This window comes from Vanacampus margaritifer, chromosome 3 (genome assembly GCF_051991255.1).
Source record: "Vanacampus margaritifer isolate UIUO_Vmar chromosome 3, RoL_Vmar_1.0, whole genome shotgun sequence".
In the NCBI taxonomy this organism is placed as follows: Eukaryota; Metazoa; Chordata; class Actinopteri; order Syngnathiformes; family Syngnathidae; genus Vanacampus; species Vanacampus margaritifer.
The window spans coordinates 25,157,633-25,229,721 of NC_135434.1; the positions used below are offsets into that span (position 1 = coordinate 25,157,633).

Sequence of the window (72,089 nt, forward strand, 5' to 3'; positions counted from 1 at the left end):
GTTTTGGGGTTTCAATGAAAGGGGAAGCTTGCAGTTTTGAAACTGCTTGCAAGATTTGAATGTAGACTCACTACAGTAAAATCCTCGAAGCTGACGAAAACCATGCCCCTCACTTACATGCACATGATGTGGACTGTAGGCTGCTAGAATGGTAGCATGACTTACAATTATTCATAATGGACTGTTACTATATTGGTTTGAAGTTTTATTTTTCGGAACGTCAAGCAGAAATGCTGCCCCCACCATGAAATGCAGCTTCTATATTCACTCTCTTTTTGTCTCGGGAGCCAACTCCTTTTTAACTTTTGCTGCTAACCAAAAGTGGATATTCCACGAGAGTTTCAGCAAAGCTCCTGAAACCCCTGGAAACAAACCAGCGTAAGGCTGTGGACGGCAGATGATTGATACTTTGTTGACAACACTTTCTGTGTCTGACTGAGTGAAAAAAATATCATCAACAATACTTTTTTAACATTTAAAACCACTCCTTTAATTACATCGTCAGTCAATGACAGGGCACATAGACGGACAATAATTCGCTCAATCACAGAGGTGGAACTGAACTCACATTGATTTAAAAAAAGAAAAAAGAAAAGTACCACTAGCACACTACCATCAGTAACCTGGTATAAGTAATAATCCTGAAACGACTGACCTGAGAAATTTCCGTTAGGTCAGCAGTATGGATGCATTTCGGCTACAGTTAAGAGATAGAAATCAGATAGTCGACAAGACACAGACTATATGCTTTAGGTGCTTCAAAAAAGTCAAGGACAACATCTGAATCACATCTAAAACACAACTTCACAATTAATTTGAGTGGTCACAAAAAACACTATATACTCTGACAAATTTATAAATTGGAGGCTCATTGTCTTATTCTTGTTTGGAAACTTTTAATCCATCTCTTAAAGTATTGTTTTAGAGTGCCTCAATTTGTTCTAGCAGAGTCTATCCTTTAAAAAATGCATGCGTCACAGATCTCCCCTTTGAATACGTGCAAAATGAAAGTAAAAACAGGATTATAGTCTAATCCTCTTGAATGTTTGTGACTCTAATTGAGTTGTGCTTTTACAGAGACAAGGGGCGAGAGAATGACAAGCACCGAGAGTTCAGAGAAGGATGTGGTGAAGAAAGAGACTTTGCTTGTTGCTGTCCAGTAATGAGAGCCAGTAATAAAGTGGATGTATTCATGGACTAGTGAAGCCAGCAATTAAGGACAGCGGTAGCTAGCTTCAGATGCTCACTTTGGATCTTTTAAATCAACAGTAAATTTCTTGAAAAGTGAACAGTGAGATATTCCAAATGAAATCCCCTCTCACTAATGAGGCTGCGGTGATACAGTATTTCTACACCAAGTGTTTCTGTGGTGGTACCACAGTAGGAAGCTCTTTCTCTTGTTGAAATGTTTTAATCAGGTTGAAGGAGCTGGGATTATGATATAACAGTGTTGGTGGAGATTCGTCTTCCTCTGTTTCCCACATCAAGATAGTGCTGTTTGATCTGCTGTGGAATGTACACTGCTGTGACGGCCTTAATTAGCTAAGTGGTTGTAGACAATGTATCTTCTTGCATAGACAATTGCTGGAGTTGACATGTCAAATAATAATGTAGGTGTTCCAATTAATAATGAACAAAACAATAAAATAAAATAAAATGTAATTATTACATCCAAAGATGACAATAATAAGACAAATAAACCTTTTGAACAGATTTTGTCAGGAAGCAAATCACGGTAAATTTAAATGTAAAGCGACGCTATTTGCAAAATATCCCCTCACTTGTAAATTGTTGCCCTGATCGACAGGTTAAAGCCTTTTTGACATTGTTGCATCCCATCGGCTGTGGCTTGAACACTCCTTAGCATCCGCACACACTCCTTTAGAAATGGGTCAAAGCTTTGTGAGGCAGGAATCGTTGAGCTACAGTCATCTCACTGCCCAGGACCAAACAACAGCTTGACTCACAATATTTGTTTGGATGTTTGTTTTGGGGATAGAGGGTGCTCACTTGGCAGTGAACCATCTCCAATGAGCTGTTAAGATATGTGAACGTACTTGCACTGAGAATGAAAGAAAGGGGTTGCTTCTAAGTTGCAGGGGAACCTCATGGCTAAAATGCAGTCTCTTTCCTCCATTTCCACTGAATGGAAAATTTCTCTATGGCCTTGAGTGAAGTGGTAATTAGCCATTATTTGCATTGCTACAGTAATGTATCCAATTATGGCCATCTAAGTGGCTATTTTTGACAATAATTTCTAAGTGGTTATTATTGTCTGTTCATTTACGGGCAGGGCAATAATAAATTAATGTCAACCGGAGCCTTGAGTTATGTCATTTTCTTTATGCCACTGTCTGTGTGAGTGTGTGTGTGTGTGTGTGTGTGTGTGTGTGTGTGCTCTCTCTCTCTCCCTCTCTCTCTCTCTCTCTCTCTCTCTCTCTCTCTCTCTCTCTCTCTCTCTCTATCTCTCTCTCCCTATATATATATATATATATATATATATATATATATATATATATATATATATATATATATATATATATATATATATATATATATAAAATCAGTGATGTGCGGTCGGGATTGGCAAGGTAGGCACTGCCTGCCCCAGGCTGAGATCAAAGTTGAAACTGTTTTTTCTTTTAATTATTTCTTTCATTTCAGAAAGCCTACACTACCTATAGGTTTAAAAGTGACAACATTTGGTAACTTTTATACCTCAATTAAAAATGACTCATTACTTCATCTGGCCTGTAGGCAAAAATGCTGCAAAAATTTTCCTCCTGAAGGCACACCGCTACTGTGCTTTTCCCAGCACTGTCCACGTAGCGATGTATGTTCGTGCATGCGTAGTCAGTTTTCCAGTATAAAAGTCCTTTACGCAAATAGGCAGATTGCTATGCAGCCTTTTTACGTCGCTGTATTATTCCTATGCGAACTTACGTTCGCACAGTGCATTCGTGAATTCAAAACACACTTTGTGCACAGCAAAGCGGTAAGATGACGCCACTCAGGAGAATATAAAACTATTTTCAAGCATTTATTTTGAGGGAAAACGCCATCTTTTGAAGGATGGGAGACCAACGCCTTAGCTACCGAATCTTTAGCAAAGTAAGAAGAAAGAATTATTTGTACTTTTCACAAAAAATGGTGCAAAAAGAAAGATTGGCTTTGTGGATGTGCTTCGATTAACTGGCTGTTACACTTTACATGGTGTTTGGCATTGCTATTGCTAGCTTGATTTTGTGAGGAACAGGGAGATATCCACTTTATTACATTCTTTCCGGGCGTCCAGGCGGGTTTGAAATTGTCCGTTTTTTGTTGTGCAGCAAATTTACTGTGGCTGGCACTGGCTGTGATGGTGGCCCAGAACTTTAACTGAGTGGCAAGTGATGAGCTGCCACACCGGAGTCGAAGGGTACGAACCCCGCTTGAAGTAAAATTTAAAAAAAGATTGCGGCGCAAAAAATGTAAGACTTCAAAAGAGATTCATTTTTTTTTGTTTTATTTTCGACCCATACAGAAGAGGCATACTGTATGTCAAAATAGTTTGAATGCATGGCATTTTCTATCTGAGTATCAAGTGTGTAGAGGTCAAGCTTGTCCTCTTTTTTTTGGTAAATTAAAATATGGTCACCCTAGGATACGTTGTACACTCGCCTGTCGACACACACATTTGTAATTGGTGTGTGCGTCTCAATTTGCGACTATCTGCCTACCCAAACCTAGAGCTCACTGCACGTCACTGGGTTCAATGCATACGCTCAGACAACGAATACACAAGTTCATTGCAGTATCTGCACTCCAAACCAGGTGCAGTAATGCACCTAAATCTATTTGACAACCAACAGTAAAACAAACCATGAAGAAAAAAAGATTTCCGCCATAGTCTTTGATGACAACATAAAGGATGAGATTGTTTTTTTATTTTTTTTTTTCATACTCGGTAAATGGTTATGTGCATGTTTGTTTGTTTACATATGTCAGTAATATTCCCTCACACTGCTTTTTGCCTCTCTTGTCTGTTAAATAGTTTTGAGTTGGCACCCACAAGTGCAGCACGTGTACACACGCACGCACGCACGCACACACATTCACACACACATTTGATTTTACATGTCTAGTGGGGACATCTCATTGATATAATGCATTTCCTAGACCCTTATCCTAACCCCAACCATAACCTCAACCATAACCCAATTCAAACCTAAACTCTAAAACCAAGTTTTGACCCTCAAAAAGAGGTTTGGACTATGGGAACCACCAAAATGTCCCCACATGGACACGTGGTCCCCACAATGATAGTAAAAAACCCAAAAATGGTCCCCATGATGTGATACAAACCCGCGCACACACTAGGAGTGGACTCAGTGGAGCAAGTGGGATAACAACTATCTCTACGGCACTCTTTTTAGTACTATTTCATTTCTTTTGGATGAATGGATGGATGTTTTTGTGTTATCTGTATTGCCAGGAGCTTAAAGAGACTGGCAAACGGCATGAAATAATGAAAAAAAACAGAGCGAGACCAGCATTCGGAGTCTCTCAAGATCTCCCGTGCAACCGCAGTGATGAAGCTTACGGCTCGTGCATCATATAAGACTTAACTTACAGGTACCAATTTTACATTAGAAAACCACAATAAAATAAAATAAAAGTATAAAAAAATATAAAAGTATGAATACTAAAACAATGATCTTGTCCAATGGAGTCCCAACTTGTACTTTGTGTGAAATCTGAGCTTGTTTAATGGAGCACAAACCTTCTGTATTTGCAGAGAACCATTTTACTATAGGATGCAGTGCTGGCATATATAAAGGGTACCGAATCGTGAAAATGTGGCATTGAACATCCATATATTTTGAAATAAGTCACATTTACTGAAAGTGGGCAGACACTTTGTGACAAAGATCTTTTTTTCTTGTAAAAGCAGCGCTAATGTAGACGTTTATTTGCATTATTGTGGTTTTCTTGTTTAAGTTATACAAAAATAGATAATATCAAATGTATTCAGTGTGTATTTCATAGGTGAGGACTGTGTTATTCACACGTAGAAAAAGAGATGCAGGGGTTCCAAAATTGGCTCCGGTCCTATTGTGTGCCGCTTGTGGGGTTTCTCCAGGTCTTTCGGGTTACTCCGACATTCTGAGAACATTTATGGTAGGTTTATTGAAATTGTCCAATAGGTGTGAATGTTAGTGTGAGTTTATACTGCATGTGCCTCTTTCTTTACCGTCTTTTTCCCCCAATTTTATTCACCTTTTGAATTGTGATTGAACAGAATTATCCATTTCCGTTTCTCTGTACTGCTTAAGGCCTCTACACACCAATCCGACGTTGGCTAATATGACCGACAGTCGCGTTGGCCTACATGTCGGCACGTTGGACCGGAAAATGACAAGAAGTATATACTGCAATGAGCCAACAGCGATGTGGCATGCGTGTGACGTTAATACCCTTCCACAACATCGGCGATGGTAGTCAATCCCTCATTCCAAACAGGAAGCTCACAGCCACGGCGTATCATAAACAAGCCAACTCAGCTTCATTTGCACTCATGCTACCACAGAATGATGTTTGTTGCCACTGATGTCAGTCCTCGGTGACTTACTTGCGGAACAAATTAACGACACAATGGAGGCATGAGAAGACTCAAAGGAAGACTTTTTTTTCTGTAGCACTTTCAGATCGTGCGGATGAAAAGTGCATTACAAATTGAATCTATTATTACTATTACTAAAACATTTGATCTCCATGGGGTAATGTCTACTGATGTGATGCTCATCAGCTAGCTCTGGACCTTGCACAGTCAAGACATCCTGTGCTGGATTTAGCAACACAACCATAGAACATAAATTCCTCCCTGTTTGACTGTAGTTAGTGTTTTTTTTCCTTTTATTCTTCCGTTTTCTAACTATGAACAGAAAACTGATGTGACCAAAAAGTTTTCATTTTATCTCATCTGTCCAAAGGATGTTCTCCCAAAACTTTGAGTAAGCCCTGGATGCAGACTGCATTTCAAGGCGTGCCACAACGTCGGGTAGACCTAAACATTTGATTCCGCCCACATGGATTTTCCACCTCAAAGCACCTTCTACAATCCCAATTCCAAAAAAGTTAGGACACTATACAAATTGTGAATAAAAAATGTATACAATTATGTGGAAGTGCCAAATTTTAATATTTTATTCAGAATAGAACATAGAGAACGGGTCAAAAGTTTAAACTGAGAAAATGAATCATTTTAAGGGAGAACTATGTTGATTTTAAATTCCATGGTGTCAACAAATCTCCAGAAAGTTGAGACAAGGCCATTTTCACCACTGTCAGGCATCCTCTCTTCTTCTTGCAACAGTCTACAAACGTCTGGGGATCGAGGAGACAAGTTTCTCAAGTTTAGAAATAGGAACGCTGTCCCATTCCTGTCTAACACGCGTTTCTCTAACTGTTCAACTGTCTTGGATTTTCTTTGTTGCACTTTACCCTTTATGATGCGCCAAATGTGCTCTAGAATTGAAAGAAGTGGACTGCAGGCTGTCCATTTCAATACCTGGATCCTTTTCCTACGCAGCCATGATGTTGTAATTGGTGCTGCATGTGGTCTGGCATTATCGTGTTGAGAAATGCAAGATCTTCTCTGAAAGTGATGATGCCTGGATGGGAGCATATGTTGTTCTCCAATCTGAATATACCTTTGTGCATTGACGATGCCTTTCCAGATGTAGAAGCTGTCCATGCCACACGCACTCATGCAACCCTATACCGTCACAGATGTAGGTAGTATTTATTATTGTAGTCCACTGCAACAAACATTAACACTGTGCTTGAATGTAGGAAAATATAAGTGCTATGTGTGATGATTACATTTGAATGTATTGAAAAATGTTGAATAAAAATAATACTCAAATAAATTTTCAAAAAACACCATTGCCTAAACATTTAAGAACCTTAAAATAAGGCTGTTATTGGCACAGATACATGGTACTCGCCCAATAATACTTACAAGTGTTGCATTTTATTAGGCAGATGCATGTAAGAATTTTAAAAGACTGATACTTACTAATTTGGTCTGTAACATGTCGGAGTATTACATTTGCAAAAATGATCGTTGATGATGTTTTCCAAAATAAAAGCAGATGTTTGCAAATATGCAAATTATGAGATTTAGATCATTTTAAATTAAACAAGATATTCAAACGATTAATGGAGTATCTAAATGAATTTGGCAGTTGACTAGTTTTCAAGTAATCAAATAATCGTTGCACCGAATCGAACCAAATTGAATGGTAATCCTACTGAATCGAACCAAAGTGAATTGTGCCATTTTAAAATCTAACCGTCCTTGTATCGGATCGCACCGCATGTATCGAGATGCGTATCGAATTGTCTTGATTGGAGAGATTTACACCCCAGCAAATTCATTCACGACAATGATCTGTACGTACGTTCCGGTTCAAATCGTTTTTTGTTACAACCCTAGTGTATATATGTGTATATATATATATATATATATATATATATATACAGTATATATGCATACACACACACATACATAATTAACCTGTTCACCAAACATTTTGTTTTTTTCCTTTCCAACATTTATCAGTTTGAACAGTCAATCTTGAGGACACGGCCAATGCAGATCACAGGCTTTGTTGCTGGCTCTAGCCTTGTCATACTGAATTGCATATTGGCCCATTAATGGTGGTAATCCTCCAGTGTCTTGAAAAATACTTCCTCTAGTGTGGTTATCCCAATGTCAAACATTCTCTGCTCTCTTATTGAAAGTTTTACCAAAAGCCAACTTCTTGTTCATTCACAAATTCATTACTTAGACCTAATGAGAGTGTTTCATTCATTGGTGTTTATCAGTCTGATTGTGAAAATAGATAACTAAATCAGATCCTATCCACACAAAGACATATCAAGATCTTGCCCTGCAACTTTGTTGTACCTTCTTAATCCTTTGAAAACTGTAATCTCCACCTGGCAGCTGGAAGTAAATTCCTTAATCTCTGTCTCTCTCGCTCTCTCTCTGATCTAGGGTTTTGTTTTACTCCTTAAGTGATGCAAGATGAGTGTGTGTGAGTGAAACTGTGAGTTGTTGTCTCAGAGGACCATGCTGAGGCGGAGGCAGTGTTTGTGCTTACCGCAGCCGGTGGCATTAGGTGTCAAGGTTGCTACATAATGCAACCTGCTCCAGAGCCTCTTGAGAGTTACACCCCACTGGTTTATGCCATAGATACTGCAAACGCCAACATCATCTGCACTGCCATCTTGGTAACCACCCAAAGCTGACACTGTTGTTATCACACTAGCATTGCCTTCTAAAATTCTACCATATGCTGTAGCCTATATACTACAATTAATTGAAAAAATACATAAATACTAATTTTAACTGTCTTGTTTTTTAGTTTTGTTTTTTAATATCATTTCACAATTAAACAGTGCACTCACATTCCACTTTCTCCATCCTTGACTTTGTTTCCATTTTCCAAACGCGACATTTAGTTAACTTCTCAGCTGCGGCCAGCTTAGAGTGCATCGGTCCCATAGTGCACTCAACTTATCCTCAGCCCTCAGCACTGGCTAAGCTGATGCCAGCAGACAGGGAACAGTTGTTGGCTCCTGCCGGGTCAGCAGCGACTTCAGATGATGACCCGTTCTATCAGGCCGAAAGTCTGAGGGGGCCGTCTGAACATCGCTTTTCCCTCCCCCAAAAACCCTTTCCTCCCAGAAGTCAATGCGGCTCCTCTGGGCTTTTGTTGCATGATGGGATATGCTCAGCTGCTCCGTCCGGCTGGTCTGGAGGAATGCTGCGGGTGCCCCCCTTCCCATGGATTGGTCAGTGGAGCGGAGACGGATATCAAAGCTCAGTCAAGGAGGGGGCGGGAAGTGGGCTAAAGGGGTCATGTCTCATTGGGCAGAGTAGGGGGGCGCTGAGCCTGTCACATGGCTGATGGCTGATTTACCACTCCACTGGAGAGGTGAGGCCTCAGAAGCCACCTCTCCCTTCTCACTTAGCACGCATGTACACTCTTTACTGCTAGCCAGCTTTTATTTTGCTTTAACAACCTTATACATCAATTTGATTTCCGTACAGAAGAGCAATATTGATTCCTCACCCAGACTTTCAAACTGTAGCTACTTTGTCTTGTTTTCCCAACATTCCTGTTACTCACCAGATGTCATGCCGTTCTATCTATTCTCTTTCCTCTCTCTCAAATGAGAAAGTATTTTTTTTTTTAAATCACTTCACTTTTGTTTTTGTTAAATCTCCAACCATTGCTGCAGGTCCATAGTCTGAAACTATAATTGTGGATGGAATTATGGCTGTTTTTTAAGACTTACTTTTCAATAAGCACAAGTGGTCTGTTGTGGTATCTTTAATCCCACTGAAATTCATCAAACTGTACTTCTACATGCTGACTTGATTCTAAATAATTTGTTTTATAGTTTTGTATTAATCAAACAACAGAAGAGTGAACATTTTTTAATAGATATTTTTTAGGGCTGGGTATTGATTCAAATTTCCTCAATCGATTTGATTTCAATTCACAAGGGTTCAATTCAATTTGATTTAAAAAAAATTCTCGATTCACTTCAATTCAGTCAATATTGATTCATTATTATTTTATTTAATTATAAACATTATTTCTTAACTATCAAAGACATGATAAAAAACTCCACAAACATTAAATTCCAAATACAATTTTGCAAAGGCAGTAATTGGTTAATTGATTTAGTTTATAATGAAAGCAACACGTTATAATGACTTGAGTGTTACAAAAACATTGACATCAGCAAGGATCAGATGAAAATATTTTCATTATTCTAATTCAATAATTGTAAATATAACTCGAACTGATTCTGAATTGTCTTAAAGTGCAATAAATCAGGTATTTTATAAAGGCAAGAAAATACTTTTAAATTCATGTAGACAGTTACATTTCAAGAAAACCCTAAAATACCTAAAAAATTGCCCTTTAAAATTCTTAATTTACTTATGAATTTATGGGGGAAAAGCAATATTAAAATAATTGATTCATGGTTGTATGAATGATCAAGTTTGAAAATGAAAATCGATTCAATATCAATTATTATTATTTTTTTTAAACCCAGCCCTAATATTTTTAAGCGCTTTTAACTTACTATCAACATTTTCCTACAACCATCCAGTCGTTGTCGACAATGTTGCCCTCCAATTTACAATTAGCAACTGGAGAATCTGTTTACTCGACAATTTACCTATTCAACAGATTTTTTTTAATTACTTTTTTTACCCCTATTATTTGCTGAAAAACCCAACTATTTGCTGTTTTTGTGCTTTTTCTATAGTACCCTAAAATAAAATGCCACGTGCCCTAAAAGCCCATTCTATTAGAATAGAAAAATTAGGAATGAGAAAATTAGAATTAGGATCTGCATCGGAGGTGGTTGAGCAGGAATCCCTGTGCCATCAACCACGGGCTGCCAAACTCCTACATGTGACAAGGCCATGCAACTTGGTGCAGGTCGACTCCTCACAAGGAAATGCAGCCGACGCATGACGGTGCCACCTTGTTCCCTCACATTGACTTCCCCGCACCAAAATAAGAACGGTGAGTACGCAGTAGGCAATTCTGCACCTGCCAAGACCTGAAGCAGTGCTGCTAATAAAAGACTTATAATACCAGGAATAATTTCTGGGAATGGTAACAGCATGGAAGTTACTTTGGTGGACTCTGGTACTGATGACTGTTTTGTTGACTTTTCTGTCATTAAGGCTGTTCGATGATTCAGGTGTGTTCAGTGTTGGGAATAACAGCATTTGGTAACTGCGTTCTTTTTTCATAAATGGACTAATCAAACTAATTATTCTCCCCATATTTGAAACTCAGTTATCCTTATTGTATGTTCAATGTGTTGCATGACAATTTATTTATTAGTTTCAAGGCTCGAAGTAAGCTTACAGTAGGTTCCGATAAGTCCATTTATGAAAATGTCTTTTGCACACAGTTAGATCAAAACCGGGATTCTGGGCATTGTGATCACGTGATCATCAAAGTCTCGACTATAATTTCACACATATACACCATTTCCCTTCTCTCCCACCAATGTCACCAATCAGAAGCCCTTACAGACTGAGCTACTGCTGTGCCATAGTTTGTCATTTAGGTTTGAATTTGAAACATCTTTTTTTTTTATACCAGTCCTTCAACTTCTGATACCTCATACCATTTACTGTCCCATTATTTATTTAAATAAACTTTATTTGAATTGAGTTTGGTGGGGGCACGGTGGCTGTCTGGTTAGCTCGTCCTCCTCCCAGTGCTGAGGGCGTAAGATCGAGTCCGGGCTTTGGCCTTCCCGGGTGGAGTTTGCATGTTCTCCCCGTGCTTGCGTGGGTTTCCTCCGGGTATTCCGGTTTCCTGCCACATTCCAAAGACATGCATGGCAGGTTAATTGAACACTCCAAATTGTCCAGAGGTGTGATTGTGAGTATGGATGGTTGTTCGTCGACACCTTGGACTGGTTGCCACTCAATCACATGGCACACATAATCGCCTTTGTGCAAAAATTGGCATATCAGATACAAAACAATACCTTTCACACAGTTCCCTGGGATGTGGCATATTGTGTATTCTTGCAATGTTTGTCCTCACCAACATCTGGTGTGAGGTTCAAAATACTGAGCCGAGAAATTTGGAGCTTGACCCTGTAGAGATCAGAATGATGAGCCAAAAATATCTAATGGGCCCTTTTCCTATATCACTTATCCTGAGCTGGAGCCTAACACAGCTAACTTCATGTGAAAGTCTGATTACACCATGTACTGGTCGCATGTCAGTTGCAGGTTAATACTGAGAAAGACAACCTTTCACTCTCACATTCACTGAATGGAAACTGAATTTATGCTGCCTGCACCAAAGTCAGCGGATAGTACCAAAACACCATCAATTACTTAATCTAATGTATAATTTATTGTACGGATTTAAAAAAAAAAAAAATCAAGAAGTTATGGGGGAAAAAAACAATATTTTAAATGTATTTAAATTAAAAATGATTCATTTTAAATAATACTATGTCCAGCGAGCCAAAAAGCTCCTTGATTGGTGTTCAATTCCAAATGATTTGAGAATGTTCAGTTCATTTTCACATGTGCAATATGTCATGTCAAAAACTCTATGAAGACACAATTGTTTTGTTTTTTATCTACACCCACTGAACAGACCCATAAGAAAAGACAAGACAGCACTCTCCTTACTCCTGTAACTACAGTACAGTACTCCAGTCATCCATCCTCTACTTATGCCACATACGTTTTGAATTTGACATGTGAGTACGGGCTGTCGAAGAAAAAACGGGGCCTTTTAGAGATAAAAGAACACTCCTCTTTCTCTCTGTCAACATGTAAGCCTTAAATGAAGCTGAATGCTAGCTGGGATTCCTGTCTGGTATCCTGTCTGACATGAAAGAGTGCTCACTGGGATTGAAGAAGGAGCTCACAGAGAAGTATTCCCACTGGACCCTCCAGCAGATGGAACAAGAACACCTTGAAGGAAGGGAGTGTCGCTATGCCAAAGTGCTTTTTTTTCTCCCACGCAGATGAAACATAACGCGGGGCTGCCTCAAATCTCTGGATGTGTGTGTAAGTGAGTGACACAGAGAGAGCACCTGGATCTTCAATGGAGGCAAGTGACAGAATGCCTTGTCAGATAGAATCATTGTAATGGAGCAATAATTCAACAGTGCTCAATCAGAAATGCTTATCTTCAGGGCATCTTCTACCAAAATGTCAAAATGGATGTGTGAACATTTAGCTGGTAAATACCCATGATGCCATTTGTTGTATCATAGGATGAAATAATAACAAAGCGGTACTGATAACGTATGGGCTTAAAAAAAACTAAAAAAAACGTAAAGCTAGTGCTGTCACTATCAAATATTTTTAGAATCGATTAATATATAAATTATTCGACTAATTGGGTTAATTTGAACAAATTTGCCCCAACAACGTATAAATACGTTCTATTTTTAATATTACCAGTGTCCCAAAAACGTATAACATTTTTATGTTGTTGTTGTTGTTTTTTTATGCTAGAGCATACAGAAGGCTTTGATGCAGCCTCTGAACTAAAGAGAACGGTTTCAGATATGGTAGTTATTACAAAAACGGCCAGCAGGTGGCAACAGAGTAAAAGAGATCAACCAGGGTCATGTTGCAAACAAGCTGATTTACCCACAGTCCTAAACTGATTTGTGAAAAATGATGAAACTTAGCTATATTTCTAAGGCTAATTGCAGTAAAACGGAAACAATTTTTTTCTGATGTAAGAAGAAGAGACTCTAATCTTTCTTTTGGTAGTTTTGTTTTTATAGCAATAAAACACAATATTCTGTGGGCATTGCAAAATCAGTCAAAATCGAGTAAAACAGCTGAGAGCGAACGGGGTTGCTTTAATGAAAATGTCAGGGAGTGAATGAGTTAATTTTGCATTAAATTGTATTACAACAACTGATTATTGTTTATTAACCAGTGATTGGCGGTTATTTTGATTAAACACAGAAGATAATCGGTCTTCTTTCATGAAGGGCTACAGAAATCAGAGAACAATTACTGTTGATATACTGAAATCAGAGATTTTGGACAATTTTTAATTTAAGAAATGGCTGCAAATGATGACTCGATTATTAAAATAGTTGCAGATTAATTTGATCATCGATTACTTGTCGATTAATCGATAAATTTTTGACAGCTCGACTTAAAACTAGTAGACATGATGAAAGATGTGGATTTAAGTTTAAAAAATTAAATCAATAATCAGTTCTGTTTGTAGTCCTGTCTTAGAGGACTGTTCCCAAACTACTCCTTGTGGACTCGTCAGATCACAGTGACAAACTAGACAAGGGGAGTTTGCTCTAAATCCTGTGCATGCAGAGATGTCTTTTGTCTTTTGCCACTTAAAGGCCCTTGGAGGAGTTTTTGCTGCTCAGCCACCTTCTCTGACCTGTCACTCACTCTTCTGACAGCTGCAAAGAGACCCTCCTCCTCCTCCTCTTCCCCTTCCTTCCTCCTTTTTGCTCCTTCAGCCTCACGGTCCTCCCCGTCTTCCCCCGCTATGCCTGCATGTGAATTGTTGGTCTCATTTTCATGTGTCAGGAGCAGCAGTCAGTGTGACAGCTCCCTGTCTGCCTGGCTCATTAGAAACAGCCAGCCTGGTCTGGGAAGCAGCAGGAGAAGTTCTTTTTCTACCAAGCCCAGAAAATGTGAGATGTTCGCATCAGTCAACCGGATCATCATCGTACTAGATGTAACCTTCACAAATACACCGATTCATTCATCCAAACCTTGGTTAATACTGTACTGCACATACTTAAATTGTAGCGGTGTCCTTGGTTATAAACGGATCTGTAATATGTACTTCTGAATCCATATAACAATTGAGTTATGGGGGAAAAAATTGTGTGTTTGTATGGGACTTTGATTTTGTCAGGGGATGATTCTTGATTAATAGAAACAAAGGTGTTTACTTTTTAGACCTACATATCAAATGGCCTTGAAGGACAAAATATGCTTCAAAAAAAGCCTTATACATCAGAAGCCAACGCTTTCCATTGCTTTATTGTTTGTCCTTGAGTGCTAATTGTGCAACACATGATAGAGGCAACCATTAGCCAGGCTTGCGTTTGATGTTTTTGATGCGGTGCGTGGATGTGAGCTGGTGAATGGTTCAATTATAATTGCATGAAGAGTTTGTATCGTTATATTTTGGGTAGGGCTTTGTATTCCTCCCTTTTAATGAATGTAACGTGGCCATCTAGGATAGGAAGCAGAAGCTATTTTTTAGCTAATAATGAACTGTGAGCGTCCTTTGAATATGTATGAGGATGTAAGACCCAAGGCATGATGTACACAAGCTCCCCTGATGGGTGTGAAGTTGATCATATCATTTCCTTCCAGAGAGTAAGGCTCATTTAGCAGAGTTTAAACCAGGACTCATAAAATAAGTTGAGTATAACAAAGCACTGCAGCATGACGGGAACGACTAGTTAAAATTTAGTTTGTTAAATTTTAGTAGAACATTTACCACTTAAAATCCAGAGTCAACAATCAACTTTTTTTCCAACCGTTTCATTGCCTTGTTTCCACTTTATTAGTTTTCCATATTCTATTTGGCCCATGAACAAGCTCTTTCTCGTTGTTACCCGAATATTTTGTCTATAATGAAAATAAAAACAACAACAACACACACACACACATATGATCAAAGCAAAACATCATTTGAATTATAGATGTATCTGACCATGATGACACAGGTGTCAAACTCATGGCCCAGGGGCCAGATTAAGACCGCCACTTCATTTTAAGTGGCAAGTAAAGGCAAATCTTTGGGTTTTGGTCTACCCAAAAAATTAAGCAAATTGACAATTTTTATAATATTGAGGTATTGCAAGCATTCTTAGTTACTAAATGATCTTGTAATATGACTTTTTCTTTTAACTGGCTTCTGATTTCAAAACTAGCTATCTAATTTGCTGTGTATATGTGAAAATATGAGGCATACATCAATATGGGTTCCCACCCAGTCATAATGGCCCTCCGAGGAAAACCATAACTATGATATGGCCTATGACAAAAATGAGTTTTTGACATCCCAGCAGTACCATATAGCAGTGATTCTTAACCATTGAGCCGTGGTCCAATGGTTGGGCCATTTAGTGGGTCACAAAGTAATTTCAGTTTTGTAACTGTGAGCCGCAAGGGCCGCGGCAGTTGTACACATGTAGCAGGGTATTTTTAAAACCAAAAAATCTGCCAATTTTACATTCATTTACAATAGTTCTGTCCCCCCCAAATCAGAAACAAAATAGATCCCCACAAATACAAATATCAATGTGAAAATAAATCCTCTTCCAATAACATGGACAAATTAAACTGCAATTAAGTCTGTTCTCACAGATTTACTCACTCCTTGGTTTCGCATTTTTATTTGCATTTTTATCTGGTAAAGATGTTCGTAGACGACATTTTCATCCGTTGCTGTGATTGGTCAAAACAAACGTTCACAAGATGCCGGATCGTCCAATCAGTTCGAAGTATTGTACAGAATGTCCCGCCTTTCCCGAATGGAACTGCCAAGTGAAGTTCCAGATTGATAATGTGAAAAACTCCCTTGAGTGAATCACAATTATCAATCTGGTTACACTTCCTGGTTCGTTTAAAAAAAAACACACGCACACACACACACACACACACATCCACATTAAACACACACAAACGGGGAAGTTGATTCCGGAATTCTTTGCTTGTTGCCATTTTATAGGGTGTCAGTGTTTACACATAAATAAATGTCATTGATGACCACATTATATCATGTTACTTGATGATGATTTTATAAACCTTAACTAGATTTAATTCAGTTATAAAATACAAACAATAATAAGTCAACATAAATCATAATTTCTGAGGAAAAGTTGGGCCCCAAGGTAAAAAAGCTTAAGAACCCCTGCCATATAGTATAACCCTACAAAAGACGGCGGCCAACAAACAGCTATTACTGTTCGTTGTTTGGCGTCGTGGGAAGGGAGTGTGCACAGCGGCTGGCCACATGCGCCGATTAATATTTCTCAACAGGCCCGAAAATTGACTGGCTATTTGGGAAACTCTCGATGGCCAGTCAGCCCCTGCTTGGAAATCCATTGTCAATAAACTTTAAACAGAAAAAAGCAAATTCTGAAATGGCATTGTGACTTCTCCTTCCCTACATCTGCGTGCTGAGTAACGCATGCAACACAAATACAGCAGAATGAAAACTGAAATTTTCTTCAAGGATAACAATGAGTATAATAAATCAAATCAACAATTCAATTCCAATACAAGTAATTCAGATCCAGAGGACGCTACTTAATATCAGTTTGTCTTCATCTCCTGCATCTCAGCTATGATGGAGATGAAGTGTGAGAGCTCTCTAAATGATGACCCTTCCACTCGGAACATTTAAACCTATGACAGCTCCCATGAGAATAATGTGTGCATAAGTGTGCCCTCCAATTTAGACAGCATACGAAAAGGTAATCAGAGTGCTATCATCACCCCAGCAGAGAGAGGATTGGCTGACCCTGTGCAGCTCACGTTTTTGATGGTCTCATTTCCCTTACCAGCAGGTGTCCACTCCCAAATATAATGGGCTTTACATGTGTAATTAACACTTTGCTGCTTGCACTGCCTCAAACCTTGACTATGTGTTCTAAACTTACCTCACTGGCTCTTTCTTTATTTTTTCAACTTTACCCCTTCTTTCTCTTTTTTTTTTTTTTTTATAAGGAGGCATCATGGTTTCTGGACTTCATGCTGTGGTCAAAAGTGTCAGCAAAAGATGAAGAAAGCCAAGCAGTTGGCAATGCATGGATGGGCCATGGTGTTAAGGGAAAAAAAAAAAGTTCTGTGGTCCGCACTGACATGGATAGCGTTAACAGCTTGCTGCATAGGCCAGCTAATGCCTTAAACCCACCCCCACACCCCACCACCATGGAACCTGTAATTACCAGGGCTTTGTTAATTAAGAATGAAACAGAGGATACGCAGTGGGCTAATTGGGGCCGACATGCTCTGTAATTAGAGTAAGTCACACATTGGGATTTTATGAATGAATGACTTTGTCAGTCCTTTTACAGCAGTTCATTATATTGGTCAGTGCTACCAGTGTTATTTGCATGCATGTATGTAAAGGAGACAATATGTTAGTGTGCTTTTTATTTATTTATTTTATTTTTTTAACAAACAGCAGCTTTTCTCTCCAGGCCTCCTGACTAAGGCAGTATTAATTGTGTCGGTGAACGACGGTTGGGGGTGTGGGGGAAGAAACATGGGGGTTGGGAAGTCCAATTATTTTTCTCTTCTTCTCTTTTTCCGCCCCCAACCTTTTTTCACCATGTGCTGCTAGCTGCTGGGGGATGGAGGTAGGTTTCAGACTCTCATTTGCAGAATGTGGCAGGAGTTCATCATTTGGTTAATTGTAAACATAGACATGACCTATTTCTGTGATGCCATTGGCAATGGTAAAAAGTAGTTTTAAAGCCATGGACATATTTGCATATTTATTTTCATATCCATCTGATCAGGAAATAAACTTTGCCATGTTTATGTTGGTTGAAAAGATAATTGATTTTGTCAATGTGATGAATGTGAAGCATTTTTTATCCCTGCGATTCCAGGTGACAGACAGAAAGGTGTTTGGTTAAAATAAATTTGGGTAAAGTAATAAAAAAAAGAAATAAAGCTACAAACTAAGTATGGATTGTCAACCTCTGAACAAACCAGTGTCTCCAGTTATCTCTGAAAGATTATCTCTATTCAATATTAGATCACTAGTTAACTCATGGTCATCATGTCATTGGGCCTTGTTTTGAATAATTGAACACATTTATAAATCTAAATAAATAGGTTTTATTATAAATGCATTATAATAAATGTATATTCAATTATTCATTCAATTTGTATATATATATATTTTATTTTATTTTATTTTATTTTTTTTATTTATAATATAATTTACTGAATTTTGACATATGTGTTATCATCAACAGGGCCAGTGTTGGTACTGGCAAGGCCACCACAATTTGGTTTGCCGGGCCCATGGTTAACATAGATGACACACAGCAATCTTAAACTCCACATTTTAACTATGTTCAAGCTACTTGAAGTACTTGTAGTTAGCATGTTAATCTGCTCTAATGAGACAAAATTTGAAGCGTTCATCACCTGACCAATGCCATCCCTGCAGTCGATCGTGGTGGTGGCTGCATCATGCTCTGGGGATGTTTTTCAGTGGTAGGAACTGGGAGGCTGGTTGGGATTGAGGGAAAGTTGAATGCAGCAATGTACAGACACATCCTGGATGAAAACCTGCTCACGACCTCAGACTAAGGTGCAGGTTTTCCTTCCAACAGGACAACAACCCTAAGCACACAGCCAAGACAACGGAGTGGCTTCATGATAAATCTATGAATGTCCGTGAGCGGTCCAGCCAGAGCCCAGACTTTAATTGGATCAAACATCCCAGGAGAGATCTAAAAATGGCTGTGCACTGACACTCATCATTCAACCTGATGAAGCTTGAGTGGTGCTCTAAAGCAAAACTGCCCAACGAAAGGTGTGCCAAGCTTGTGGCATCATATTCAAAAAGACTTGAGGCTATATTCTGCCTAAGGTGCATCAACACAGTATTGAACAAAAGTTGTGAATACTTATGTACATGTGATTTGTTAGTTTTCATTTCATAAAACTGCCAAATACATACTGTATAATATTTTTTTTTGCCCCACATTGCTGTTATGGGGTATTACACTCTAAAAACAGATGGGTCAAAAGTAACACAATTATGGATTAAAAATGGACCGATCCACTTTCTGGGTCAATTTGACCGAACTTACTGGGTTGTTTTATATAAAATGACCCAATTGTTTGACCCAAGTAAAGGATCTGACCAATATTTATGAGTTGTTTTACACTAAAATACCCAAGCAGAGGATTTGGTCTGTTTTTGACCCATAGTTGGGTTTTTGAGTGTATGTGTAGAATTGTGCGGATACAAATGTTGGGATAGGGCTGTAACATATCACAATGTGGAAAAAAGTGAAACACTTTGAATACTTGTACTGAACAAGAGCAAATTAAATGGCAGCAAATTGTACTGACAAACAGATTTCAATTTCAACCTCTTCCCTAAGCAAGATAATTTGTAAGTGTTAACATGTGTCTAATTAAATCAGGATGTGTCTACATTGAATGCCCCCTCCTTTTTTACTTCCACAACAGTTATTGACAATTGTGAAGAGAGAGATTTTTTGCACCTGAAGAAGGTATATTAAAAATCCATACTTTTGCGTGTCCAATAAATCAAATTATGGGATAAGAAATGAACAGAGTTCCTGCGCAGGATGATTTATTCCGGAGATCTCCGTTACATCATTGAATCAAACTCCAACAGTTTCAGATCAATAATGCTACTCCTCTTTCGAAGAGCCCACACTTTATTACAATCACATCGCAAGAACAGTGTCTCCAACACCGCCCCTCATGAATAAGTAAATGTGTTATATAATGGAAAAATACAGGTTGAAAAACAGAGTTCTCAGGACACAGATACAGCTGTATTCGTCTCTAGTCAAAATATACTTTCAAGGCACTTCTCAGTACTTTCTCCCATAACAAAATCTCACAAACAAGTTGAACTCAACAGCTCCTAATGTAACATAGTTATATGAGTGTGCGCTCTCTCTCACGAACAGAAATGTGTTTTCGCACAGAGAAGGAACTTTTTTAGACTAAATAATATGACCCATCTTAAGGCCAGGCCATACGAGGTCGACATCATCTGCTCTGCTCAGGACACAAAATATGTCTTATAGGTTAATATGAAGAATTAAAATGTTCATAATGTGTAACAATAGTTGATATATGAAATAAAGTATTAAAAATGTTATAATATCTTTCACACCTCACCCCAGTTTGGATGCTTTCCTGTCCACAGAGGAAAGGCCAAAGCAAATGATTTATGGAAGTCACCAGGGGATGCAGGTCTACAACCTGTGGCTGATGTCTTTGACTTTATATTGCCTCTCATTACCTCATTTGTCTTGGTGTGACACTTGGCAACTCTCAACCCTCATAAAACCTAATCCAAAGGCTACTTTATATATCCAGTTCCTCAAAGTACTCATCCTTGACTACTTAAAAGTTCTCATCCAAATCAATGATTGTGCAAGTGTAAATGTGAAATAGGAATGTGCAGCGATGACTCTGGTTTCCAGGCTAGTACAACACACCAGCTATCGGAGTCCTATTTGGATCCGTTCTTTGTATGTACTCTGATCAGCGCTTCTGCGCTGTCTTCATCAGTCTTCTGTGTACTGTGCTCTTTCTCTTCCAAGTAAAGGGACACGTTCAAAGACAGTGTAACATGTGGTACACGTGGCAAACATAACAACAAACACGATTCTCTTCACATCTCCACAGCTTACATTCAGTACTGGAAAGGCCACTTAGATATGCCCTGCTTCCCCTTGTTGGTCCACACTTAGTCCTGTCTTTTCAGCTTTCCTGTTCCACATCCACGCTCTCAACGGTCAACATCCTCTTTCAGGTTCAGACTATTATGACTTTCATCTTTGCTTTTTCATTTACTGGAGTGTTCACCGGCTTGTGTTTTACTTAAAATGGACAAGCCAGATTTTCGTTGTTGTTGTTGTGTCTCTGGAAACACAAGAAGGCACTGGCAGTGAATATACTCAATTCTCTGTGTGGCTTTGGGCCATGCTTATCAGTGCCACCTGCTCGTGGAGTAGCCTCTTAATAAGGCGATCAAAGGCAGTGAAAAGGTGCTAAGTGGTTAGAAGCTGCAGTGGCACATTACTAGCCTTTGATCCGCCCAAGCCTCTCTACCGGTCTCATTTGAAATACGGTAGGAATCTGTTTTTGAGTTCAACACTTTACCTTTAATAAACTGTAGGTTTTTTTGCAAGTGACTCTTTATGCCTGACAATAGGCAACAGTCTTTTAATGTCATTCATTGCATTGGAAATAACACAATACTCTGTCATGTACAGCTGAAACTGAATTGGTATTGGCAAAAGTAAAATGTAAAGAATATACAAATATTAAATGGCACTGCAGAAACTACACAAGCTAGCCACCCGAGTCCCTGACCACCGAGTCATGAACCGGCCAGAGCTGAAGGCCATTTGAGACCGGCCACACAGAAACTCTACACAAAAATGATTTATTGTGCCTGAACCCTGTTCTTGTCAAAACGCTCATCTTGGTCACGTGATAAGGGGGGAAAGAAGGAAGGGGGGGGGGGGGGGTGCAGTAGGTAGCAAACGAGTAAACAAACAAACAAAAGTATGTGAAGTTATGTTTTGTGAGTAGAATTTTCCCCTCATAAGTCCACGTAACACTTTCTTCTCTCATTTTATACGTTTGAAAGAAAAAACAGACACACAAAATAAACAAGCGGTATAGACCAAATAAGACAGAAAACAAAAGCTGTATTTAAGAGGCAATATTAGAAGTTTTATTGCTCCCCCACTCTGAATAAAAGGAGTCCTCGAATTACAAATGAGTTCCGTTCCTACGCTGGCGATGTAACCCGAATTTACCCGTAAGTCGGATTTCACCGTTAAAGTTTAACTTTACATCAAAATACTTTCTATAAAAAACTAAAATGCATTCAAATGAAAAAAATATGATGCTGTACTTACCCAGCTTTCTTCTTTAGGGCCATAATGTGAAAAAAGAGGGCAAAAAAGCCAAAGATAGTCTGTGTCAAGCAGGGAGGTAACAGGTCCCATTTTCTTTGTCATGACCCAGCCAGGAAATGAACCCACAACCTTCAAGCCTGAGGAAAGGTACTCTACCACTAGATCACTGAGCTGGTACTGAAAGAAGGAAAAATGAGCTTAGTAAATATAACAAAATGAACCATATTTCACTCATCTATTTTCATACTTGTATTTTTTTCCCATTTATCTTATTACTAGATTATGCAAAATCTTAAAATAAGAAAACTGATGAAACCCCAGTTCAGGGCCTTTGATGTTGGTTAGTTGTCATCTTAAAATGTGGGAAATGCTTGTTTTATTCCTCACAGTACTTAAAACTGGCTGTTAACACTCTATGCCAAGATTGCTTGATCAAATAAGATAATTAAGTAATAAGTATATTAAAATAAGCACAATGATCTTGTCTGACAATTTCATTTTAAGTAAAAATAAGCAAATTTAGGTTAAATTTAAGAAATTATATCTTACTTAAGATTTTAGTTTTTGCAGTGTGCCAACCAATACTTTTCCAGATGACACATACTATCACCAATGAGAAATATGGTACTAGTAATTATCATTACATAATGTACTAGCTGTGAAGGCTAGCTTGCCAGCATTGTCGGGGTTGTGGAGCAGAGGAGGTTCACAGGCTCAACATGCCCCAGGTTGACACCCATGCGTGGAGCTCAAGCACTTGCCACTAAAAGACAAGCGTTTTGAGCTTTTTAAAACAAAATAGATATCCTCAAGATGGGACTGGCTCATTAAAAAGCAACAATTGCAAATATCTCTATATGAAAGCAGTCCATGGCTCAAAAATAGTTGAAGACCGCTGTCTGAGTGTAAACACCAGACCTCATGCTTCCTGGCTTGCAGACGCTGAGCACTGTCTCCTGTATTAAAGTGCTAAATCTGGTCTAGTCTGGCTTGTGAGCGTCATAGCACCTCTGTCTTGTATTAGACCAGAGACTGTTTACGAGTAGACTGCACAGACTTAGGTGAAACAGTCAAAGTCTTGTGTCACCAGATGTTTTATAGGGTTGGCGGCATGGCGGAGGCACACATTAAGCATGGAGGCAGAGGGGTGCCGGCGCTGGCTGGACCAGCCGTCAGGTGCTCTGCGTGCCCCTTTATGGGCCAGTCCGCTAATGAAAGTAAGGATCTGGGACCACTGTGGAACATCAGAGGCCACTCTACCCCGCCAGGCCTGCACCTCCATCTATACAGGAATGTCATAAAGCTTTAAGAGACCCTCCCTTTCATTATTGACTTCCGTCTCCGTTTCCACTCGGCTGGCCCGTCTGCTGATTGATTGGTTTTCATTTCTCGTCATGTTCTCAGGTGGCTGTTAAGGTGTTTCCTCAACTTGACTGGGTTGACACAGGATGGAAGCAATAAGTTACGATACAGCAAATGAAGTGTGAGAAAGCCCAGTCAAAGTTGTTTGATAAGAGAGGTGAACAACACGACTGTGACAGAACTTGGCATATGGTTGTGTTGAGAAGCCGCAGACACATATGGAACAAATCAGGGGAGTGTTTTTGTGGTCAGAAGAGACGTTGACAAAATTTCTACGTTACATATAACAATTTAGATGAAAATATAAGGTTTCAACCTGATCTGATGAATTTTGACAGAGTTGCACCAGTAGACAAATTGTCAATCAACAACTAATTGTTAATGTTTCATTTTTTTTTTTAATTGGACGCAGAAGTGAGTTCTAAAGGAAGTATCTTTCAAGGTAGCAGCTTCCTGGTCAAATGCAAAGCCTGTCAACATCCAATTTGATGGATTCCAAAACCATTTAAAATGATGGAAATATAAATGATCAGTTTTCAGGGTCAAACTGGTGGCATTATAAAACCTAAGACATAAAGTGATGTTTTAAGATTGTCATACTAGTAAACTACAAACTATATAAACAACTTAAATTTATAGTATTTTGTAAAACCATTACAAAATAACATGTTAAGAAACTCATTCTCTTGCATGCTTTCCTTCACAATATAAATGTTTAGATAAACAGAAAGAAAAGAAACCAAAATAAGATAAAGAAATAACAAATATATAAATAAATAAATAAGAGACTAAAAGGGGACCTCAGAACCTGAGACCTAGATTTGACACATAACATCCAATGTGCATGAGATCATATTATGACAGTCACTGTGTATGTGTAGTTTGTGGAAAATACTTTCAGAGTTGATTTTGTGATGGTGATTCAGGTGACATGATGATGAAAACACCAGACACATTATTTGAAAAAGGTCATCAATGTATTGCACGGACCAGATGACTTCAAAATATAAAACTTAATGTAAATATTATTACTTTGTTTTTCACTTGCAAAATTTTTCTGAGTGGTCACACAATCAAAGGTAAAGTGAGTGTACTGTATACAAGACTCAACATATAGCCTTGGGGACAGCCATTACTCATCATTATTGTGAGAGATGCTTGATTCCCCACTCTAACTGACTGAGGTCTGTCTGTGTTTTGAAATCAGCCTGTAAATAAAGTGTATCCATGTCAACTAAAGTTGACTGTCTCATTGTCAATACACTGTCACTCTGATGCTCTTCACATAGTGTTGGAGTAAATCAGACAACGTTATGTTACTTTCAGTATTAATGATTGCATGCCACATTGATGATACACATTATGTTTTGCTAAAATTGTTTTATTCACGTTAATCACACTGTGTTTTGATCAAGCATTTTAGAGGGACATTTAATCATTAATTTTCAAGTACATATCAAGTTTATTTATAGATAAGCAACGGTCAGGCTGACTGGTAAAATCAGTCAGCAATAGTTACACTTTAAGTTTGTTTAAGATAATACAAATGTACACTGACCAGTAAAATCGGTCAGCGTATTTTACTCTTTGGGAATATGATGACTACAAGGTCATTGTGTACTTTTCCAGTGATATGATATTTAGCAGTGAGAAATCATGAGATGCAGACCTGGGCGGAAAAGGGAAAAAACAAACTCCCTTTTGGTACAAATAGATTAGGAGTTAATGTTTGGCCAGGCTGTTTTTGAACTATTGTATAAATAAGGAGGGCCGCTAGACTAGCTTTCGCCGTGTCTTTGGGGTTGTTTTCACAATCCTCTTCTCGTGCAGGCAAACGTTAAAAAGACGCGGCCCTCAATTGAGAACTTGTATTGTTTGAATTCTGGAGATGAAAGCAGATCAACTTCGACCGACCTTGTATTCAGTCCTTCTTTATCCTCTTTGGGTCCAAAACGAACACGCACTTCTGCTGAGTGAATGAATGCTATTTAAACACTAAAAAATAACTTTTGAGCATAAGAACAAATAAACACTTATTTCCAATAATGGGCAATTATATTATATATAGCATTGACTGCCTACCTTTGTTACTAAGGGTGTCACTGAGTTACAATATAATTTAATACCAAAAGTAGCAAAACTTTGATCCACTAATATATGTCTGTACAAAAGTAACACATAAAAGAGGCAAAACACAATCACGAGTGTTACTAGTAACAGCAACAAAGCATGTTGGGAAGGTCTCGAATGATAACTGTTGTTCTATTCAAGTTAGCATTGGTCAGCTCAGTAGTGCGCCAGAAGTGGTGAGAATGCGTTTCAAAATAAGAGTACAAACAGGAAGTACAGTGTTCGCTGCCTTAATCTTGCTGGTTTAACTTCATTTGGTAAGCGTGCCTTGTTAAGTGTAAAATGTCGTATCCCATTTAATGTACACTTGCTTTTTGGTTCCTTGTTGTCTTCTTTTTTTCTTTTCCCCTTTTAAGTTCACATACGTGTTCAAATCAACAATAATCGTGCTCTTTTAAGAGCATTCAATTGTAAATTCCATTTTTGATCAAATGCAATATGAATATCGTTGGAGGGAATTTTCATCTCTTTTAGATTGATACACAAACTGTAAAATTGTGTGTTCATTAAAAGGTGAACTAGAGTGGGCCAGTCTGAGCCCTGAAACTCCAAGACTGAAAATGAGTCCCAGTTCGGCCCTGGTAATGACTGCCCTCACAGAGCACTTGACCATGATGGGTGTGAGCGCCATGGCATGGTGGTTGTTGAGACAGCTCACTGGGGTTTTCTTTGGGATGGACATGATGGTTGTGGATTTAAAGTAGGTGAGGACAAATGCCTGCACCACGGACATGTTGATGATATCCATGAAAATGTTACCTGGCTCTGATGAGCAGGCTCTCTTCCCCTGTCCCTGCAGACCTCCATTCTCCACCAACGTCAGCTCAGAACGTTCAATACTTTCAAAAATAAAAAAAGGGCTGCTATTAGAATTAGATGACCAATGCCCAAAGCCAATGAAGATGAAAAACCCGATTTGAGACAATAAGAACATTTGAAGAAGATGTGAGAGGAAATTGTTGAGTTAAAAAAAAATTATCAAGTTTTGAGTCATTTTAAATATGATCTGGCCAATAATTTTACAATGGCAAAGACCAATAATGTCTCAACATGATACGGCTTTGTGTACCATCCTGAATTGTGTATATCCTGGACGTGTTTTTTTTTTTTTTTGCCACATTCTTCTCGCTCCCCCTCACTTGCCACAGCACTGTTGTGTGTAAGTGTGCTCAGGGGTGTGGGGTGCTGAGGCTGAGGGAGGAGAAGAAGTCGGCAGTGCTAGGTCGGTCATGCGAGAGCAGCTGCAGTGCTTGTGGTCATTATCAGAGCAAGTCTCTGTTGCCGCACCAATTAGTTTTGACCCAGAAGGAACATTCTGTAGACCAGAGTCAGGCAACATTTCATTACCAGATCCAGATAGACACAAACATATGTAGCTACTGTACATACGTGACAACGTAACATTGCTCAATACAAAGATGCAGGAATACTTTTATCTTGAGTATCACCATTTTTCTCTACCTTTCTTGCCCTGCACATGCATCACTATATTTTTTCCCCATCTTCTCACTCCATTAACTCTCTGTTTGCATGCCTATTGACATATTGAAGTCTGTTTTATTATAACTGCAAATTTACCAGAAAGTATCATGTTAAGAACATGGCATTGGGCTTTAGAATATGAACTTTGAACTGGTACTTGAGCATTTTATTTTATAAATTAATAACATTTAAGAAATAATCATCTTGAGAGCTGACAATAATATGTTCTACACAGCCCCACTAGTCCAATTATGGCACTCTGGTTAATATTACGTTAGGGGAATATTAGTTAAGCAGTTTTCATCAATACCTGAAGGTGGCCACTTTGCCCCTTGCTGTCGAGGGAAAATGACATCACAGTTGCTCAGATCTTAGGTAACAACCAATCACAGCTCAGCTTCAGAAAACAGGTGAGTTGTGATTGGTTGTTGCCTAAGCCCTGAGCAACTGTGATGTCATCAGCCGCCCCCCTGAGATGGATAAAAGCGTCTGGATTTTGCTGCATAACTCATATTCCACAAATGTAATTAATCAAAATGTCTTGTTTACACAAGTGAGGTCACATTTAACATATTATTGTCAAAAAATGTTTATGGTTGACTTCCCCTTTAAATATATAGCTTCAAAGGGACCCCAATGAATGCATTGATGAGGTTTCAAGGTTTCAAGCACGTACTTGCTTCTCAACTCAGCCAATCTTGTCGTTACTCCTGACATCTCTCATGGCTGCCAGCCTGGCCCAAACAAACTCCTCTCTGATTTGTTAAGGTAATGATCTAATCTGTGGCCATTAGGGAGATCAGCCTTTAGTGCTTAATGTGTGGCCAGGTGGTCCAGCTGCCAAGCTCCACAAATTAAAGGTCCCAGGCTCGGCAGTAATGAGTAATGAGCTGTATTTAAAGCTGCCTTACCTGAACCTGCGTGGCCAGGCCTCAATATGGCCTTTTTAAATGAACAACTTGTCTGCTTTTTCATTTCCCCAGATGCTCTGAAAGACTGCCACACACGCGTGCACAAAAAAATTAAATAAAATACCGGGGCAAAAACACATATACACAATGAATGATGTGCAACCTTGTGGGATTGCAGCCTGTGAGCCTCATAAAGGTAGGCTAGGTATATGAAATGAATTGATGCATGGATAGATGGTTTTCTTTTTACAGACAAAATCTGTGGAATGGCAAAAGCTGAACACTAGGATTCAGTCATGTGCGAGTATAAACACAAATTTACAACACTTACATGACATCCATGAGAAACAGTCTTAGTCGCATTCTTTGAAATACACGCTGTTGTTAGATTAGGACTCTTAATGATTAGATAGGTGACTTAAGCTAGGCCGTTGTGTCGCTGTAACCTGTCCTGGCTTGGCGTCTTCCTATCTATCTGCACTCTGGCACACTTATCCAATTGAGACCTTCAGGTCACACATTTCCATATGGGTTAGGCTGAGTCACCCCCCAAGAAAGTATAAGAGTAGAGACCATTTTTAAATTAGACCTTCTTCCGCATTCAGCAGAAAAGGCTCCATAGCTGTGTACTCGATCTTTCTGGCAATATGTAGTCTCCTGGTTGTTATTATTAGTATAGCGAGCATTCAAGATAAAATAACCGGTGAAAGTTCCTATCTAAACTTTACACTGTAATATTTCAAACCATAATCCTAGAAGGGGAAAAACTGGGTTGTTTTGTAGATTATTCAGTTGAATTCATTTTATCCCTATTTGGGTTATTTTTTACCCAAATGTTTTACTTATCTTAGCTGACTTTGGCAGAAGGCAGGCTACACCATTGATTGGTCACCAGTTAATAACTCATCGCATATAGACAGTTACAGCATATTCTCAGTTACACCATCACTGAGTTGGATCTGAACCCACATGGCCAGCACAGAAGTCCGGCAAATGAACCACTCCGCCATTAATGACTGTGAAAAGCCATATTGGTGGATTTTCTTCAGGTGCTCTGGTTTTGGACATACTAAGTTCAATTATAAATTCAATAAATCATAATATCGCACACAAACTAGACAAAGCGGTGAAAAAAGTCCATGTGCCCCTCTGTCTAGCTACACATCTTGTCAGTAATTAGCGCTTCTTACTTAAATAGACGTGACAAAACATGATACAGACATTCATCATAGTGACCTACATACAAAAAAACATAAAATGCCCTGTACATGTATGTTTACAAATGCAAAAATTATACATACAACGAAGAAGGTCATGGCTACTCCAGCACGATAATGACCCAAAACAAACAGTTAAAACAGCGAATAATGGCAAGAACAAAACATCAGACTATTCAAAAGAGCTCTCATCTAAAACCTATTGAACCTCTGTGGAAGGAGCCGAAACAAGTGAGTTTACTGAAGGCACCCTTCAAAACTGAGAAAACTGGAGCACTTTTCTCGTAAATACTAGGCCAAAATACCTGACAACAGGTGAAAAGGTCTCGCTGAGTATACAAACAAAGTTGTTTGATGGCAGCAATTGCTTGAAAAAGTTGTGCAACAAAATATAATGGTACAATCATTTTTATCAAGTTCATCATTTTTGGGTCTTTCATTAACTTGTTTCTTAAAATGACCCTGGAATGGACTTTTAGGCCATATTGCATATTTAAAAATTCAAGACTAACATCAATAATCTTCAAGTACCACAATGCCTATGCTGTGCCGATAGGCTACCATAAGGAACAGTGGAAGCTGTCCAAATGTGAGAAAACTAAAGAACATCCATCCTTCCATTTTCTATACCGCTTGTCCTCATTTGGGTTGAGGGTAACTGGAGCCTATCCCAGCTGGAAAGTGTGCACTCTGGACTGCTCACCAGTCGTTCGCAGGACAAATATAGGCAAAAAACACAAACACACACATATGGACATTATAGAGTCTTCAAACAGCCTAACATACATGCTTGGAATGTGTGAGGATGCTAGTGTACCTGAAGGAAGCACATCACTTTCCCGAATGGCCCCTAATGGATACATTGATAGACCATGAGAAGGCTTCAATATGGTGAAAAAAATGGCCAAAATCCCATGGCGCACAGTTTCAGGCAAACTGGACTGTCGTGGGCACTGGATAGTGAAGGCTGTACTTGTTTATAAGCAACTTGCTTTGGCCATTGCAACCATGTATGTGCAGATATTCTATGGTTGGCTAACGAAGCTCTCAAGTCACTGGCGTTACAACATCTAATTTATTGGCCTTCTTAATGGTGGCACATTTGTAAGGAACGTGCATTGGTGGGATGAGCAGCAGACCTGAGTATAAGGGTTGCACATTTGAAAAAGAAGAGTCATTGGCAACATCAAAAATAAATAAATAAATTAGCTGCTTGGCGTTGCTAGAGGGAAAAAAATGCATTTTCCTATGTTAAATGTGGCATGATTTATAAGGTAATATTTTTATGTTCAAATTAAAAAACAATTGTTAACCTAAAACCCATCTCTAGTTTCCATGTAAGATAAAACAGTCAGTGACAGAAATCCATGTTCAGTTAACACTAAAATGGTGTAAAATGTGTTATTATTTACTAATTGGCAAGGGTTTTGTACAGGTTTCATGTTTTAGAAAATGGTTTCCTTGGAGAATGCTGGGCAATTCAAACCAAAGTAACTATCAAGTTCCATCCATCAATTTTCAACACTGCCTAGCCTGTTCATGGGCCTATCCCTGCTAACTTCTAAAGGTGAGCTACACCATGAATTGGTCAGCAGTCAGTCGCAGGACACATAAAGACTGTACCTAAGTCAGGCTAATGTGTCAATACACCTCCATGACCTAACTACTCAATTTACATTTGTAACCTACATTTAATGAATAAAAACAGATGTAAATCAAGAAAAATAATATATCACTGTAAATACAATTAAATGAGCATTAAATTTTGTTGCTTAGTTATAAAATACAAAAAATGCCACTTGTTTAATTCTACAATTTATTTTATATAGTAAATAATTGGATTGCCACTCAAATGTTTTGGAAAGATAGAAAAAATACCTACCCATTATGAATGACTATATATCCTTTACAGAGGCAAACTAATTTGACATATACGAGACATAGTGAAACACGTTTCTCTGTCTGGGTCAGTGTCTCTGCCCTTGCAGGGCGTGTTTGAACTCTACTTGGATTTCATGCATGTATGGTGGAGAGCTGTCATTAAGCAATGTGATTTAAATATTCTGATGCCTGTTTTAATTGAAGAGAACAAGCGTTCACACATGGCAGGGCTGGCAGTGTTGTCGAATGCCTGAGGCCTTATCCCTGAGTGGCCTAGACCCATCTGATCACAGCTCAGTGGAGCCCACGAGCCCACCAACACTATGGCACAACCCTGACTGCTTTCAATGCCCCCAGGCTCCTAGCACGTTCACATCACCCTGCACTCACGCACACACCTGCACAGCAGAGGGAGGGAAGATGGGAGGCAAGGGGGTTAAATGAATGAAATTTGTGGAAATGAAAAAAATTATACAACAAACATATTAACATGCACATCTATCTGTCTGCCCGAGAAAATGTAAATAAAAGTCATCTTCATAAATAATTGTGAACTGGGGCATTGACGTATAAGTTGAATTTGTTCCGTGACCTTGCTCGTAACTCAAACCACTAATTTCTCAAATAATATATTTCTCCATTGAAATGGATTGAAATAACATTAATTTCTGGCCATAGGGATGTAATGATAATGGAAATATTGTGATGTTTTCCTGTCACGATATTAAAAGCAGCATATTTGTTAAAAAAGTCAGGCTGATTTCAATTTGAGCAGTTCTAGCACTCTCTGGCGGCTAGTTTTTTAGTGCAGTTTAATTTTCACAAGGCATGTTTTGGCCCTTCTATGTTTAAATTCCACGCTAATGGTCAGATGAAGGGGAACGTAATATGCTTGTGAACCGATTCAATATGCTTAGGAAGTAAGAGAGTGCCTCAATATTAAGTGTTATTAGAGATTGTAGGTTGTTTATATGCATTGCTGTTATGTGAAAAAGCACAATGTTGTGGGATTTATTTTTTAATATGAGCTCTTTTTTATTTTTATTTTTTAATATTGTGACATTTTTTTTATATCGCCAACCTCCCCACAATATCATTATAATGGTGGTCTCATGATGTTTGGATATCGTTACATCCGTGAAAACAACACCAACATGTAACATGTTCAGAAAAATTTTACTTTATGTTTGCAACTCTACATTATTGTCCATTCTAAATAATACAGTAATAATATAATTTCATAGAGTGTAAAGAATTAATGGACATTGTGCTGCTCATCCTGGTGTGCACGCCTTGGTCTCCAGGGGGCAGTATGATACAGATGTTGTACTGCCGGTAGATTTAAATGGTAAGATGAAATACAGAAGACCATCTAAAAGAAGTTGCAATATTACTTGTTTTAGGATAAATAATATATGCATTTGAATATTATTGTATGTTCTATTTGCATATGTTGATCCCACGTGTCATTAAAAGTTCATGACAGCCCCTCTATGGCAATTTGCGTTGTGTGTGAATTTGCATTATGTGTTTTTTGAATTTAATCAAACAAAATGAATGCGAGTTGGTTAAACACACTTTTTTTATGTCTATTTTAAAATAAACTGAAATAAACAGCTTCAAGCACGCTTTTGCCACTTTTACCCCCAAAAATTGTTGAACGGCCAACTTGTTGCAAAGTTTGCTGCCTCCCAAAAAAAAACTCACATTTTTTGCCATTACTCAGGACTAAAACTCATCCAAGCGACTGCTTGCATCTCCAAAATAAAGGTAAGCAAAGGGATGAGTGATGCTGGGGGTCTTCTTTCCAAGCACCTCGTCAACCCCGCTCCTCTTGCCGTGCTCAGGCACCTCTTGCCCACCACAGATCACCCCCGTCCTCGACTGTATTAATTAGCTGTCAAAATGTGCTGAATTAACAGATTAATGATCTTGGATTCGAATCTTAAATTTGGCAAAACCGGGGATGTATCCATGTTGTGGCACAGGCACCCCGTGCCTCCACTGCTCGTGTGCGTAGGCCTGTTACAGATATGCATCCAGGACATTTGAGCGGATTGCATTTCATTAGTTTGATTTGAGCGGACAGCACTAAGCTGCTGAGGGCTCTGCGCTGACAGCTAATTACAGGAATCATCCCTGTCCACTGATAGAGAACAATGGGCTGGGATGAGCCCGCCTAGCCAGGGGGACTAGCCCTGCATACAAAAACAGCATTTGGCTAATACGGTACCCACAATAGATAACTATTACTCCTTTTAAAAAAGATATGGAAGCCTTAATTGACTGCTAACCTACCTCCTCCTCACTTTCAAGCTCGAGCACAAAGATGAAAGTAAAAAACGTCCTTCAGGTCCACCTGAAGTAGTACCCTGCCCCCGTTTAAAAACTTTACTCACAGCTTTTTCCATTCTTTTACACATGTGCCACAATGCAGGCTGCGTGGATAGATCTGTCTGCTTCTATACCTTCGTCCATCTTTAAATCATCCACTTCAAAATAAGCAACTCACTCATGTGGACACTTTCCCCTTAAAAGAAAATTAAGTGGATTAGCGCAAACGTCAGTAAATTTAGCGGTGCATTACCCTTGCAACATTTACAAATGGCAGATTGCAGACAGACAACTGGATTACTTGAGTTCCCGTTCAGTCTGACGTCATGTTTTGTCCTGCCAAATACACACACACACATACATAGTTTAAAATATTTTTATGTATAAAACAATGTACAAAGTGTACTTCAAACTATATTTACCTTAAAAATATACCTACCAAAGTTGTGTCCTGATGTTGTTACAATCATCATTATTCACAATCCTTACTAAATTACAGTAGACAATCGCATGGTCAGCTATATCCCTGGTAAGTTTTACATTTTTCCACATTTTAGATAAACAATGTTGATTTTACTGTGGTCACAGCTAGAGCTCATGTCATCTCCCCTTTAATTTATTTTTATTTTTTTAAGCAGCACTGAATTGAATTTAGGCTTTAGTGAAGTCATTGGGACAGCAAGCAATTGAGTAAAATCCAGCTAGCTCCAGTCTACATGTTTTAGCAAAAACATACTTTCCGATTTGTCAACTCGTGAAATCTGACAAGAAAAGACGATATCCACCCAACACTATCTTTAACCTCTAATTAATATGAAATATAATGTGAAAATATAATATTTTATGGACCTAATAAAGAATTAAAATATTATTTCAGGGCTATATTAACACACTATTGTACATAAAGAACATGAATCGCATGAATAAATCATTAAACTTTGTATCCACTACACTTCTGACAGACAAATTGTGGTGCACTTATTTTGTGTGACTTCTCTGGAATTTATATTACAAAACTATATATATTAAATGAAGAGGGTTTAATTTAATAGTAGAGCACCCTGTTAAAATGAATAGTACTTTTGTGGCCTATGTGTGTGCTGCAAAAACGTCAAAGAATAAAGAACTTTTGGCCAAGTTGATGAAGGAGATGGAAGATGTGATGGAGGGGAAGTTGAAGGATGAGTCTCTGAAAGGTCCCGATGGTACGATGGACTCAACCACTGTTGGCAGCCTTCTTAATCGAGACTGGCTAGTTAGTGTATGATGACCACTGGTGGCTAGCCAAGACCATCGCTGTGGATACCGGGCACCCACACGTGGAAGTGGAGTTTGTATATCCCCATGGTCCAACAGCCACAAATAAATCAAAGCTTGTCAAAAGGGATGTTTGTTTTCTGCCCAAATTAAGCCCTAATCATAAAATTATTGGGAAATGTAACCTCGCTCCAGTCAAGAACGAGAAAGTCTACAAAAATACCAGAAGAAAGAAAACTCCATGCGTACAGTTTGACTGGACTTTGCACCAGACTTGCGCTGGGAACAAAAATAGAGCTCATACAGTAGTTAGCTCTTCATAATTCATCTATTGCCACCTATGTCTCTTAAAAAACATATTTATTTTTCAATAAGTGATGTAGACATTACATTTTTTGTCAACGCCATGAGTTTTTGTAAACTCTGTCAGATCTCTGTCAGATCTCTGTCAACACGTATGTGTTTGTTGTTTTTTGAAAAATAAAATTTATTCTTTGTACAATATATCTAATTTTGTTTGTACAATATATTTTATACACACACGTATACACACACACACACACACACGCACACACACACACACACAATGCTACATTGCAGACATGTCAGAAATTTGTAAAAATAATAATAATAATAATTAAAGGTCAAAATATCCTATGAATTTAGTTAAACTCAGCAACGGTTTTCTTTATCTACACTGTAAAACCGAACGTTCAAACTAATCAAATGGATTAAGTACACAATACTCAAAGTTTTATGAAAACTACTACTACTACTATTACTAAGTTTTTTAAAATTGGTGTAACTTTGTATGCTTTTAGGAGTAATTTGTACCAAAAAGATTTGATTAAATTGAACTATACTAGTTTTTGGGTAACTTAAAAACATAAATTAGCTAATGTTTAATAATTTATTTTACTTATTAATTTGTCATTTTATTTTAGCCCTGTAGTTGACATTGTAAAAGGGGGTACAAGCCAGTGTCTTCTTGTGCCGGTCCCAAGCCCGGATAAATACAGATGGTTGTGTCAGGAAGGACAGCCAACGTAAAAACTTTGGCCAAATCAAACATGCGAATCAAATATATGACTTCCAATAACAACGACCGCCTTAAGTGCTGTTGACCTACAGGGTTCTGGTAGAAACTAGACTACTGTTGGTCGAAGAAGGAGAGGAGGAAAGTGTGTTCGTAGGAGGAAAGAGAAGAGGAACACCAAGAGTCTTGTCTTTGAATGTTGGAACTATGACAGGAAAAGGTAGAGAGCAGTTTGACATGATGCAGAGGAGGAAGGTGGAAATATTGTGTGTTCAGGAGACCAGGTGGAAAGGGAGCAAAGCTAGAAGTTTAGAAGCAGGGTTCAAGTTGTTCTATCAAGGTGTAAATAGGAAGAGAAATGGAGTAGGAGTTATCGTGAAGGAGGAGTTTGTTAGGAATGTCCTGGAGGTAAAAAGAGTGTCAAATAGAGTGATGAGCCTGAAGCATAGGGTGACCTACAAGAGTGGAGGTAGGAGTACACAGGTAGACTACATCTTGTGTAGACGGTGTAATCCAAAGGAGATCAGTGACTGCAAAGTAGTGGTAGGTAAGAGTGTAGCCAGACGGCATAGGATGGTAGTGTGTAGGATGGTTCTGGTGATGAAGAAGACAAAGACGGCAAAGGCAGAGCAGAGGACGAAATGGTGGAAGCTGAAAAAGGAAGAGTGTTGTATGACTTTCAGGAAGGAGTTGAGACAGGCTCTGGATGGTTAGGAGGTGCTTCCAGATGACTACAGCAAATGTGATCAGGGAGACAGATAGGACAGTCCTCGGTGTGTCATCTGGAAGGAAAATAAGGAGACTTGGTGGTGGAATGAGGAGGTGCAGAAGTGGATCCAGAGAAAGAGGCTAGTTAAGAAGAAGTGGGACGCTGAGAGGACTGAAGAAAGTGGACAGGGGTACAGGGAAATGCAGCGTAGGGTGGAAGTAGAAGTGTCAAAGGCCAAATAACGGGCTTACGATTATGCTAGGTTAGATAGTAAGGAGGGAGAGACTGATCTATACAGGTTGGTAAGGCAAAGAAACAGAGATGGGAAGGATGTGCAACAGGTTAGGGTAATAAAAGGATAGGGATGGAAGTGTGTTGACAGATGCCAGTAGTTGTGATGCGTAGATGGAAAGAGTACTTTGAAGAGTTGATGAATGAGGAAAATGAGAGAGAACGAAGAGTAGAAGAGGTGACTTTTGTGGACCAGGAAGTAGCAAAGATTAGCAAGGATGAAGTGAGAAGGACATTGAAGAGGATGAATTGTGGAAAGGCACTTGGTTCTGATAATATACTTGTGGAGGTATTGTTGTGTCTAGGAGAGGTAGCAGTAGAATTTCGGACTGGGTTGTTCAACAGGATCTTAGATAGTGAGAAGGTGCCTTTGGAATGGAGGAAAAGTGTGCTGGTGCCAATTTTTAAGAACAGAGACGTGCAGAGTTGTGGCAACTACAGAGGAATAAAGCTAATGAGTCACACAATGAAGCTATGGGAAAAAGTAGTTGAAGCTAGACTGAGGGCAGAGGTGAACATTTGTGAGCAGCAGTATGGTTTCATGCCAAAAAAAGAGTACCACAGATGCAGTATTTGCTTTGAGGATGTTGATAGAGAAGTACAGAGAAGGTCAGAAGGAGCTGCATTGTGTCTTTGTAGATCTGAAGAAAGCTAACGACAGGGTGCCCAGAAAGGAACTGTGGTTTTGTACGAAGAAGTCTGGAGTAGTAGAGAAGTATGTTCAAGTGGTGCAGGACATGTACGAGGACTGTAAGACAGTGATGAGGTGTGCTGCAGGTGTGACGGAGGAGCTCAAAGTGGAGGTGGGACTACATCAGGGATCAGCTCTGAGCCCCTTCTTGTTCGCTATGGTAATGGACAGGGTGACAGATGAGGTTAGGGAGGAATCTCCATGGACTATGATGTTTACAGATGGCATTGTGATCTGTGGTGAGAGCATGGAACAGGTGAAGGAGAAGCTAGAGATGTGGAGGTTTGCCCTGGAAAGGAGGGGAATGAAGGTTAGTCGTAGCAAGACGGAGTATCTCTGTGTGAATGGGAGGGACCCAAGTGGAAGAGTGAGGTTACAGGAAGAAGAGACCAAGAAGGTCGAGGAATTGAAGTATTTAGGATCAACAGTCCAGAGCAATGAAGAGTATGGAAAATAAGTGCTGAAGCGCGTGCAGGCAGGCTGGAACGGGTGGAAAAAAGTGTCAGGTGTGATGTGTCATAGAAGAGTTTTAGCTAAAATGAAAGGAAAGGTTTATAAAACTGTGGTGAGACCAGCGATGTTGTTTGGTCTGGAAACAGTGCCACTGAGGAAAAGACAGGAGGCAGAGCTGGAGGTGGCAGAGATGATGATGCTGAGATTCTCTTTGGGGGTGACCATGATGGATAGAATCAAGAATGAGTACATCAGAGGGAAAGCATGTTAGAGGTTTTGGAGATAAAGTCAGAGAGGCAAAACGGAGATGGTTTTGACATGTCCAGAGGAGAGATAGTGAGTATATTGGCAGAAGGATGCTGAGTTTCCAAATGCCAGGCTGGAGGTCTAGAGGAAGACCAAAGAATAGGTTTATGGATATAGTTAAAGTGGACATGAATGTAGCTGGTGTGAGAGCAGAGGATGCAGAGGACAGGGTTAATGGAGGCAATTGATTCGCTGTGGCGACCCCTGAAGGGAAAAGCCCAAAGGAAAAGAAGAAGTTGACATTGTAAATTATAATTTGTTCTCAGTTTCCTATCTGGTTTAAATGAATTAATAATAATTTGTGTTACATTATAAACATGTACTCATAGCAGGCGGCATGGTGGCCAACTGGTTAAGATGTCTGCCTCCTAGTCCAGAGGTTGTGAGATTGAATCCGGCCCTCTGGCCTTCCTGGCTGGAGGTTGCATGTTCTCTACGTTCCTGCGTGGGTTTTCTCCGGGTACTCCAGTTTCCTCCCATATTCCGAAAAATATGCATGGTATGTTAATTGAACACTGAATGGTCCCTAGATTGTCTGTGTGTGCCCTTCAGGGTGTAACCCGCCTACCTCCCGAAGACAGCTGGGATAGGCTCCAGCATTCCCGGGATTTTCGTGAGGACACACAGTGTATATGGTTTGGACTTCCGCTAACTTAATCCAGTGGTTTTATAAAAGGTTGTAACTGAGAATAATTGAGTTGTTGTAACAAAAAACTTCTTAGTGACTATGTATCCAAAAAAATAATTTAGTGTAATCAAACTATTCAAGTTCTGCAAAACTTCAACTTTTGAGAAAAATGAGAGACAACCGATTACCTCACTTTATTTTAGTTCTGCTAATTTATTCAGATTAACAGTCTATCTATCTATCTATCTATCTATCTATCTATCTATCTATCTATCTATCTATCTATCTATCTATCTATCTATCTATCTATCTATCTATCTATCTATCTATCTATCTATATATATTTATATATATATATTTATATATATAAATAAACATGTCTACACTTGTCTAATATAGAAATAAGAGTTCAAAATCTATCACCTCGTTGCTATGACTGATAGGAGACAAATGTAATTTAAAAAAACAACAACAAACACCTGCCTTGTAGTCTTGTTTGTGCAAATTGTGCAAAAAATGCTTCAACCAACTGGTTCCATTTTGTGGTCAACGTGCCTGTTTTAGCACAATCCTCAGTAGGGACAAATTCTCAAAACATTTCATGCGTGTGGACGTCACAAAAACCAAAATAAAAAGGATACATACTGTGTGGAAATTAGTGGAATAGTCTTATACACAATGCCATACAGTCATTCAGGGGCATGCAGTAACCTTGTGAGGGGCAGGTGCTCAAAGTAAAAAGAAAAGGTTATACATGATAACATGCCTGCACTGCCCACCCACTTGTGGTTCGAACCCATGTCACCAGCGAACCACCATGCATGGAAAACAAAAAGAGAAAAACAAAGACCATGTAGCAATTTCCACGTATCGTATATTTTAATTTGGCTATCACTGAGTACATGCTAAAAGACTTATATATCTTAATAGAAAAAAGTTACAAACATCAACTGAAAGTTCCATCCATCCATCCATTTTCTTGACCGCTTTTCCTCACTAGGGTCGCGGGGGTGCTGGAGCCTATTCCATTCTATTTCAGGCAGTAGGCAGGGTACACCCTGAACTGGTTGCCAGCCAATCGCAGGGTACACAGAGACAAACAACCATTCTCACAATCACACCTATGGACAATTTGGAGTGTTCAATTAACCTGCCATGCATGTCTTTGGAATGTGGGAGGAAACCGGAGTACCCGGTGAAAACCCACGCAAGCACGGGGAGAACATGCAAACTCCACCCAGGAAGGTCGAAGCCCGGACTCGATCTCACGTCCTCTGCACTGGGAGGCGGACGTGCTAACCAATCAGCCACCGTGCTGCCTCAACTGAAAGTTGTTACTTGTATTTTTCACATTGATCAGATGCTTCATTTTTTACAGCGTGGTAAGACTCTTGCCTACATTATTTTTTTTACAGCGCGGTTAGAACGCCAGAGCTACGTGCCCCTAGCGCTTGCCAGCCCTTATAAAATTATAAGAAACATGTAAATATAGTGTCTACATGATTAGCGGATAGCAACAATTCTACATCTGCCTTCCTGAGTTGGAGTCTTCAGGTTTATTAAAATTCTGAAGTTAAAAAATCCGACATATTCTGTGTACCTTAAACGCATCAAATGCCAGTCCCAATGGAAGAGGAACGTTAGTTTTACCCGAGGAGCTTTTTGCCATGGCAAAAATGGATGGAAAGGATTGAGGTCTTTATGAAATTGAGGGGGACATGTTCCATGCGTCCTCAGAGCCAACTGTGCCGAAATGTCAGACTTCATCGTAGTTGCTGCTAGGCTGATAACAACTTGACGTGTTTTCAATTGAAGCAAGACTAGCACGCAGTATGCTCTGTGAGAAGATCTATCAAATAACAGCATTTGTTTTGCTTGAGTTTTTTGCATTATATGACCTTAGCTTTTGTTTACTGTGAGTGAGACTACGTAAATAAAAACGGAACGACCAAATTGCCGACCTCGGGTTTAGCAGCTTGCGTCCTGGCTTCGAATGAGGGTGTGTCTCGTAGTATGACGTCATCCAAGGATAATGTAATAATAATAATTTGTTTTATGTAAATTAGGTTGCTGAATTTTTGTTTTGTAAGGCAACAAAATTACTTTCACCCCAAAAAATAATAATAATGTAATACACCTATAGCCCCCACCCCCTCCTCCGCCACTGCATGTGCCTGCAGTCATAAGGGAACTGGAATAACTTTTCATAGGTGCTAACTTTTTTGTCTCTTTTTTTTCCAAATGCTCTTTAATAGACGGCCATGATGTAACTTTAGCAAAAAAGCAAACCTTGCAAAAATCATTTGAGAACTGAGCAAATAGTATCGTATTTTCAATGACCTTGCATTACTTTTGACTGTAAGGCTTCCCTATATTGTTATGTGCCAACCATGCTCTAAGGTTTTCTTTCTTTTTAGACTCCAATTATCGAGCCAAGCCATTGTGGATCTGTTGTACTCCTTAAAAGTTACATTTCTGGGGTAAAGACCATTTTTGACAGGATAGGTTTTGTTTGTTCTTCTGTCTTGTTTGTGGCTGCTGATATGGCCAGTGGCTAGTGGCCAGGTGCGCTGTCATTTTTAGGGGCTGTAGCACCATCTCTGAGCTTTTTGTGCCATTTTCAGGTCAGACCTTTAGGTCATTTTCTCCTAGTTTTTACCAGTCATTTCTTTCTAGCCGGCTGATGGAAGGTAATGACTTAGGAGGATGGCTGCGTCTGCATGTGACCATGTCATCTCAACTCAATGACAGGATCTGTGGTGGTCGTCGTATGCCGCCAGGAAACAGGCAGCATCCCAATATGAGGTGCAGGGGTCAATGTGAGATGGCCTCTGTGCTGACTGGCAGGACAAGGCGGTTTGTTAGGGAGATTTGTCCCTGCCACAGATCCCCTGTCTGCCTGGTTGTGGCACTCATGTCAATTTGCACCCCATGCACATCTCTAGTCTAGCTGACAGGTGAGCAATGGCATGACGCTCCGTCCCCCTAATTGTATCCCGCAGTCCAGCCTGTATATTGTTCGGATGCAGAGTGGTAGCGCCCTGTTAGGCTAGCGGCCAGGCCCAGAGCAGCCTCCGCAAGATGGGAGTAATGCAAGGTGAGGGTCTGTCGCTCTGTCAGCTGGTTGTCTCCATACAATGAAGAACCATGGCCAATCAAAGCAGTTATGTATTCTGAGCCTTCTGCTTGCGCATGATGGTGTGCATAGAAAACATAAATGTAAACACAAACACCCACGCATAACACATGCAAACAATAAATCAAACTGCATTTCCATGAAATGTGCAGAAAGGTAGATATATACACATGCATTTATCCCATGGTGGCTCGATTCTTGAGGGAATTGAAGGATCTGCTTAAGCATGGGTGTGCTGGCGTGGGGGTAATTGTCAAATTGTCCATCACTGAATTCCCCATAGAACTGTTTATGTAAATATAGTCCACACAATTTTCAAACAGTATGCATGATGAATGGACAAAAATAAATGCCACAGGACTATAAAAAAAAAAAGTACCCCTCATTCAACAGACAGTAATCCTGAATTTTTTTTTGATCCATGTACGCTAGTTGATGAGCAGTGTGAAAAATGTGTGTGCGCGTCTGTGTTTGGGGGTAGGTGGGTTGTAGTCGTTGAGGTGTGCCATTTCCTGGCTCATGGAGGCCTTGGTGCCAGATGCATGGAGCTGGTGCTGCTTCCTGCGGGCAGATGCCTGCAGTGCTGCCTCCATGATCCCAGCTCTGTTCCTGTACCAGCCCTACAGTCTGCTTCATGCCTCTGGGGGGTTTGGTGTCACGGGCAGGAGGGTGGGTGAAGGGAGGGAGTATCGGGTAATATACTCATGAACACGAATCGCTCCAATGTGTCACACAAAAAGCACACATTACTGCAAGAATGCAAATGCATACTCGGTGCATTATATACACATAAACACCTCAGAGGCTCTAAATAATTAATTTGAAGCCATCCAGTACGTCTTCCCCTACATACAGTTGGATTTTTTTCAAGGCTATAAAGTACACTTCTACTTTCACAGTGCATATTATGGAGGATTGAGGAGGTACAGCTGGACCCAACAGGAAGGAAAGGAGAATTTCATGACAATTTCGTAACATCAGGTCCTCTACTCCAACCAGTTCGAGCACTGAGCACTTTCATGACACATTCGCTGTATCCATGGCCTCTTCCAGCATATTTACTAGCACCACACTGGCATCCAGAGGCAATTTGGGGTACTGCACGCCCTCAACCAGAGCGTCAACATCCTGCTATCCCAATCGCAATAATACTGTAAACTAATTAAACACAACAGAGCACATTGAGAGAAGTTGTTCAAAATACAAGAGTGTGTATGTTGTCCTTAAATCATTATAGTTGGTGTTTTCCAGCCCTGGTTGATATTGAAGGTGTCTTCACCTAACTATAGCGTACAGATAGTGCTAACCAATTAAAAATGAAGAGTTCACATGCAAGCCCGCAGGCATCTCAATTTTTTTCCTTTAAGAATTGTATGATGCTTTTGTATCTTAACATTGGTCATGATGGTGGTTAAAGTGCTTTTTTTTTTTTTATTTAACTTTGTTCAAAATGTTTGAGAATCACCATCACAAAACAAAGGAAGCAGAAAGTCGAATCAAATTGACCCAAGTAGTGGGTCGGTCCAATTTTTTACCACAATGGGTTAAGTGGCAAAGTGCTGTATCAGATCAAGCATAATGTAATGTAGTATAACAATAATTTTACTTTTTATTTTATTTTTTTCTTTATTTTAAAAATATCATTTAATTTACAAAAATAAACTCTGATTCTACATGTCAAATGTTAAATAACATGAAATCACTGTAACTGTAAAAACACAATATTTCTGTTCTTTTATCAATTAAAAAAACTCCATTAGAAATACATATATTGAATGTTTAAATACATTCACAAATGTATCGTAATTTCACAGAAATGTGTCTGTTATTTAATGGAATAGATTGTGAAATTCAACTTTAAAACCCTAAAAAAAAAATGGGGGTCGGGGGCATTTATATTTACTGAGAAATTAACAGTAAAAAATTATAATTTTACCATCATTTCTTTGTGAATTGACTTTTTTTTATTTTTATGAAAATTACTAAATTTTTTGTAATGTCCTAGATTCTAGGTTCTAGAATCTAGGACATTCATTGTAATAATATTAACATTTATTTTGAAGGGACATATAATGAGATATAGGTAAAGGGGAAAGCTCAAGAGGGTGAATAATACACAAAGCAAAGAATTAGACTTACGGATGCTGCCTCTGCTGAGGCATCAGCACTACCAAGTATACATTTCATAAAATCTAAAATTACCAACAACAGTGGCAGTGTGGTAGAGTGGTGGAGTGGTCGTCTGATATCCCTGAGGTTGTGGGTTTCATCCCCCTGGCGAACATGTTGAAGTATCCTTGAGCAAAATGCTGAACTCCTAATGCTGCGTCATCAGAAAGTGAGTGACTGGTCAAAATGAAAAGTTGTTTGAGAATCTCATAAGGGGAAAAAATACTATATAAGTGAATTACCCTAACAGTAAACAGTTGCCATTTTAGACCATATGTAGTTTTTCAACAGTTATTGGCCATGTTTTGAAAGATTAATCATGTTATTTTTTGTCATATACTGTTATATTACATATAGTCTTGTTAAAATTACAGTTAAAAACTGTAATGTAATTATGCGGGGGGACGAGAAAGTAATTTTTTCTTATTTACCAGTATTTTTCTGCCTCCCCATTGCTATTCAAAATGTCCTTCTTTTTTTCACGATTTATTTTTATTTTTTAACAGTTCAGGCTAATTATTTTCAAATTACCCTACAAAATCTCTTTTTTACATTGGCATTTGCATTCAGTACAGGTGGCCCAGACTTTTATTCCCTCTTCAAGTTCTTCGTCGATGAGACTGAAGAACACGAACACAATCCACGCTCTTTGAAGTGATTACTGTGGCATTCGCAACGGGATTGCTTGTGACTCACACATTGCTACAATGATGAGTTTCAAGAAATAATCTCTCTTGGACTGGATCATATTTTACAATCACAATTGAGCTCGATCAAAGCTGTATAATTAGAAAATTGACACACAAAAAAAACTTGTCTGCAAAACATTGAAGAAAACCAGGAAAATGGCAACAGTCCTAAGCAGGCAAGAAATTCCCCATCCTTGGCTTTATGAAGAGAATTGCTTTGAAATTGTGGACTACAATAATAATCGTGGCATATGCATTAATTGTGCCAGTCTAAAAAACACCAGTTTCTGGCATTCAAAAATTGTCTGTCTAACCTGAAAAAACATAGGTCTACAGTAGGTTGCATTTTTATCCAAAGCCAATTAAGCATTTTTAGTCCCTCAGTTCACAATGCAAAGAAAAACTATGTAACCATATAGTTTAAATAGCCTAAAAGTGCATCCAACGCTAGTTACCGATTTAACAATATGCAATGTTTTTCTTTTTCCTTTTATGCAAGCTCTATGTAAATTGATAAAATAGAGAAAACATTTTGTGGCCTGATAAAAAAAAAATTGTCAAGTTAATAAAACAGGTAATATTCATGCAGTAATCCACAGTAAAAAAAAAAAAAAGCTTTGTACATCTCTACTTTTTTACTTAAATACTGGAGTTACTCTACTTTTACTTTTTTATGCAGAACTATCTGTACTTCTTCTTAAGTATAGAGTGTGAGTGCCTTTGACACCACTGGCTGTGTGAAAATATTGTGCATAATGATAAAAAGGGCTCAAGAGGTTGTAGGTTAAAGAACTGTGCCTTTCAGGAACAATACCCACTACAGTGGACAGCTTTAAAATATATATATATATATATATATATATATATATATATATATATTTATCTTTATTTAATCAGGTAAAAATGTTGAGAACTAATCCTCATGATATATATATTCAAAAATTGCTTTATCCTAAAAGAATAATGGAATAAAATAAAAGTCCTTAAAAATCATGATGTTGGTCATCATGGTTTGTGCATGAACTATCTAAGATGTAATTTTAAAGATGAGTGAGGATTGGGGGAAAAAATGAGTACAGTGGCCCTTCAGCGTTCGAATGGTTTGAACTACACTGTTACAATGTTTGCTGTGTTTTCAAAAGCATATTCTATTAGGCAGTGAGTCTCAATCCATTGCTGCTGTTGCCATACATTTGAAGCAGGCCCCTCTCCCTAATTACGGTAGACTACTTTTCCCAGGAGGGAAAAAATGTGTGGGTGAAACAATTACCTCATTTAGATATACTGCAGATCCCCTTTGAACTCTGCTGCTAACCAAAAATAGCAGTACCCAGCTTTTAAGTATTAGCGACTTACACTTGGATGTTGTAAACAAGTTTCCTGTGCACTTTTAAAATGATCTTCTGTTACATGGATGAGATCATATGTATTGATTGACCTATTCTGTGCCGAGTGAAAGTAGGATAATCAAAGTTTGGGTTTGTATTGTTTGAATGTGTTAGGAAGAAAAGAAAAGTGCAAAAAAACGATATTAGTAATTGTAGTTTAAAACTAAATCAAGACCATGAAGTCAATTATTTTAAGTGACATTAATCCAACGCGCTAAAATGTTTTTGGGCAATGGGGCAAGCTGCTAAGGACTGTGGCGGCTGCCTGAACGTGTTTACCCATGTGAGTCTGAAATGCTCATGATGAAGTGATTTCCAATAGGTCTTCACCTTCTTTGCTGTTCTTGGCCTGCGGCTTCTTCCGCTTTCTCCTTCTCTGTGCTCAATCAATTGACTAATGCTGCTGACCAGCTCCCACAGCACACTGCCAAGGGAGAGATGTTATTGGATTCGTGTGTGTGTGTGAGAGAGAGAGAGAGAGAGAGCCCATAGAATATCTCCAAGGGGGAACTTTCAAACATTAGACAGGAAAATATCCGATGAATTTTAATTTAATATTATAATATTATTCACGCATGTGATTCTTTCAACCCAAAAAACATCCATCCGTTGTCTGTACCACTTCACTTCTTTAGGGTGAGCTGGAGCCTCTCCCAACTGGCTTTGGACAGTGGGTACACCACGACTGCTTGCCAGTCAATTTCAGAACATTTAGACAACCATTTATACTCTTAATCATGCCTATGGGTAATTTAAAGTAATCAATTGACCTATCATGCATGTTTTTGGAATATGTGAGTGCTCAGAGAAAATCCACGCAAAACACAGAGAACAAGAATACTCCACTCAGGGCCTGAGCTTGAGCTGACTGTGAGGCAAATGTGCTGCACATACTACAGCCACTATTGTTTTTTATTTGAATTTTTGCGGTGTAACAGTGTAAACAGGAATGTTAAATTCAGTTTTTTCATGGGTCTCATTATAGTTATGGTTTTCATTGAAGGACCATAATGACCATGAATCCACAGTGTTCCCTCACTACTTCATGGTTTGGTTATCGTGGCTTCCCTCTATCACAGATTTTCATTTGTGACCATAACTTCATCTACTGCAGTTTTACCTTGGTATTTTAAGGGGTTTCTTGCTATTTTTCTTCCTTTTGAGTCAGACCAGTCAACAAATGTTGAGTTCTTTGAAAAGAAATTGGTTTGATAAAATCTCATGAATGTTAGAGCTTGTTGTCCTAAAAATGACCATTACCTCATCGTGGGTGTGTTCGGAAATATATGCAGAGCGTGCTGCTTCATCCAGACCAGTCGAAAACTAGAACCTAGTTCAAATGTGCCATTTTGTCATTCAGAGTGCCCCAATTAAAGAAGCCCAGTGCAAGCAGTACAAGGCAAATAATAATAATAATAATAATAATAATAATAATAATAATAATAATAATGCGTCAGATTTATATAGTACTTTTCTGGTCACTCAAAATGCTTCACAATGGCTACATTATTCATGCACTCACACATTCTCTCTCTGGTGACGGTCAACTATATGTAATAGCCCCAGCTCCCTGCGGCAGATGGAACGGAAGCATGGCTGCCAGTGTGCGCCTACGGCCCCTCCGACCACCACCAAACATTAAACAGTTGCGCTCAGAAAATGGAGAGGAGCGCACGCTGTCTCAGACAGCACAAGAGAATGACGGATCATCTGCTTAATTCTTCTACGTTGAAGTTTTTCTTTTTTTACGATAATTTAAAATGGTTTACCTTAAACAGAATCCCACGTTGCATTGTAGCAAAAGGTACAATCCTGCTGCATTAATGCACCTGCAGACGAAAACTAAGTTGCCATAACTACAGTTCTCTACTTCTGTACTTCTGGCAGAAGTTGCTTCTACTTTGTATGATTAGGAAGAAGAAAAAGACAAAGAAGTCGAAGTCATGGCAAGTTGGCAACATGGCTTCAGTGTCCACAAATTGCATTAATCCACCAGGATTGTACCTTTGCCTACAATGTCAAACAGGACTCTGGTTGAGATAAGCCGTTTTAAGATAAAAATAAAAACTTTACCTGTAGTTATTAACTGGATGTTACGTCGGCCTCTTGTGCTGTGTTGTGAGGCTTACATTAATTTCCTAGCACAGCCTATAATCAGTAGCTCAGTATTTATTCTTCATTTTGCATTTCAAAAGTTACATATATTAAGTGTAACAAGTGTTTAGAAGGGTGGTGACTGTGTTAGGGGGGTTCATAATGACTTAAGAGAGGCATAAATCCCAATTTATCCCCGACCTCAAAAACTAAAAACAAAAAAAGTCAAACTCTACGTTGCGGAAGTTCACCTTTCACGGGGGATCATAGAACATATTACCTGCGAAATATTAGGCAACACTGAGCACAACAAATTGATGGACAACTAGTTTTGAAATCAGAAGCCAGTCAAAAAAAAAGTTTGAGCGATGAGCAACAAATGCCTGCAATATATTAATAGTGTAGACAATTTACAATTTTGCCAGAGGTACATGACCGGTTAGCTCGTCTTCCTCAGTGCAGAGCTCCAGCCTTGCATGTGTGGAGTTTGCACGTTCTCCCCGTGCCTGCATGGCTTTTCCTCGTTCCTCCCACATTCCAAAAACACACATAGGCTGATTGAACACTCTAAATTGTCCATATATCTGTGAATGTGAGTGGGAATGATTGTTCGCCTTCCAATTGGCTGGCAACCAGTTCAGAGCGGAAAATGCATGCATGCATGGATGAATGGATGGAGAAAAAACTAGGTGGTGGGCCGAATCTAGCCCTCGGGCCTTTAGTTTGACGTCTGTAGTTTAAAAGGAAGATGGTAGTGATCCTATACAGTACATACTGTACATGTGTCATATTAGTGTTTACATAATCACTAAGGCAGAAGGCAAATGCAAATATATTTCCATGTTTTTGTTTGTGAAATGTAAGATCCAGAGAAGATTGCAGACATGATTGGCAAACTGTTGGACATCATTTTATTTTTATTTTATTTATATATATTTTTTTACCTTTGGGCAGAGGTTAAATTCTATTGGCAAATTTAAAATTGTTCGGTCTACATTTTGTTCCCTTTCACAAGGTCTTTGTTATACTTTTTTATACTATTGAGCTGAACACTGACTTTATATGATAGATTATTCACCTATGTCAAGGAGGTAATATGTGTGTGTGTGTGTGTGTGTGTGTGTGTGTGTGTGTGTGTGTGTGTGTGTGTGTGTGTGTGTGTGTGTGTGTGTGTGTGCGTGTGCGTGTGCGTGCGCGTGCGTGTGCGTGTGCGTGTGCGTGTGCGTGTGTGTGTGTGTGTGTGTGTGTGCGTGTGCCGGTATCTAATGACTTCCACTTTTGACAGCACTCACAGTTGCACCTGCAGTCTCATTGATTTTTCAGGTGAATAATGTTGGTGGAAATGTGCATTCTCAACGGGGTTCTTGTATTGAAATTCCCTGTTTGCTAGTAGTAGTAGAGGATAAATATTTGATTAAAGATTCCCAAACATTTGCTGAGAAGTACAATATTACTGGTATTGAGATGTTTTTCCTTTGTCAGGTCCATTGGTGAGTCAGGGGAGCTGCCGATAGCAGGTGTGTGATATCAAATACCATCCTTGGAGATCACAAGGTGCCTGCTGTCATGGCCACTAGTACAGGTGTGTGTTAGCATGTGGTCACCCCACCCTTGGGAGCCCGTCAGCTGTTGTTTCATGCCGAAGATTACATATCTTAATCAGGCAGTCAGATTGGGTGCAGCTGATGCTACACATTATATACGCACACACACATTCAAACGCCTCTCTTTGCACCCACTTCGGCCTTGTTACCTGCGCCACACACCTGGGAACATCAGATACACACCAAGTAAGAATTGCACAAGCCCATACATGCACAGCATCTTGCTCAACCCCCAATTGAATGAAATGACCACCGTAAAATGTATTCATTCATGCAGCATTTATTTTATAAACGAGGATGTTTACAACAACTTGAGCATTGGAACTACTGCATATCTCGTATATTTGCAAATAACTTCTTAGTTTGTTATTTGTAACTACGTTTTCTGAAATTGAATTTATAAATTAAACAATTGTAATTTTGTATGTAATAATATGTAATATTATGTATTTTGCTGGCTATTTTCCTAATGCGGAAGTAAAACGCCCAGTTTAGTGAAACCCCCGCCTCTCCCTGTGTGGTTGCCGCGCTCCTCTCGTCAGAGTCGGCTGCTGCCAAGGAGCGCTGTGTGGCCACGCAAGGCCGGCCGGCCATCGTAGTACAACCGCGTCTTCTTTACATTTGGAAATGGGATGGATGTTCGATTCTTCAATAAACATTTGAAACAAAACGGCTCCTTGCCGCAAGAAATCATAGTAGAGGAGGAGGGGGAGAAGAGGGAAGAAAGAAAGAAAAGAAGGGGGGGGGGGGGATTACCCTGAGTGGGTCACGAACCAAAGACCCACTGCTTATAGGGCAAGTGCGCTAACATCTACACCATTTGTTCATTTATGTTCAACCAAAAGTTTTACTTGTAGTTTACACTAGTGTCAGCCAGAACGGATTTTCAGACGGTCATATGTCATTGCACTTTGGCATTGCAAATATGATGGATGATTGATTGCTTTGCTTTCCTTTGGACAGATGTATACTGATAAAGGCTACTTTTGTCACTATTTCATGGAGGTCTCAGAGAAAGTGGGCGTGTGTTTTATGGAATCAGAATCCTGCTAATACTCGAAACCTCGTCATAAGGGTTTGAATCTCCAAAAATATTTTGGAATGACTGAAAAATCTCTGAAAAAGCTTTAAAAAAATACAAAATAAAATAAAAAATACCGCTAAGAAAAGACACATTTTTTGTAAGTATGACTTTACAGTGTTTAACCCACAAACTTTCAGAGGTCACAAGCTGAGTTGCAAAAAAGGCATATTTCTACAATTTCGATATCGTACAATTTTGTCTTGGTGTTTCCATTGAAGAGTGTCTCGCTTCTGAGGCATAATTCTCCTAATGTCCTGTCTCGCGGGATCTCGTAGTGCTCATGATTTGTTTTTGCAAGAGATGTTTTTACGGCTGAACAACCACAGTTGTTACGACTACTTTAAAAACAAATCTCTGCCCTCATCGAGAGGGATCGGAAATTCGGTGTTGGAGTTATCAGTTTTATGTCTGTAAACTGACAACTCGTGTATTCTGCAGATGGATAGAATGGAGTTGAACGACAACATACACCATATGTCGCTCGATCACACGTTGCCTAGGGGGAACGGCCATTTTTCATGCAACAATAATAAATTGGCTCTTGGCTCTATACCTAAATCGCTTTGTGGTTAAAAAGACTTGTTATCCCCTCGGGAGGCAGTTAGGACAGAAAAGAGATTGGCCTGTATATCCTTTACTTCGTGCACGTGACTGGGCGGGGTCACGAGTCATGATGCAAACTTTTGTGATATACTTCTATATCGAAAGGTCTCAAAAACCACCTCATGAGAGCGTAAAAACTTTTTTGCAATATTTGGGGTCCACCCACCCTAGTACCCCCACACCCCCCACCCCAATTTTTGTGTTTCCGTTTACCAGTTTACTATATATAGCACAAATTCTGAGGGCAATGGCAACTCAGCTAATAATTTGTTTAATGCGCTCCCACTAGTCTAAACATGGTATTTTGATTAGGATTGCTTTTGTAATATATGTATTAAGCAGCAAAATCCCTCAGGGGTAGCCAGTTGAGTTGTCTTCTCCTTCAAAGCTAATAACAGTATCAATCGAAAAGCTGTTTCTGTTTTAATACTTAAACTGCTGAAATTCTGTATAGTTCCAAGTTCATGAATGATGAATTAACATGTACATTTCTAGCATAGCTAATAACAGTCTGCTGTGGATAGATACATAATATTGCTCTTTTTTGTCAAATAATAAAATAAAACATTTCACATCAGCTACAGTATAAAGCGGAGAATATATACTGTACAATGATTTTTGACATTTTATTTTATTTTTAGTTTTCTTAACGTGAAAGCCTCACTCATGAAGTGATAAAAATTCCCATGTTTGTTCTTGCAGTGTGTGGTATACTCAAAATGTCCAACACAGCACACCACACATGCTTAACTATTAACTCGGGTAATTACATTGTGCTTGTAAAATCTTACTCTAGACATTTTTGATTGTGGTGAATGCATTGAGAAACATTTGGTACACTCAAACACAGCAACTGTGCGCGCTTCAGGTCATTTCCCAATTGGCTATTGCTTCGTATCATGTCACAATCACATACTACAGATTGACTGGCCTCTGTCGTGACCACACGTATAAAGATTTGTGATCATAAATATTGAACAAGTTTAACATTTATAATTGAAGGTTGAGGGGGAAAAACACTCTTGACACACCCAAAATTACTGGATAATCACTAGAGACCTTTGTTGAGTAATGGGAGGGTGCTTCAAATCAGTTTTTTTTTTATTGATTTGTATCTGTATGTTTCTTTTTCTTGGTAGATTTCCTCTATATTTTTCTTGCATATGCAGTAAAAATTGCCGAATGGACTTAAGTGCCAGCCCGACCTGCCAGTTAAAACAGGATGCAACAGTGATGACGGTGGTGGTTGCCGGTATGTGGCAGGTGTGTATTTGTGTGTGTGTTGAGGGAGTTGCAGTGGCTTGTCAGATCTGAGTGTTTGCTATTACTGTTATCATCATAGCTGGAAGTAGAATCAGTGTGGGTTCTAGTCAATCTCATCATCACCAAGTTGTCAATTTACTGTACACTCCACTCAAGAGGTTCCTCACATGTCACTCTGCTGAAGACTTTCTCTTTTAACTTCATTCATCTTTGTCCTTACTGTCTTTATACTTAAAGGGAGTGTGTGTGTATGTGTGTGGGAGAAGGAGGTCAGTATGGCTGGCAGTAAAGACCAATTTTTCAGGCCTTAATTGAGACATACTGTCAGAGTGACAAACATATTTGCATTTGCCGTGTTTTTCAGGATGTACTTTATCCGGCTGCTCTCTGTTAATAAGCACTGGAGCTCTCAGGCAAAATGTGTACACACACACACACACACACGCACACACGCACACACACACACACACACACACAGACACACACACACGTGCATAATGAGGCGTTAAGACTTGTTGTCTGTCCAATCTAATATGGCAAAACCATGAAATAGCTATCTATATGAAAGAATTACATATTGAACCATTAGCTTGATATATTGACTCTTCAAAACAATATTTTTCAACAAATTTACCAGCCAGCATTTTCACCGCAGCCGCAGAAAATTTAGGTAGAGTAAGTTGACACTTACAAAACAATTTTGCCTCATCGTATGCAATCTGTGCTGTCCTCACCACATGGTGAGTGTGTGAAGCTAGTCAAGCCAGAGAATTCATCAAGAAAACTCTGCACACAAGGCATTCATTTCTTGCTTCTATGGACGGAGCTTGTATTTGTAGATAAAGTAATGTGATTTAAGGTCAGGTAAGGTATTAACTGAAAAATAAAAAAAAAACTGAAAGAAATGTATTGTATATTATTAATTACATTGTACAATTGGTGGCTGAATATAGGCATGGTTATCCAATTTTGCATATTAATTTACACGAAACCAGCAGTATCAGAAAACTCTTTTAAAGATAACTACACTAATATGCAGTGAGTATTGTTCCACTGTAACAAATATTACACTGTAAAAAAAAAAAATTGTAAAAACTCCCGAGTAATTTTCTGGCAATTGGGGCGCCAGAAAAATACTGTGAAATATATATATTTTTTTCCATAATTAAAGAACAGTTTTCAACAAGATTGTATGTAAAATAGCAGTACATTACAAAAAAGTGTGATTAATCCTTTCAAAACATGGCCAATAACTGTTGAAAAACTAGATATTGGGTTTAAAATTGCATCAGTTTACTATTAGGGTAATTCATTTTTAATATATAGTATTTCCCCCCTTACGAGGCTCTCAAACCGCTTTACATTTTGACCAGTCACTCACTTTCTGATGTCACAGCGATAGGAGTTCACTATTTTGCTCAAGGGTACAAAGTGGATCGAACCCACAATCTCAGGGATACCAGATGACCACTCTTCCTTTGATCCACGCTGCCACTGTTGTTTACAATTTTAGATCTCATGAAATGCATACTTGGTAGTGCTGATGCCTGAGTAGAGGCAGCATCCGTAAATCCAGTTGTTTGCTTTGCGTATTATTCACCCTCTCAACCTTGTTAAAATTAGCTAAAAACGGTACTTTAATTATAGGGGAGGACAACTGTTTTTATGAGAAAGTAATTTTCTGTTATTGCCTGCGATGTTGATGAAATTCACTAGTCAGATCCCACTTGGGGATTTATTTAATTTATTTTATTCAGTTTTTGTTTTTTAAACTTTACTGTAAATTTTACCTGTATTGGTCGCACAGTATTTTTATCTGTCTATTTTCTGTGATTACAATGTTGGGACACGCTTTGTTGTGATTGACTATATTGACTGATTTTGGTTATATGAAGAGAAATAAATCCTATTTGTAAAGCATTGATCTTGTGTTTGACAAATTTACCATGTTGTATATTTGTACTTTCTTTATGTACTTTGACTTACAGTAACTGCTGAAAGTGTTTTACGCTAAACAGTGGAGTGTGTAATTGTTTCAAACAAACCTTATGAAACCTTATGTGTGTATTTCATATGGTAACATAATATGGTTTACATGCATGCATTTAAACCATTGACCACTTGTTACACTGCTAGCAAGGTTGCTCCAGCCTCTTGAAAGCCACCAAGGCCAGCTCAGATAAACAACAGGGTGGCCTTTGTCTGTCTGTACACGTATTCTGTTACTACGCACCTGGCCGTATAACGTATCTGTTTATAACGATTAAGGTTAGCGTGGGTGACATTTTGGTAAAGTGATGATTGTGATGACTTCTTGTAGTTGTTTCCCCATCCGCATCTGTCCGTGTGTATTTCTTCTATTCTGGGAAGAGGGATCCCCTCCTGCAGGTCTTACTTTAACTAGAGTTTCTCAATCATGCCTACCCAAGAGTACACATTAACATTCACTTCACATAGTCATACACACCAGTTCCCACAATAATCAGTAATTCAGCAGTCAAATAAATATAAAATATTCCTCAGTGAGAAACACAAATTTGGATTCAAGTGGAGTGTTTGAATGCAACTCCACATGATGCCCCAGGACAGTATTTAAATACAGTACTATGCCTCTCCCAGTCGGAACAAAAAGGTGAAAATACACTTTTCTTTCAAAGGGATCTCACAATATGAAACCTGGTTGTTCTACTAGATTTTTAATTGGATGACTTGACCGTCGTCCAATTCAGAATCCAATAAAGGTGTTGACATTTGGATACCAAATGGTGTTTCTTTGTGAGCTGCAACTAGTACAGTAGTGGCTTTTCACACATGCTATATGAGATGCTAGACTGCCAAAAGACACAGCAGTAGCAGAACTCCAAGTGCCAGTTGTATTGATGGCAGAGAAAAGCTGAAGTTTAGTCATTTAACTGCCCCGTTGAGAAAAGCCCACCATTCAAGAAACGGTAGGAGGCAGCTTGTGGCTGCTCTCTAGTGGTCATCATTGGGAACTGTAACTTGGAGGGACAAAAATAAAGTGTTAATCATTCTAAAACTCTCAGGCGTTTCAAACTAACTAGTGAGAGTTGTTGGGAATTTTTTTTTTATACAGTACAGGCCAAAAGTTTGGACACACCTTCTCATTCAATACAATGCTTTATTTTCATGACTATGTACATTGTAGATTCTCACATTCTCTCAAGGCATCAAAACTATGACAACTAACGAACACATTTGGAGTTATGTACTTAACAAAAAAGGTGAAAATAATAAAATAAGTACATAAATAAATAGCCACCCTTTTCGCTGATTACTTTTTTGCACATTCTTGGCATTCTCTCAATGAGCTTCAAAAGGTAGTCACCTGAAAGGGTTTTCCAACAGTCTTTCAGGAGTTCCCAGAGGTAAGAATGTCAAGAATATGCAAAAAAAAGTAACCAGAGTAAACGAAGGCTATTTTGAAGAATCTATAATATAAATGTTTTTAGTTATTTCACCCTTTTTTTGTTAAATACATAACTCAACATCAGTTCACACAAAGTTTTGATGCCCTCAGTGAGAATCTCCAAAGTAACCAGTCATGAGAATAAAGTGAGTAAGAAAGTGTGTCCAAACTTATGGCCTGTACTGCATATGTATGTGAAGGCTATATATATATATATATATATATATATATATATATATATATATATATATATATATATATATATATATATATATTATTATTATTATTTCACTCAGATAATAATCTTTGTTAGATCCAGAAAATTTGTAGTTCCTCAAAATTACATAAACACCCATTATAGATAGATTTATGTATTTATAAATATATATATTTTTTTATAATAATCTCCCCAAAAAAACTATTTTAAAAAAGGCCTATATACCCCACTTATAGCAAATTTCCTTAAAATTGCTTGAAATTAATGGCAATTATATTTTTTTCAATTTGCTCATAAAAGTTATTTTGCATAAAGCACACAATAACATAAATTTCAAAAAATGTCCAGAAAAAAAAAAATGTCCCAATCAAATTATGAGTTTGTGCAACTTATTTTTAAGGAATACACAGTAGGGCTGCAACGATCGAGTATTTTAGTATTCGAATACTCGACTGAAAATTCTATTGAGTACTCAAGTACTTGGATAAAATATATTTTTGCTTGGATAAAGAGTAAATTAATGTATGAAACAACAAAAAAATAAATTTTCTCTTGATAATGAAAAACAAGTTGGTTCAATGGTTTACTTTTTTTTGGGATCAACGGTTAATTTTTTTCAAATTGTACACTTACATTATGTGCCAGGCTAGTGATTGTGCATTTATGAATTTTGAGCAGTTGACCATTATTAAGGCAAATTAAATAAGGTTATTTTTAACGCATATTATTTTTTCGCGTTACAGGTTAAAAAAAAAAGAAAAGAAAAAGCTTGTGATGAATGCAGACATGAAACACATTAGCTACTGGAATATTGTTGCTTTACAGGCCTCATCTTAATCGGGAGCCAGTTGAAACATAACGTGGCAGCCTTCACATCACGCTCCATTCATGGCGCCTTGGGCGCAAATGCGGAAACTTACCACCAGCTGCGGCCAGGCCTGGACTAGGTTGAGTGGACGTGGGGCCGTAGCAGACTGCGGTAGCGGCGGCCTGCGGGGCGGATGGTCGGCTTCTCGTGCCATTACCGGTCGTCCCACAGCTTCGGGCCGGTCGGGCTCCCGCGAGTCAGCTGCACCCTCGGCCTCGTTCGCCGTGGGTGCTCGCCCTCTCCTGTAATGATCCTTCCGAAGGTTCATCTAAGGAAACCTCGTTAGTCGTCGTTGCTATTGCCGCATTCCGCTCGCCCCTTCGATTTGTCTTTAATTCCTTTGTTCCTGCTGCTTGAATCAAATAAGTAACATCCGTGTCTTCTTCTTTCCCTTGCGTTGGTGACATAAGTGGCCGAATTAAAAGTAGCCCGTGGGTCTGCAACGCTAAAGCCTTACTCGAGGCAGGAAAAAGCCTTCGGATTTTTCATACTCGAGGTACCTGTAGCGGTCAATAAGGCCACAAGATGTGATACCAGTATCGATACCGGTTGCAAGTACAGATACCATGAAATATGTCTGGTATCAGACCGATACCGATACCTGGTATTGCGTGTCCCAATGAGCCTAGGAGCTATGTTGTGCGGGGCTTCATGCCCCTGGTAGGGCCACCCATGGCAAACAGGTCCTAGGTGAGGGACCAGACAAAGCATGGCTCAAATGACCCCAATGATGAACACAAACTTTGGATCATCGTTTCCCTTGCCCGGAAGCGGGTCACCGGGGCCCCCCTCTGGAGCTAGGCCTGGAGGTGGGGCTCGAAGGCGAGCGTCTGGTGGGTTTACCCATGGGGCCCGGCCGGGCACAGCCCGAAAAGGCAACATGGGTCCCCATTCCCATGGGCTCATCATCGGTGGAAGGGGCCAAAGGGGTCGGGTGCGCAGTGAGTTGGCTGGCAGCCAAAGGCGGGGGCCTTGGTGGTCTGACCCCCGGCTATCGAAGCTAGCTCTAGGGACATGGAATGTCACCTCTCTGACAGGGAAGGAGCCCGAGCTGGTGTGCGAGGCTGAGAAGTTCCGACTTGATATAGTCGAACTCGCCTCCACACACGGCTTGGGTTCTGGTGCCAATCCTCTCGAGGGGGGCTGGACCCTCTTTCACTCTGGAGTTGCCCACGGTGAGAGGCGCAGAGCAGGTGTGGGCATACTCATTGCCCCCCGGCTAGGCGCCTGTACGTTGGGGTTTACCCCGGTGAATGAGAGGGTAGCCTCCCTCCGCCTTCGGGTGGGGGGACGGGTCCTGATTGTTGCTTGTGCTTATGCACCGAACAGCAGCTCAGAGTACCCACCCTTTCTGGAGTCCTTGGAGGGTGTGCCGGAGAGCGCTCCCCCTGGGGACTCCCTTGTTCTGCTGGGGGACTTCAATGCTCACGTGGGTAATGACAGTGAGACCTGGAGGGGCGTGATTGGGAAGAATGCCCCTCCCGATCAAAACCCAAGCGGTGTTTGGTTATTGGACTACTGTGCTTGCCACAAACCGACCATGACGAACACCATGTTCAAGCACAAGGGTATGCATATGTGCACTTGGCACCAGGAGACCCGAGGCCGCAGTTCGATGATCGACTTTGTAGTCGTGTCATCGGATTTGCGGCCATATGTAATCGACACTCGGGTTAAGAGAGGGGCGGAGCTGTCAACTGATCATCACCTGGAATACCGGGTTCTGGGTAGGATGTGTTCCTTCTCCAAATCATGATCTTTGTTCAGAGTAAGGTTCCTCAATGCTAGGGAGTTTAAAAAAAATCAATTTAGCAATATATCGCAATATTACTGTACACAATTCTCGAATTGATTCAATATGCGACCGAATCGATGTTTAACTCTTTCACTGCCATGGACGTTAAAAGACGTCAAGTAAAAACCTACGGAGGGCCGCCAATGACGTTAAAAGACGTCATCCAATTTTTTTTATTTTTTTATTTTTGAAACGGGTGGAGGAAAGCCTTGGCCAGCTGTGGTGAAAGTTTCAAGCAGTTCTAGTTAGCCTAATGACTATTTTTGGCCCCTAGATGGCAGCAATGACTCTCTTTTGACAAGATTGGGTAGGCGTCAGTAGAAGACGTGAGGCGGAGCTAGAGGGGACAATGGCTGGGGAAGGGAAGAGAACATGGCGACCGGTTGCAAGCAGCTCACGCTGGAGCAGTTTTTTTCAAAGACGAAAAGCATCGACCAACGCTAAAGAGCACATTGATGACGACGATGATCATCATCGATGATGATGATGATGACTCCGAGGTTGACGCCGAAGTTGGAAGCGCTGACGCGGCGGCTATGACGACGTCATAAAGGTTCACGGGCTAGCGATGCTAACACCGGAAAACGCGGAGCACAACCGAGCACGCTCAGGCGGACGTTCAATCGGACGACGAAGAGTGCCCCGAGTCCAATGCATATTCATCGGAGTAGTGGGTACAGTCTGCTACTTGCTATTCCCCGGAAAAAAAGGCCGTCAAGAAAGTGTAACGTCTGCACGCGAAACGGACAATCGAAGTGAAACGTATCTGTTGTGCAAATCCTGCTCCGTCTCCTTGCACGCAGGGCAGTGTTACAAAAAGAAAAACTGTATTTGAAACATCCACATAATTGTAAATAGTACCACAGTTGCACACATTTGTAAATAGTTTGCGAAATTGTTTTGTCAAATTGTTACACTGTTGAATGGAAATAAACGTATTTTGCAATCTAAAAACACTTTTTCATTGTTGGTGGTGGTGTATTACAGAAGTAAAGCACTATTTAGGTGTTTGTGGCATCATTCATGGACAAAAAGAAGTGTAGAATTCACTAGAGAGCATGAAATAACATCGTTTCACAAAAAGCTCTTTTTCTCCGCTTTTTGTTTCAAAACAGAGCATTTCGGTGAAACTAACCATTTTCTATTGTTGATTACTGAAGAACGGAATAAGGTAGAAACAAACTTTTTTTCTGATGAAAGATGAGAGTTCAATCTTTCATTTGGTAGGATGTGTGTTTCCATAGTCCAAACACAACATTTTCTGCGGACCTTGAAAGATCACTCAAAATGCTTAAATCGGCTGGCACTGGTGACATCCCGTTTCTGAAAACGTCTGGCAGTCAAAGAGTTAAACATCAATTTTTGATGGAAATATTAAACAAAACGTCTTAAGGTTAGGGTTCACACGTTAAGCATGGAAGAATGATATATTAATGGAAAATTAGGCCTTAATATTTTAATTTCAGTGCTGTTCAAACATGAAACAGACTGCAACCTGTTTGTTAAATATAGTGTCATATAAGCCTGAAGTTTCAGATAAATAAATACATTTTAATGCAAATCTTACAGTGGACATGTACAAGTTTACTGATTAGTATTTTCTAAATTTGAGTAAAAAAAACTGTATAGATTTGTATCGTGATTAATCAGCGTTGACTCGAATCGTGATTCGGATCGAATCATCAGATACCATGCAATTCACACTCAATAGCATTTTTTAACTCATAGGATGATAGTATTAGTGTGTTTAAAAAAATATTGATTTACTCCACTAAAGGCCATAAAATATTCTATAATAAATGTAAAGTATATTAAATTAAAATTGCTTTGTGGCTACAAAATTCTGCTTCTACTTTTAAGATGAGCGCATTAAAGGTGTATTCAAGGATCTTCCCGAAAAGTAGAAAAAAAACATCCGTTTTCACAAAATGCGTAGCTGCTTTTCCGGGGGGAAACGCCTACACTGTAAAAATGGAGTGATATTTACTTGAAAAAGCCTAGTAAAGGTTGATGCACTCAAGTAAATTTTACAAGGAGGAAAACTTTACTACTATTTTTTTTCAAGTAAATCCTGTCGGGAACGTGTGAGCTCATCGTCTTCATCAGTCTCTGCAGCTGGTCTCACTTCATAGATGGATGTCCTCTTGTGTCTCTCAGCCCTTTTCAAAGTATCGGTGGAGCTACAACGATGAATGCTTGAATCCCAAGCTCAGCGGCTACATGCTACAAACACTCGAAGCGGCTAGGATTGAGCATGCACGAGTCGTTGCGGCAGATTGACTGACGGAAATCGAGAACCAATCGTTAAGATGATCCCCCTTGAAGACGCAGTGACAAAAGATCCTAAAATACACCTTTAAGTCAAGTTCACATATTGAAATTTTACCTTTTTGTTTGAACAACTCACCTCAAAGAGTTATTCACCTTTGAACATATCAACATATGTGAACAATTGAAAACATGTATTGATGTGTGAAAATATATTATGCACTTATGCAAGCTACAATAACAAAAAGGTGAAAGATTTTCTACAGTGATGTATTTCAAATGCCAAACAAGTTCATGCACTTCAGCATCATTTGTTCCTTGTGTTGTGGTCGATTTTACTAATGTGGAGTATTTGTGAGATGACTCAAATAAAATAAAAAAGATGAAGAAAGCGGTTCAATTCAGAAAGTGTTTGGGGGGTGGGGGGTGCCTCGTTTGTGTAATGGCCATAGTTACGCAGTCACACTCAACATATTTGTGACACATTTCCCCAGAACTGTCCAATCACTGACACAATACACACGTTCATCAGTATTTAATTGTTAAAAAATATATATATTTTAAACCATTTCCCACAAAATACTTGTCATTTTCTACACAAAAAAAACACTAAATAGTATTGCTGTCTTATTAGCAGAATATTCGATAATGGTAGTTTGACACAAGTATCATACTCAATAAAGGGAACATTCGAGTTATTGGAACATAATGTAATGCATATGGTAGTGTTAGATGTTCAAAATCTAGTCATTGTCAGGCCAAGTAAAGTGACTTTCTGAGGAATCCCACCTGCCTAAATGAAATGCAGTGTAGCACGTATGTCAGTACTGACAAATCTCAAGGTGCACCTCTAATCTCAAACCCCCATCCCAACTATAACACACAAAATAACACTGCACAAATATTAAACTCCTCCCAGACGTATTCCAGAATCATATTTTCTCTCACATCATTTTACTCTCCACAATCTCTCTATCTCTCTCTCCTAACATTCCACCCATCCCGGCTTGATCTTGTCCCTTCAGAAGCCCTGGCAGCAGGATCATTTCTGTCTCTTAGTGTCAATTAAAAGTGAAATATCTGCATTTGTCAACATATCATTTGCGGGGGAAGGGGAGGCTGTGATGCACCGCTGATTTGTCGGTCAATCCCTGACACGGGGGAGTGAATGCCGAGGCAGCCGTCTCCCTCATTAGACCCGGAGCTGGCACTACTGATGGCTGACGCCGCTGGGAGGCTTCGTTCCCTCTGACATGATACTAACTGGAGAACAGGCCTCATCTGTCAGTCCTCTCACTTGCCAGCCAGCGATCCAGTCAGGGGGAACATGGGTGGGGGAAGAGGTACATGAGGGTCACTGGTGCATTCTCAAGGCGTGGAAGGTGAGACTATAATTAAGTTGAGTTCAACACGATGCCACTACATTCGCATTGTATTTGATGGTGGACAATTTGTGTGTTGACAGCATACTGAAATTACTTTTTGTTTTTTTTGACACATAATCAAGAAATGACAGTAGGTCGTTAGCATATTGTAACACGTGATGGTTTGGGCTGAATAAAAGCCATGGACGGGCGCTACTGGATAGCCAAGTACGGTGCAAAAATGGCAATGGAATGTCCACATGTACTCACTTTATTAAAAGACAAACAAAAGTTGTTTCTTGGCATTGTCATGTATCACGAATAGGCGTACAATGCTTTACACGTCCACTTAGGTCCATGGCAAAAATACACTACAAGGCAAAACGAAAAAATGTCCCATCGGCAAAACAAAACAATGTGGCGCAGTGCCATATTATGGATTGCTACAATACAGTATACTGAATGGCTAGACAAATAAATATTTAGCCTGTGCATTCAGTCAAATTTGTGCACTCATAGGACTATGAAATATATACAAAGGGGAAAAAAGATTACTGAAAAATTGCATCTGGACAGAAATAAAATCATGTTGTTAATCTTGGTTCAATAGAAACAATCAGGCTAATTACTTACTAGTATTCATTAATTATTGTTCCTTTGTCTGTATTTACATATACATTTTTTCTTGGCATGTCTTTATTATTTATACACGCATAATTTGTTTTGTGTGGGTCTTGGCTTGCAGGGTTCCATGAATTTTCTGTAATAGGTAGAAGTGTTGATTTTGTCCAGTTAATAGAATAGTCTGGTAACTGTGAGAATTTAGTTATTAAGTTAAATACTTCCCCTAACGAAATAGCAGGCTTTTCTAAATAAAGTAAAATATCATCGGCATATAGATTAATTTTATGTTCTGTTACACCAGAGTGAATTCCTTGAATCCTTCTTTCCTGGCGTATGGCTAATGCAAGCGGCTCAATAAATATTGCAAATAATAAAGGGGACAGTGGGCATCCCTGTCTTGTGCCTCTCTGTAGAGTAAAACTCTGAGATATAATCCCATTAGTAGTAACTGTAGCTTTAGGAGAATCATATAATACTGACACCCAGTGGATAAATGATTTACCAAAGCCAAATTTATTTAAAACAGCAAAGAGGAAGGACCAGTTAACTTTGTCGAAAGCTTTTTCTGCATCCAATGATATAATAACTGCCTTTTTATCATGCCGCTGTGACATGCTAATACGGTTAGGTATAAGGTATCACACACAACTTGAATGGTGGAGCAATGCCATGCGGATCAACATTTCATGTGCCATGCGTTTGTGTCATCATGTGGTCAACAAAAAATACGGCTACACAGCTCGACTCAATCACACGTACTACCGGGAAGCGCGTCTATTTGAAGCTCCCGGCATACATCAACTGTCATGTGACCCCAACACCCACGCATCACAGCAACCACACACACACACACACACACACACGCACACACACACACACACACACACACACACACACACACACCACGTGACATATGCTATGGCGCCTACACACCAGCCCTTTAATTTTTACTTATTACAAATAGCAAGGTCATCAACAAATAATAGATGAGGAGCAGCAATAATAATACAAAAAAAAAAATCTAAAAGCTCAGTGTTCACGAATATTGATAGTCTATTGGCTCTTTCTTCAGTTTCAAGATGTCCCGAGTAAAATATCAAATAAATGCAAGTCCATTGTCATTGTAACCAAAAATGTTATATAAAAAAAAAAGAAAAATCAAATGTGATCCACAATCGAGTTCTTGAAGTGTCTATAAGGTCCAAAGACTCTATTAATGACAGCCCTTCTTTAGTCAGCCTCAGCCTCCTGTAGCATACAGATCTTTGTAATAGGCCGGTCCAGGCAGTTGGTACGAGTTTTTATCCGTAATCGTCGGACAAATTATCTCTTCTGTCCGGAAAGGTTTCGACAACTCTTCCCATCGGCCATGAGTTTCTAGGCGCTGTGCTGTCCACGATGAGCACAAGATCTCCGACGTTGATGTTACTCCTTGCTCCTGCCTCGCCTGCAGCTGGGGTAAGTATTCTTTCACCCATCTTTTCCAGAACAGATCGGACATATATTGGACTTGTTTCCATCTTCTGGGTGCATACGTGTCTGCCTGTTGGAACACTCCCGGTGGTAAGGATGGTGACGTTTTTTAACAGCAGCAGGTGATTTGGAGTTAATGCTTTCAGGTCACATCCATAGAGGCCTTAGTGATAGGCCGGCCATTGATAATAGCCTCAGCTTCACAAAGCACTGTATGCTGGCCATCTTCATCCAGGTTGTGTACTCTTATTCGGTACTCAACAGGTTGCTCTTCCAAATTCCCATCTTGCCACCAGAGGAATCTGAGCAAATCTGTGTCATCAGGGGTTACTCTTACTTGGTGAACCATGGACTCAATGTCAGCAATTATCACCACAAGTTCCTTTCTAAAGCGGGTAACCACGCCAATCAAGGAACTTGTTAAATCAGGGCCTTGGCGAAGTCGCGCGTTCAGTGATGTTCCTTAGTAACTTGCTCCACAGTCAAACACAACCCTGAATTTTGCTTTGGTGGGACGGTAGACTCCGTGGTGTGGAATTTACCACACTTTTCCATCAGCACGATTCAGGTCCTCTTCACGCACCTTCTCAGCATAGCCTTTAACAAAAAAAAAATCATAAATGTGACAGTCTTTGTAGAATGTTGTGTTCTTCTGAAGCCTTAGTTTGAGATGTGGTAAATGCTGCTCCACAATTTTTCTGTTATCGGGCATGCAGATGTGTCATGTTTGGTTTCTGTTTTTGGTTGTGTGTCTCCCTTGGTCTTGTTGAGTGTAATCCTGCCCTTCCTCGTGTCAACCAATCCGTGCCCTCAGCCACTTGTGTCTTGCGCCAGATGTGTCTTGTTGTGTCGTTAGTGTGTGTGTATATAGTCTCCGGTCTCCCCTCTGTCTGGGTTGGATCATTGTCGCTGTCACCACTCTTGTGTTTTGTTGTTACTTAGATTTTTGGTCTTTTCAGATCTTTGTTGGTTTTGTTTACCCAGTACCCTTGGTAGTGTTTTTGTTAAATAAATAGTTTTCAGCATTACATGCATTCCTGCCGTGGTTCTCCTGCCTTCCTGCATTTGGGTGCTCCACTCCGCACCGTGACAAGATGGCGTTTCGTTTTAATGGACTGCCGAGCTGGTAGTGGCCATTTACATGTTTTACAGTGCTGTTCACTGATTCCAGAAAATGCTGATTGTCTCTTGACATGCAAGGTTGGTCATCCAAAGCGTTCTCAGGGAAGTCATTCTTCAATTGTTGTTGCCAAAGCCCCTCTAGGGTCACAACAGTAGTGACGGGAAAATGAAGCATCATGAAGCAATGAGGCCTTCCATCCAACTGCTTCGCTCCTGGGCCGAAGCATCATGAGGCTTCATTTGCTCTTTTGTGCCATCATGTGGACAATAAATGTCATGACAGACAGAGTGATTTAAAATGATACCATAGATTTGATGGGGTCAAAAGGGCAGGGAGTTGTGATGTGAATGAATGTGCGTGTGGTACTTGAAAGAATGATTGCTCTATTTGTTTTGTTTTTTAGACATTGACATATAAACAAGGAACACATTTCATTCATTTTTATTTAGGAAAACTAGCATTTCCAAAGTTTTGGGCTTCAAACGGTTTCTTCTTTTACATAGGATTTCTCCTGCTTTTGAAAATATTCTTTCGCAAGGGACGGATGAGGCCGGGGTACAGAGAAAGGTTATTGCTAGTTTGTAGCGGTTTAGGTAAACATGTTTGTGCAGCTCCCAGTAGTCCAGGGGGTTTGACATCCTGCTTATGTTGGGTTCCCCCAGGTAAGTGTGGACCTCCACAGTCGCATCTGCGGTCTCACTCTGGGTCCTCCTCTGCTGCTCTACTGTGTGGTTCAATCGCCGCCACAGTTTGTCACCTAAGACACAAACAGACTAACAGGCAGTTCTGGCTGCCCATCGTAGAGATGGGAGCAAAAGAATGCCTTATCCCACAATAATGCACTGCCGCTCATTTCCTATTGCTTAATTAACACCATTAGAATGTATCGAATATTTTTTATTTTTCTGGAGAAGAAGAAAAAGGAAAAAAAAGAAGAATGTATCGAATATTACCTTGCTCCACAGGCTGGGAAGCTTCTGACGGGTCCGGTTGTGTTGATGAAGATGATGGGTTGGAGGAGGAGGAAGATGCCCTGTGCCGAATCACTGTCGCACATTCAGCTGTGAGCCTCCTCTCAGCCTCTTGTGCTTTATTGGGGCTGAAGAGTGTTCTCTTGGTACCCAAGTTCTTTAGAACAAAGTTTACGCTTCACCTTTTAAGTAGAAGAAAGACATTAAAACGAGGGATACACTGTGTTGTCACAATAATTTACAATATTTATTCACACTGGTTATTATAATTTGTACCTTTTTAGGAGAGATCTGCTCAAAATGATCCCAGACAGGGGATGTTCTCTTCTTTTTCGTTGTGGACTGGACATTGCAAAACGAATCCGATTGAATTGAGGTTTGAAGATGCGAGTTGTGTCAGTGTCACCTGTGAGCTCATTGTCGTCTCGGTGCGCCATTTTATGTTGAATCACCCGCGAAACTATGTGTTGGCGATGATGTAGGAAGCCCGTCTCGCGACACTTCGGACGTAGCAACGCGCGTTCCGAGGCTTCGGGCGTGGCCACAAGCGTTCCGAGGCTTCGGGCGTGGCCACAAGCGCTCCGAGGCTTCTGAACCAAGGCGTAACCAACACATGCCTCGATGCGCGCTTTGCAGATTTTTTTCCCGGTTTACTCGGCACACTCATCGGCGCCTCGGCACAGTTGTATGGCAAGCCCTTTGAGCATTTATTCCATATCCTTGATATCAGACAGTAGTGTTTCCTAACTAGTGCAGTCTTCGTCAGAACTAGGTGGACATTCAGCCATACTAGTTCTGCGCTTTGTCGTACTACTTGTACAAAAGCACTGACATGTCACCCATTTTCTGCAACTTGTGCCATTTTAATCCAACTAGTGCTGACACAAGTCTAACTAGTGACACATATAAGCATGCATGTAGTGCCAAACTCGCAGCTAGTCAGCTTTTTTATGCACTAGTTGCCCATTGGACCAAACAAGTAATGTTCAAAGTCTTACTAGTTAACTAGTAGGGCACAAAAGCTCTAACATGTTTACTAGTTGACCGTGAATTATTCTAACATGTTAACTAGTTACCTCTGATATGCTGCACTAGCTTACTGGTGAGAGCTTAAATACCTACTTGTTAAGTAGTGAAAGACAAAACTGTTGGGTCTGATATTACAGATCCCCTTAGTTACTGACCGTGCACCAAGGAAAAAGGAGGCAGAAGCTGTTGCTTTGTTTTATTGCAACCGCGGCTGGGAGAGGAGAGGAGACGCAAGACATTAACTCACGCTCGGCTCCTTCCGACTCTCTCCCCTCCCCCGGCCACCTCGTCGCTTTTATTACAGTTAAGTTTCGTTTCATACAAAACATGGTTAAGTTTCTGTTTTCATACGTCATAGAAAAATACAAAACATTAGAGAAAGTTGAGCAGCGCCTCTAAACGACAGTTGATAATATAAAAACATAAAAATATATACAGGATATTCTTTAAAATACACATAATGTTAAGACTACTGTTTTAAGCAACTTCACATTCCCTCCTGTTGTGGATTTAAAAGGACATCAGTAAATACTAAAACAATTAAGTTTTCTCAGTATTACTTCATTAATAGATACACAACATTTGAACCATTCTCAGGAAATGGCGAAAACCCTTAACTCAAAGGGAAAAAATTCCATAACTCCCCCACCGCACGGTGACGAGAACCTCTTGGTCTGAGAATGGAACTGAATTTGAGGTTAGGAAAACACAATAAGATGAGGGTCACACTTTTGTGTCGGTCTCCACAGTGTCAACATAATCCTCTACGCGTAGTAAGTTATATTGATACATCTGGGCCACGAACATACGGGCGACTAATCTCTTAGACATTGGGACAATACAGCAGGAACAAATAACACATAAGATAAACATTATAATGATCAAAGTCCAAACAATGTCTGAAAAACCATGTTTTCCTTTTTATCACCAACACCAGGTCACCCGGGGTCACCGTTTCCTGTGCAGGAGGAAGAGAAGTAGAGGGCAGATCATTTGCTCTTGACACAGTCCGTTCTTTAAACAAGTCACATAACCATTTAGTCAGTGGATCTGCCTCTCCTGTTTTGTCTGACCATGGCTGATTTTAAATGGATGGCCATATTGTCAACGATGGTATTTACAAAATGGCTACCGTTATCACTCCACAAGACTCGTGGAATGCCATGTTCTGGTATTATGTGTTTACAAATAGCTTTAGCTACTGTGAGGGCGTTTGGATGTTTTGAAGGAACAAGTTCAACCCATTTAGTTAGTGAGTCTACTAACACTAAACAGTACTTGTGCTGACCACTTTTGTGTAGTTCAATAAAGTCCATGTGTAAAACTTCAAATGGGTAGGAGCCCACTGGGCATTTCCCTCTCTGTGGTCTTAAGTTTCCCTGAGCATTGTGACGACAACACACCATACATGACCTACAAAAAGTTTTAAAATAGGTTTGTAAGCCCTGTGGTATTGTCATTGTCTGTTCTACCATAGATATCATCCCTCCTGTTGAGACATGGGACTTCCCATGACTCAATGTGGCTACTGCGTGGAACAGACTGCGGGGGATGACTGGTCGGTCTTCTTTGTGGTAGAGGCCTTCTGGGGTGAGTTCAATGTTCATCATTCCATAGTGTTTTTTCTTTGTCTGGAGCGTTGTTTTGCATGTCAATTAGTACTTGTTTTGGAATGTTGTTGTGTTGTTGTGTTTCTTTGTGGTTGGCGAGCATGACGATCTTTGTTTTGTCTTGGCCTGCTTGCTTGGCTGCCAAATCTGCTTTTGCATTTCCTACAGAAACGGCGTCTTTTGCTGAGGTGTGAGCTTTGCATTTGCATACTGCTATTTTGGAGGGTAGCAGTACAGCGGCCAAAAGGTCAGTGAGTAATTTGGCGTGTTGAACAGGTTTTCCTGTTGATGTTTTCATTCCTCGTCGAGCCCACATGGCGGCAAAGATGTGCAATGTCGAGTGGGCATATTGGCTGTCGGTCCAAATTGTTACTGCTTTGTCTTTGAATAATTTACATGCTTCTGTTAGCGCGATGAGTTCTGCTGCTTGTGCTGACAGATTTCCTATTAATCGTCCGCTCTTCAGTGTCTTTTGTTGTGTGACCACTGCATAGCCTGTGTTGGTGTTGCCTAGTTCATCTTTGCTTGAGGAACCATCTACAAACACTGCTTCTCCTTCTTGTAAGGGTGTGTCTAACAAATCTCTTCTTGGTTTGCAGATTTCCTCGGTGGCTTCTGTGCAACTGTGTGGTGTCCCATCTGTCTCCACTGGGAGGAGACTTGCAGGATTGAGAGTGCTGCATTTCTTGATGGTAAGATGGGGTTGGGACAACAGTACAGCTGTTAGGCCAAGATGTCTTGCTGGTGAGAGAAATGACATCTTTGTTTGAGTCAAAAGAACATCTACTGAGTGTGTTACTAGTAGAGTGGTGGGATGGAACAACACCAATTCGGCGGATGCTTGGACAGCCATTGCTGCGGCACACACTGCTTGGACACACTGGGGCAGGGCTCTGGCGACAGCATCAAGTTTCTTTGAGTAGTAGGCCACTGGTCGCATTTGTGTACCATGTTGTTGGAGTAGGACGGATGTCATGAATCCGTCTTTGCAGTCCACTGTTTGGGTGAACAGTTTCTTGTAGTCGGGTAGGCCCAAAGGGCCTGTGCTTGTGATGGTCTGTTTTATCTGATTGAACTTCTCATTAGCTTCTTTCGTCCATGTGATGGGATCGGCCAGGGCGATGTCTTCTTGGTAAATTAAATCCACCAGTGGTTGCGTTATTTCAGCGAAGTCCAGAACCCATAGACGGCAAAAGTTCACTAGGCCTAGGAAGGCCATCATCTGTCTTTTGGTCTTTGGTTTGGGGGCATCAAGGATAGCTTGTTTCCGATCAGAGGTTAGTTTTCTTCCTTCTGCCGATATGATGTGACCTAAGAAAACTACTAGTTTGGTCAGTGAGGCTTTGTTTCCTGTCTTTGCCAGGTGTTGACACAGTTTCACTGCTTCTTCTTGATTTTTCTTCTTTGGTTGGACTGGCGATGAGAATGTCATCTACGTAAATCAAGATTTGAGTGGTTTCACTGTGTTCATGGAGGCTCAGACAGTTGTTGATTTCTTGAGAGAAAATGGTGGGGCTCTCTGCATAGCCTTGGGGTAGTCTCGTATAGGTGTACTTCTTTTGATTAAAGGTGAAACCAAACCAATGACGGGCAGACTCGTGCAATGGGATGGAAAAGAAGGCGTTGCTTAGATCAATTACTGTGAACCATTTCTGTTGTGGCTTCAGCGCATTGAGTAGAGTGTGGGGGTCGGGGACGCAGGGGGCTCTCTGTTTTACTGCCTGATTTACGGCTCTTAAGTCGTGGACCATTCGCCAGGTCGTGGTGTCTGCTTTCTTTACTGGAAAGATTGGAGTGTTACAAGTTACCTTGGGGGCTTCTATGAGCACTCCAGCTTTTACCATGTTCATGATTACTGGTGTGATTCCTTCTTTGGCATCAGGTTTGAGTGGGTATTGATTGATTCGTGGGCGATAGTTTGTTCTTGGTTCAATTGTTACTTCTGTGGCTGTGGTCATTAGGCCCACATCGGTTTTTGACGCTGACCACAGCTGAGGTGGTATTTGATCCATGGCGTCTTTTAGTGCCAGGATCGTGGTTTCCTCCGGATGTCATGTACTTAGGTGGGTGCTGGGGACAAATGTTGTCACCCAGTTTAGTTTTTTCCTCCAGACCACGTTTCCTGATGACATGATGCGTTTAAATCTTCCATCTTGACATGGAGTCCACGGAAGTCGTTGTTCGGACCATGTTACATCTCTTATTTTTGATCCTATGTCCTTCCATCTCCAGCCTGTTGGTTTTGCCAGTGAAATGTGGAAGGGAATGCCAAAGCCTTCATATGTGGTTAATGCATATATGTAATCTGGAAAGATTACTGTGGCTGCCATCCATCCTGCCTGTTCGTCCCAAATTAG

General features: G+C 39.8%; 2 long non-coding RNA genes across 2 annotated transcripts; one reads left to right on the plus strand and one right to left on the minus strand.

Annotated features, from left to right (window-relative positions):
• Positions 1 to 11,219: 11,219 nt before the first annotated feature.
• Positions 11,220 to 25,803, minus strand: LOC144049416 (uncharacterized). The gene is made up of 4 exons (XR_013293558.1): positions 25,690 to 25,803; positions 25,522 to 25,573; positions 22,246 to 22,422; positions 11,220 to 11,411 (listed from the first exon to the last, which is right to left on the minus strand). It is a non-coding gene; the product is annotated as an uncharacterized LOC144049416 (long non-coding RNA).
• On the plus strand, positions 12,226 to 19,772 carry LOC144049279 (uncharacterized). Its single transcript, XR_013293530.1, has 3 exons — positions 12,226 to 12,318; positions 12,399 to 12,674; positions 18,934 to 19,772. It is a non-coding gene; the product is annotated as an uncharacterized LOC144049279 (long non-coding RNA).
• Positions 25,804 to 72,089: the final 46,286 nt, after the last annotated feature.